Source organism: Cyclospora cayetanensis, unplaced genomic scaffold (assembly GCF_002999335.1).
Source record: "Cyclospora cayetanensis isolate NF1_C8 unplaced genomic scaffold, CcayRef3 CcayRef3_contig_65, whole genome shotgun sequence".
Taxonomy (NCBI): domain Eukaryota; phylum Apicomplexa; class Conoidasida; order Eucoccidiorida; family Eimeriidae; genus Cyclospora; species Cyclospora cayetanensis.
In genome coordinates, this window is record NW_020312646.1 from 1 (window position 1) to 67,655 (window position 67,655).

Sequence of the window (67,655 nt, forward strand, 5' to 3'; positions counted from 1 at the left end):
AGCCAGTGTGCGATACACAGGGCAAAACACACGCTAATGAATGTCGAATGAGGTGCAAAGGGAGAACCCTTGCCCATGAGGGTCCCTGCACGGAGACGCTAGGTGAGGCCACCAAGCTTGCAGCTGGACTAGTGTGGCCATCCAAGTGCTCCTACCTCCAACACATGTCGGTTGCTATCATGGAGCCTGCCACGAAGCCAGAGCTGTCCTGGCAACGACATCTCGACTGATCATCTTTCATCCTGTACTGCTACCTTTGTGCAGGTTGCGTCTGTACGGAAATGTATCAGCCAGTGTGCGATACACAGGGCAAAACACACGCTAATGAATGTCGAATGAGGTGCAAAGGGAGAACCCTTGCCCATGAGGGTCCCTGCACGGAGACGCTAGGTGAGGCCACCAAGCTTGCAGCTGGTCTGGTGTGGTCATCCAAATGCTCCTACCTCCAACACATGTCGGTTGCTAGCATCTAGTCTGCCACGAAGCCAGAGATTTCCTAGCAAGGCCCTCCCGACTGATTGTGTATTTACTGCGCATGGCTTTCCCTTTTGTGGCAAGCTGCATTGTGCTCGGGGGGGTACCAAGTATTTTGCGAAACACTAATCAATGCCGTATGAAATGCAAGAGGAAAATCCTGGCATACAGGGGGCCATCCGGGAAGCAGTATTGTAATCCAGCTGTTCTGGATTTGCCTTCTTCCCATTCGCCTCTCTTATCTTTATTTGCCTGCTTTTGTAAGCTCTTGAATGTAGCTTATCAATGGTTTTGGGTCACCATGCACAGCTGTTTCGTCTTGTGGTCGCAGTTACATTGAACTGCTTGTGCACCAGTGAGTACAAGCCAGTATGCGATATCCAGGGTCGCATTTACTCCAATAGATGCCTACTAGAGTGCTCTGGAGCCACGTATGCACCCAATCGTCGTTGCATATGTGAGCTGACAAGCTAGGTGGTGGGATCTCAGCAAAGTGGCTAAAGCACAATTCAAGGAAACAGCCTTGTACTTCAAGAAAGATCACTCTTCATGGCTCAGTTTTCGTGTGTTGCATCTCTTCATGTTTGCCTTCGCGTGCGCGACTGCTTCAGTTGCATTTAACCTTCTACACAAAAGGCATTCGGACTTTGAGATTCTGCGCTATGGAACGAGGAACTAGGCCGTTGCGCCACCAGATGACTTGACAATGTATATACCTTCATTGCTGTACCGCATCCGTGTGACTGGCTTATTTATTTTAGTGTATTTAACTGGCTCGGTAGAAATAGTTGCTTTTGCTGTCTTTGATTCTGGCCTGGCGTGCGCGCTGCTCGCCTGGGGACGGACTGCTGGCTTAATTGGCCACAGTATTTGCAGCTGGGCGGCTTCTAGGTTTTCTTAGGCAGACACCACAGACTAGGCTTCAAAGGGGAACTCTGGGCCAATTCAAATTGAGTGATGCACTCACTTATTGAATCTACCCTGCTCAGGACTCAGTTCATAGTCCCATAATTGATCGGACGCCATTGAAAATTACCAGTGCATTGCATAATGTGAGTACTGCTAGCCAAAATCTAATAAATTAGACAGATTGTGCACCTGCTTTGCACTAGGATCCACGAAAGACAGGGCAGGAGAATAAATTGTCTCGTGTCCAAAGCATTGCCACATAATCGATAAGAAGCCCAGTTTGCCTTTACAAGTTCTTAAAAGGCGAGTCATCTGCTCACCAGCCACAGTGCATCTTTCATAATACAAACGAAACACCGCAGATCAATTCAAACACGGCGCCATGTTGGCTTTCCTTGCTGAAACAACAGCTAATCATTTTGCGGCCATTCACGTGGGTCTCTATTTCTCCAATGCTCGAGATTGGCAAAAATTAGCTTCGAAAATCTCCTTCTTGGGTTCTACGCTCTGCAGAAATTCTGCGGGACCGAGCGTGTCCCGTTCGAAGCTGTGGTTTGCACAAACGATCTGCTGCCTTGCATACAATACTTCACGAACTAACGTCCCATCACCACGTAGCTCATTTGTGCTTTTGGCATCGGTGGAATGGAAAGGTTGCTCCCGTTCATGGTGAGACTGAAAAATTTCTATGGCGACAAGGTAGCGGGTGCTGGAATAACGCCTCACTTTGGCTCGAGTGTCACAAACTGCAGGATATAACAGCAGATTCTTTCACATCCCTAATATTGCTTAACTAATGGCGCGATGTAGTCCTGCTCTGTCACTAGCATCGCTGTGCACTGTAATTAGGCGCAGAGACATTGAGCCCACTCACAACTTGCTTATTTCCATGCCATCGTTACCGCTGCTGCACTCTGGAAATTAATGCTTGCACGATCTGAGGAGCTTAGCACGTGTGATTACGAGAGAGGGATTCTATAGACCATCTGCTCGTATTGATGCCACCAGTGGTAGCTGAATGTGGGTTAACTTACTGAACCCGCGTACAGGTCAAATTCATACCTTCTTTGTGCTGTAATGGATTCACTGCTTACGTCATGTTTTTTTATGTTCTCCGTAGGGGATACCCTTTGTAACGCTCTACATGGTCTGTCCATCGGGAGAAATACTGGGCACATGACAAACTGAGCAGAAAGTTACTGGACGCTTTCTTAGAAGGAATACCTTCTTTCCATGCTTGCTCCATTCGGAATTCCGACGTGAGCAAAAGAGCCAACTAGGAAGAGTGCTGTTGCAGCACTAAAACAATTCAAGCATCCACAGCCAGCTGCACGTAGCGCCAGACATACAAGCACACAACGTTGCGTCCTACTGGATTGAGCTAGCGCTACTTTGCAGATAATATGTGATAAGGAGAGCCATACTCAATGAGCAATTACTTATTACTTCAAAAAAAATAGAACTGTTGTAGTAGAAGGTAAATCAGCGTAGCTTAATTTGCCACACCTCTGAACTCACATCTCAAATAATCACTATTGAAAGCTAGGAAGCGTCCCACTAGAACAGCTTCACTCTGTCATTGCCTTGCTCGTCATACATGTCATTTGTGTGAGGGAAGATAGGGGACCATGACTGTGCTCTCCCACAGCCTCAGAAAACTGCGAATATTCGCAGTCGTATAGCAACGTAGCCTACAAGCACGCAGTGTTCATTCATGATATTAGATACAACCAGACAAACAGATCAATCCAATCTGTCCGCTGCGCGTGGCCGCCCGTGGCTGTACAATTATTGGGACATTCCTTTATGTGCTTGCCATATTAGGGCTAAATAAAGGCCAAATTAGGCAATAAGACTACTCGAATTTTCAACAGCTTCAGAAAACTTTCGTGCCTGTGGATCAGGGAGGGCAGTGGTGAACACCTGTATGCGCTCTCTCCTTGAAACCTATCCCACAGAGTTCTTTGGCAATCGAACTCAACCACCTTCCACCCAAACGCGTTTGATCTCAGTATATACCATTATTGTCTCCCTTAGAGGCAGAGAGCCTTCGTAGATTCCGACACTAACAGAGGGTTCTACCCGAACGACTTCAGTTGGGGCACCATGCTACAGATGCGGAATCAGCTCTATTGGCAACCTAAATTGTCCTGGTGTGTAATCTGCCCACGTTATGATCAGGGTCATGTTGGGCAACGAAAACTTCGAGTCACTTCATTCACACAAACTGAAGTATGCAACATGCAAGTCACCAAAGTCCGAGGTCCGTTTATTACAACTGCTACTGACATTACACTCTGGAGTTCGGTCTAATTAGAATATCTTGCTGCAGACGATTGTGCCAAGAAGATAGTATCAACTAAGGTGGAATTCTCAATCGTCACCGATCCTGCTTTATGACAGGTGAGTCGCAGGGCGCTGGTACTCACATGCGGCCCTCACTAGGGTTGACATGTTAGCCCTATGCGTTATATGTACACGAAATTTCACCAATCATACCATATTTACCCATATCTTCTTTGTTTCGCATTAGGACCGTGCGACAGGGAACCTGTGTGATGACACCACCCCTTGGCCCGCCAGCAACAGTTTTCATTCGGGCTGGCCTCTCAGCGAGATATCATATGGACTGGGTCTGACACGATTTTTTGTTGTATGTTATGCATAGCAGAATACTTTCTGCTATCTTGTCTTCTTCCTCCTCAGGAAGACGGTGACTGGACCAGTGAGCTTAGACGAGGGCTGTATTTTTAGGGGGAGCTCGCGCAAGGCGCGTATACCCGTGCTTGTCAGATTCACTGCCCCGAAAGCCGCTGCACTGGTGGTCTAGCCGGCGTCAATACAAGCTGGAAAGGCCTCTTGCCCCTTAGCTGGGCACACCCCAAAGGCTGTATATCCTATTGAACGTCTTAGGGTCATTTGCAACGACGAAGATGATGGGAACCCAGCAGAGCTTTGGGGACTTTGCAAACGGTTTGTCGTTTTACGGAGGCACCCAGCAACAGGACAAGAAGGGTTATTCGATGGTCTCTCTAGATGGCGCCCCAGTGCTCAGCGGAACGCAGGGTAAACCACCAGTCCCCGGCTTTCTTGGCAACATTCTGGGTTCCAATGTTGGCAGTGCCGTCCCTTCAGCTATAAAAGCAGGTTCTGGAGTTTGGGGGACTCCAGAGGGCCTTCCAGGAGGGTCGATGAAGTCTCCAGCTCGTCTACCAGAACAGAACGGCCTACTGCAGACTGGTTTTTCTGCCGTGAAGGATGGAGCTTCACGCATGCTTGATGGCGCGAGCTCAATGGTCACCGCCACCCGAGCTACACTTGCTGATAATCCGCTGTCTTCTCGGAACATGCTCATGTTCGGTGTTGTAGCCGCAGTGGGAGTGTTGTTTATGTTTCTCGCCTTCCTCACTCTCCCACTCCTCGTGTTCGCGCCGTCAAAGTTTTCCCTTCTCTTTACCATGGGCTCCCTTTGTTTCCTCTCTGCTCTGGCCTTCTTGAGGGGTGTTGGAGCGCTCTTTCGGCATCTCATTGAGCCGTCTAGGTAAGCAATCGCCTTGCCAATGTATTTCAACGGTTTCGCGGCGTTTGGGTGTCTTCCCGAACATGGTATGCCTGTTCATATGTTTCCAACATTATAAAATAGCCTTTGTGTGAAGATTAAGTGATAAGTAAAGGTACGCATTGGCGCGCGCAGGCTGTGCGTCTTCACTTACTGAACATTGCATGATCCGCTGTTTGTCTTCAGGCTACCCTTTACCGCGGTGTACTTCTCCTCTCTTTTCCTGACTCTCTACGCCACTTTGATGGCCAAGTCCTACGTGCTTACTCTCGTTTTTTCGCTATCACAGCTCTGCGGCTTGGCTTCTTTCCTTGTGTCTTACATTCCGGGCGGCACGCACATGCTCAAGTTCTTAGGACAAGCCGCATGGCAGCTGCTGCGAAAGGCGTTCAAGTGCGGGGAGTCGCGCGATCTCCCGCTTCCAATGTAGTTTGTGGTCTATATACAGCTGTGGGTGCCATGTCGTCTGTCTCGTAAAAACCGGCCTTGCGCACCCCGTTGCTTAAATACCAGGCTGCGCCACGCAGGACCTCAACCGGGCCCATACTTTCCTTCATATACATCAGCGCGTTGACGAGCAGTATCTATGCCAGTTGGGAGAGTTTCTTATCTTAGAGGATCGTTTGTGCAAATGGAATTCTGGATAGAGCGCCATCGTAGGCCAAACTACGGTCTAGGGCAAGGTCCTACTTTTGCAGCCGAATAGCTTTACTTTTGCTGCTTCTATGTCACTCAGACTTTTTTCTGAGAATAGGAGCTACGGACAGGGTGTATCGATGGATTTCGAATAAAGCCTAGCCATTAGGGAATGTCGCATCGCATTCAAACGACTTTTGCAGCACTTCTACAGGCAGTTTTGTCGCCTAATGTATATTTTGGTCTAGTGCGCCAGATTTTCATAAAAGATATAGGGCTATTAGGAAACAACGCAGTTCCTCGTCTTTCGTAGCGCATGCCAATCGTGTGGGGGCTGCAGTGACCACCGGGACAAACCCGTTGAGGACAGGTGCAGGTTTGAGGGGTCGTTCGGCTGTGCGAAGCCAACGATACGCCCCCGTACCGAACCCTAGTGCTAGTTAAGAGTTTCCTTGGCAATTTCTGAGTAGTTTGCAATTTAGTATTACAGGCTGAACACATTTTTGCTGGACGCGACGCATCTTCACCGGAAAATCGGTTCTCTTGTATCACTTATGCCTTTTCTTTCCAAAAAGGAAGTTGTCTCACGGATCCACATGTAAGCCTGCGTTTTTTGCTGCTCAAATCCACCAAAAGGAGCGTTAGAACAGGCTCTTTGATAGGGCGCGGGGAGCGGCACGTCCTAAATCTCTTTTCATTAGTGCATTAAAAGGCGTGTAGCTTGCGCTTTCTACTTTAAGATGCTTATTATCGTTGATAATGTACAGATATATGGATTCAGGCGTACGACCCTTCCCTAATCTATTCAATGAATAATGCTCTGGGGAACTGGCGCTCCATTGAAAGCTCCTGAGTAGCAAGCTGTTACGCTGTGAACAGTCAATCGCCCTTGCAGATAAAGATAGTTGAGTCTGTAATTTGCCTGATTTTGGTTTCTTTGGGCTACTCTTGGATGCTGAAGCATAGAAAGGGGCAAGGAACATTGAAACGAAAAGTAAAAGATGTTAGCAACCGCAGTGGCATTTTGTTGCGTCAAAGGAAAATTCGTGCTAAGAGAATCTTAAATTGATATTGTGTAAATTCAATATGCCATTTGAAAACCTTCCAATGGGCTATAGTACTCCGCATGTCCGTTAGGCAACGCCTCGGTCGGCTCGCCCAAACCCTGAACATCTGCAAGGTGCCTCTCTGCTGAATGCGAGCATTTACTCCAGAAGCTCCGATGTACGTGGTTCCATATCACTTATGTGAGATAAAGGTTTTGGAGCGTGATCGGGGTAGAATACAGGTACTTTTCCGCTTTTTCGTTTGTTCCACCCCTGCTTGCGTATATCGAGCAGTGACCCTACCTCTGAACGAGTGGGATTCCCTAGTGTCCTGAAATATTCTATGCTTATTTATTTCCATGCTATAAAGTCCCCTGTCTTCCATTGTTGCCACCTGAAGAGTCGTACAGCGGCCGTAACTCTCAGAGAACTCTGCCTCTTGGGCCCTGAACTCAGGTGACGGTGTGCTGCCATTATTGTGCGTGGCAAACGTGTTCACACAAGGGCGTGCCACAGAGCTACCGATTTTGTGGATAGCACAATTTTGCCGCTGTGGCCGTAAGAAACTGGCACTGTCTCGAGCCGTTCTTGCTCGCAGGTACAGCCATTTCCGTTGAACTTATACCTTAGTTAGCAATGTCAAGGTACATTCACCGAGCACTTTGCGCCTTTGCCGCGGCCGCAATCATATCTCCTTTGAGTACATGTGGACATGATGCCCCAGTTCCTCACAGTGCTCAACCTGGCGTAGAGCAAAGCCCACAAATGCCAAATGCAGGTACTGTGCCCTACGGCCACCATTACCCGCATCCCCCCGCATCCGATCCTTCTGCTGCGTATCCACACCCTCCATCTACACATGAACCACACGGCTATGGGGACCCCCATCACCCGCTGCCTCCTAACAATCATGAGAACGCGGCATCTGCTCCTCCTCCTCCCCAGTATGCTCTATGGGAGCAGTCCTCCGGTACAACCGAGCTGCTTACCCACTCCTGGCACCCTCCCCTGACTGCGGAAAATCTCAGTAAGCGCTGAACCCGGTTTGCTTATCAGAAAGCTTTTCTGCAAGGTTCAATTCGTGTAACAGCGGGTGTTATACCATCGTCACGGGGATGCCTCAAGCGGGATTTCTCTCTGTTTCAGGCCAGTGGGATGTTGCAATGGCCACAGTTCCGTCCGGGGAACACCTTGTGCTGTTGCCCGGGGACGCTAACCGGACGGGACAGTTTTGGCATCGGAACGCTATTCCAGCCATGCAATTTGAGGTGCAGTTTGGGTTTGGGGTTTTTGGAAAGGACAATCAAACGCAGGAAACAGCTGAAGCAGTTGCTCACCACAGCGACGGCCAACCTGAAGGGTTTGCCTTTTGGTATGTCTACGAGTCATATACAAGCGTATACCCAAGATCCCCCGAAGAGCAAACAAGCTGGAGCCTTATTGGTTACAAAAACAATCCTAAAGGACTCGGGGTTGTTTTTAAGTCAGTGGATCGGGATGGCCGCCTTAACCCCTCGATTTCATGTATTCATAACACTGCAGACGGCAGGGAACTAGCCAAAGAACTCCCCACGTCCAGTGCCTTTTTCTATCAGTACAGGAATAAGACTGCTGTAAGGTTCTTGCACAAGCAACCGCTATGAACAAATTTTAGAGAATGTTGGCACATTTTGGCATTTTGTTTGTGGGTTCTGGAAAGTATAGCCATCAATACGGCTGCGTCTTCTCCTCCGTGTGCATCGGTTACCGGCTGTATTGCTTTTTTTTTCAGCCTGTGCTCTTCCGCGTCATTGTTGGAGATCAAGGAGTAGTTGCCCAAATCCGTGAATCGGTCACTTCTGCGTGGGCTACAGCCTGCTCTTTGGATCACGTCCGCCTACACCCCCATGGTTTCATTGGTTTCACAGGTCATAACAGACCTGCTGGGCAAGTACCACATGCGCACCAGCATCCGGGGGATCAGGTTGTACTGTACTTCGTCAAGACGTGGAGTATGGAACCTCTTGCGCCTACCCAGCATACAGCTACTCCGCAGCTTGCAGCCTATTCTTCCGACGAGAAACATGTGGCAACTGAAGCTGACGCACATCTGCCCCACAATGAGCAATACGGAATTTACTCCGACTTTTCACACCCATCTTCCTATGCGCCCCCTAGCCATAACAATGCGTAAGTCGGCTGCTACCCATAAAGTCCTGTAGGCTTTGTTCTTCCCGATGTCACCCCGTCTTGCGAGTTAGAGCCAGTGCATGATTGCTAAGAGAACGAACGAACGTTAGTGTTACACTTCAGGGATCAAACGGTTATGGGATTGCTGCAATCTATTGGAAATCAAATCAGCATGCTAAGTATGGAGGTTGACGAGTTACGGCAAGATCTGCGAAAGCACTGGGGAGACGAAGGTCCGGAGGCCGTGAAATCCCTCAAGTCTGAGCTGACTGGTTTCAAGGATTTGTTTAAGCGGCACTCGCAACAGCATTCCTCTGCTCTAAACACTATCCACAAACATGTTGAGACCAAAGCAAGTAGGCATTTGAGTTCTCCTGCCCCAGCAGTGCTGCTATGAGATATATCGGTGGCTATTCACGTCAGCTATGTTTGGGCAAAGTGTCGTTTTGCCGGGGAAAAAGCGCAAGATTTCCTGTGTGCTTTTGCATGCTGAAACTTTGCATTCAGGCTCTGCAAAAGATGGGGACTCTTCAATTATCTCGAGGCTCACCGATTTGTCAAGCCAGATTGAGAAGGATGTGACAATGAGATATGCGAATTCGTTCCTACTCTCAATGGCAGCACTTGTTCTGGTCATACTGTTTGCCCTTTGTTCTTGGAGGAAGTTCCACGATATAGAAAAGAAGCACATGCTCTGAAGCAGTCAGAGTTCTAGGTCCCGTGTGATCTGTATCCAAAATGTGGAAGAATGTGCAGTGCTTAGATTCCTTGCTAGTGTGGATGTGTTTTGGGGGGGCGTATAAGTGAAACCGTGTGCTCGACTTCTCTTTCCTTTTGTGGGCTTTCCCCTGAAGGGAAGCTCATAAGACCAGGAGTATGAACACATCTCTTCCTTTGTTATACTTTTACGCTCACACTGGGAAGACCCAGTCGGACCCCTGGTAGGCATGAGACAGAGGAGGGATGTAGCAGTTCTACGCTCAACGGCATACGGGTGTGCTATGGCCGTCGAACTTGCTGTACAATGCAGAGATCAAGCATTCATTCATTTGTCACCGACAAAAAGAACAGAAATATCACAAATGTTAACGCATAGAAAACTCAATGAAAGGTTGAATGACCGCCGCCTTTCGTGTATCCTGTCATACTAGATTTGATATAAACGAAGCTGTGTTCGGGATTTTCCAGGACGGAGCGCACGGTATAAGCAAGTGTTTAAGATGGCATACCAAGATCTTTGTATTACCATATCTTCAACCAAACAGGGGTTGCTTTATTCAGGGAGAAAACCCTGCGCAAGCGTTCACCACGGGGCATGGGCAGGTATGTGGGATGGCAGCCGCTCCCACCCTTAGTGTATTTATAATAATACTGAACGAATGAACCCATGCGCCTAGGGACGTCCTTACTAATAGCACGACGCCCCTTTCCATGTTCCTTGCCCGCTGTCTACGCCGTGCTCGTTTCCTCCTGAGAAAACCGGAGAAGGGTATCAGCGCCAGAGAAACAGCGCATCCCCGGGCTTCTACGATGTGGTAGCTGAAGCGCTGAGTATGGTAGGATATTGCTTTGTTTGTACAGCAACAGACTTTCTATATCTAGAATGTCCTGGACTGCTCAACTGTGTTCAGTGATGAATGTGTGGTGGTACAGCCAGTAGATAAATACACCAATAAAAATTAGTAGGTTACAATCATTTCAACAGGCAATTTAAAGACCAGATTTGTCTGCGAAATCGCGGTAGAGGAGATAGGCACATCTGCATTCGACTTCAATCCTCATGCCGGAACGCTCTCGAGCGAGTAGAGCCAGTGTCGACTGGCGCCATGATAATACACGGAAGAGCACTTTATAGTCCAATGCGCGGAAGACGACCATTGTGTGAGTGCATGCATATTGTTTTATCCTACAAAAATAGAGTACAGTAGAATTGTTTGTCTTCCGCCGCGGCATCATGAGCAGGTTATGCGGTACTCAGGAGGGCTGTCACCCTTCGCCTTCGGGACATGATTGAATGACCAGTGTCTTTGCTCCAATCCTGTAGGAAGCCATTCTCTGTCCGGTCCAGTTTCGAAAGTGGAAATACGTATCGGCAATGGCTTTGCAAATTCTAGCGGAGTTAGTCGTATGAGGTGGAGGGAGGCGCAGAACGGACAACAGTCCGTTCCCCGCGTTGAGCCCGAGGACATGTCCTAGGAACGTTGGAGTCATAGCAGCATCACTCAATTTCCTGTTTTAAGGTACCCCCATACCTGTCTCCTCTTCCTTAAATCCGACCTCACTCCCATTGCCGCAGCCTTGCCCATTCTGCGGCATTTTCTTTTGGTCACTGCTCCCTGCGCCTTTCCTTAAAGGTAAAAGGAGTGAAAGGAATCAAAGCCAGCTGATATTGGAGAGCTAGGCTTAAAAGACAATATGCTTTAGCACCCAAGTAATCATTAATGGAAAAATGGGACATTTATTCTCTAAATCACTCGCGCTGCCACTGGAAGCAGCTTCCATTCCACACTGACTTCCCATGTGTTCAAGCGGGAGAAACGGAAGAACTTCTCGCCCAGAACGTCTAAACCCAAGTAAGTACTAGCCGAAATCACGTAAAGTATAATAAAGAAGCGCCAGTATTCTTCACCTTGTCCGGTTCTTGTCCCTTGTTCTACAGGAGGACTGGTATGCTTTCCCCCTTGATGGCTTTCAAGCTTTTCTGATGAGCTGCAACAAACGGGCTGTCCAATGCAGCTTCCGCTTAGAACGGCAAAGATGCCGTATTCTGTTGGTCTCAGACACAAAAACGTGTCCCATTAAAATCAAAGATGTGGAATCTATTTTAGACGGAAGCGAGCTAGATAGGGTTCAGGGCATTCCGCTGAAGGGCAAAACATGCGCAGCAATAGTTCTGAAACGGCGCAGCGCTTTGGTCTTGCTATTTAATTCGAAAACTTCCAAAGAGTGCTTCAAAGAAAACGTCACAAAGTTGTGTGCAGCACAGCAAATACTCCAGGAAGGTGGTGGAGAGAAGCCTTGAGGGTAAACGGCGGCATAGGAGACATGAGGGCTCCCCAGATTGCCAGCAAAGCAAGCACGAACATAGGCTTCATAGCCTTATTTCCTGCTATGCAAATGCGCATATTTGCTCCATTGTTATGGCTGATAATGGGGCTGCAGCTATTGAGAATCACTGCTGGTGTGTAAGACTGCATCCCCTCTAGCTTTCCTATTACTGGAAAAGCATTCGCTGTTTGAAACTTTAGCGGAGCGAGAGCCAAACTGCATAGCGCGCTTCTTCGCTACAGAGCTGAAAGGTAACCTACAGAGAACTGCACAGAGCCGCAACAGCCATTTGTTTCCACAACACAAAGTACTGCCTCCCTCCTCACCCTTGCAGCTGTTGCTGCCAGACATCAAGTGCTCAGCCCTAGCGTTCAGTTCTCTTCCAGGCCCCTGTAGACTCTCCCCAGATCCGGGCTCTGAGTGCAGGGTTCCACAAGAGGAAGTTCCAGCTTGTTGCAGATTTTGCATCTGACCGTCGACAGTTGCCAACAGCCGTTGCATGAGCCCTTCTGCTTCCCGAGACAGAGTACGGTCAGGCTGAACAATGTGCGAAAATGGCACAAATTTGCAGACGAAACAAAGTAGATTTTCATCAAGAAACGGAAAGCGAGCCAAGCGGCCAAAGGCACCCAGGGAACGCGCATCGCGGCCCATGTTCCGGAACCAGAGTCGTTTCAGGTCCCTGCGTGCAGTTATAGCGTACAAAAAGAAAAGCGCAGGCATTAAGGCTTAGACGCCGCTTGCTGACCGCACAACTGGGTAATGCTCTGTACGAAGACTCTGCTAGTATGGCGGCCCAACTAAAACCTCCGCAAACAAACAGAGACTACATTATGATCCATAGCGTAATACTGCGCGACCCCAGCTCCTGCGATTAGCAGATTGGCAACTACAGTGACAAGAGGCCGTGTGAAGCAATGGAGATAAACTGCTTTCAAGGAAAGGCGTATTCTATTTTGCTATACCAACAACAGATGACCTTTGAACCTTCAAAACGGGCACAAGATGCCTGCGCTCATTCTTACAGTATTTGTTCTTTCCGAAGAGCCTCCCCTCCTTGTTTCAAGTTTGCTGTCCTATGTCGCCCGTATCCACCGAAGAGTTCGTCCGCCCCACTGCCCATCAATACCACCGAGCTCTGCAGGATGTAGGTGCCTGAAGAAAATTCACAAAAATGGGTACACCTGACGCAGTTGTGCACTCTGGAGCAGCACTTCCTGCACATGCGCCGAGTATAATGTATCATTTGCCATCCAAGCGTTGGACGGGTACTTCGCAGAAACAGCGTCGAATTCAATCCGTGTCCCTCAGAATGGAAGTCGCGGCTTGCCTGTTTCTGCATCGATGCATTTTTGGCGCCTCGGATCCAAAGAAGACCACTCGGATGCTTCTGCGGCGTGCATCGCCATAAATGGCCGCCCACTAGAAGTGGTGGCTAGGGGAACGCCGCAGGGCAGGGAGGCAAGCGACTCAAAAGGAGCAGGAACTTTCGCTTTGCCGGGAACGTCTGTTCCGCAGCCGCTGTGTTGACCACTCTGAGTGCCAGTAGAAGTAAACGTGCACCTCAGTTGTCGCCTACGGTGAACAGGGCAGGTTTTCTGGATGGCAATCCCTAGAGCAGAGACCTTGATTTTTCCGCGCCCGTTCAAATAAATCTCACCATTGTCCATAGCGTCGGGGCCCTCTGCTTCGGCGCACTGTGTCGCGACATTGCGCAGTTTTTCGCAACACAGCTTGCAGGCAAAGTGCGCGCAGCCCTCTTTGGCTTGCCGCCGGCATACCCCGCATGATACATCGCACGCCCATTGACGCCCTCGGCCCTCTGAAGACTGTCTGAATGGAGACTTTTTCCCTTGGACAGGTGTTTCACGCTCTAAAACATCTCCTTGAGTGGAGGCACCCCCGTTTCTCGCTGGCTGAGACCTCATGCGATGATGCGGGGGAGGCCTAATCAGCAGGTCGGTCCAAAGGGCCGAATTTCGCAGCAGCAGACGCCACTCTGTGCTTTGTCCAAAGCTAGGAGATACCAGATAGCCGACCCCCCTGGGTCAGCAAACACAAGCGCAAAGACGACAGCACATGTACAGATGTTACGAGCGCCCAAGTGTATACCCTGGGATGGAGGGGCATTGAGAGACAAAGCTGCCCTTTGCGTGAACGAAACGCAAGCGTAATACCAGAATTCGCACTATCCTAGTATGCGTAGGATCACGTGTATTAAGAGAACTACAACACCCCGATGAACACCATGGCCGCAGATGTGTAGAGGCTGCATCGATACCACGAAGGCCGTCTTTTCCAGAAAGCACATGCCCGAGCGGATCCCATCAGGACGTCGCCTAGCAAAGTCCACTGCCTACCGTGACGCGAAATACAGAGGAGCCGCAATGTTGAAGTCCATGTGGCTTCTCTTGGGGTGAATTGCCTCCAGCAGCTGGGTACGGTGTTCTGCAGTGTCTGCACTCCCCACGTCTATGGCGACAAGCCGTAATTCCAGCCCCCACTCGCCAATAGTTACGAGGCTGCAGTTGGGCGGCCCCTGTGTGGCTTCGGCGCTAGCGCCTCCCCGCCTGCAGGGGGAGCCCAGGCAATGCAGCAGCTGCAGCAAATCCTCGTAGCTCCGCAATGCTGTCATTCGGTCGGGAGCCTCTGCCGAGAAGCCAACAGACACCAGCTCCACAACAACCAGCTGCTGGGGAACAGCCTTTTCCGATGGATACGCCGCAGGAGATCTGCCCGGGTTTTCCGCAGCCTTGGCCGCCTGAAGCAGCGAACAGCGCCCTCCACAATGCAAGAGCACCCTCCCTGACGCGCACTCATCTGCGTGCAGCCCCCAGGGCCTCCGCCTCCTGCTTCAGGTGTCTGCGTGTACACCCCACAACACTCACCATGGCAGCCGCGAGGACCCGTAGCACCATCCCCGCCAGAAGCGTCGAGTCGACGCCTCCAGAAAAGAGTAGCCCCACGAATGCAGGGGACGCCGCAGCAGCGGTGCTGGTCGCGTCAAGATCAGAGTGAGCGTTAATCCTGCCGAGAGCCTCTGGCAATGCTCTGGACACTGCATCGATGATCTGGCTGTAGAGACATTTCAGCACCTCAGCAGACGTCGGCGCGGTCGCGTTTCCCACGAACAACGCCGCCCCGCTACATGAGATGTTTGGGGAATCAGCCGCAGAAAAAGCCTTGGAAAGTTTTGTAGGGCCCCAAAGAATGGTTTCAAGTTGAGTCTCAGAAGGCCCAAGAGCTCGCAGTGCTCCACAGAGCACGCTGCTCTGGGAGCACCCACCAAAGTGCTGCTGCCAGAATGCCTCCCGTGCTGTGCAGCAGTCAGTGCAAGCACACCACAAGTGGTCACCACGTAAGACGCTGGGCTGTGCCCATGGGATGCAGAACGCCGTGGCCCCTCCAGAGGGAGCTGCGCTGCGTAGACACGCAGCATCCGGATCTTCCTCGGAGGCGACACCCAAGGGCAAGACTGCTGAGCCGAGAACTCGCTTCTCTTGCAGCGAATCGGCAAGCTCCCATAGATCCAAGATCCACACCCCGTCCACGGGCACCTCCGTGACATGCACGCGCGAACCCTTGACGGCGAGAGCAGGCCTTCCGGCCAGCCGCAACATTGCTGCCGAGGGTGTCAATGCGAAGAGGGGCCCCTCTACTGCACGCCTAGGGGGCTGCTCCACCGCCAGGAGCGATGCCAAACCCAGCTTGTCTCTACAAAAGAACAACAGCCCGAAGGTGTCAGAATGAAACACAAGAGAGAACGCAGCAGATGGGTAGGACACGGATGGTAAATTTTGGTCAGATTGAAAGACAGAACTGGCGCTTGCAGAGTGCTCCGAAGAAACAGGCGCATAAGGACAGCGCCAACGACAAAGGCGTGACAAAACTGAACAGACGCGTCGCGCGTAGGCGGCACGAGCCGGCCCCAATGACTCCAAGCGGTCAGTCCACGTAGGATCTATGGCTGGCAGTCCACTAGGCACACTGACGGCGGCCAGACAGTCTGGCGAGCCTAACACGGCTTCCTTGCTGCAGTCCGGGGTTCGATCATGGTGCGGAGAGACGACAGATGCACGCCATTCTCTGCGTGCAGCTACAGCGCTGATGCTACTGGCCTCTTTTAGATCAGACAGCGAGGTGAGCAGGTCTGCCCAAGCCTCGGAGCCCTGAGAAGGATGTAAACCCGCATCCTCATGTACAACTAACGTTTCGCGCGTCTGCATGCAGCAGGAGCCAGAGGAACTGTCGCGAGGGTGTACCGATGAAGGCTCTGCAGTTTGAGACTGGAGCACTCGATTGGCGGCAAAGGCAATCTGCAGGCCGGCGCTGTCACTAAACTCAGCCCCATCAGAAAGATGGGGGCATCCTGTACGCACTACAAAAAGTCCCTTACACTCTAGAGGAACGGGGCACCCCGCTGGCCAGATGGATACGAGGAAAGCGCCTTCCATTCGCCAGGTGGAGGAACAAAAACGACAAAAGTGGACAAAACCCGGTTCTTCGCCCCCATAGACTGAGGGAAACGAAGCGATAAAGGTGGTAGGAAGCCTACACGGAGACCATTTGGTGGCCTTAAGTGGAGTGCATGTAGAATGCGGGAGCGACAGGATGGCGTCTGCCGGCTCCGCACGAGGAAAACAGACAAATTTCACATTATGCGTTAAAGCCAGCGCCTAACTCTCTGTAAATCCCAACTAAGTCGCATTCAAAAGTCATTATGTTCAATGGCACGCATGGAAGCGCTATAGGGGTTCCTAGGTGTCTTGGGGGCCCCTGGGAGGACCTTATGGATATTCGGCCGATCGCCCAGAGTGTCGATTGCCGGGAAGAAGGTGAACAGAATGTTTTTGATATGCCGAAACTAACCTTGGTGGCATAATAAAGGGAATGTCAAGAGGACTGGAGTCAGAGTGTTCTGCATTCACACGACGATCAAGGTGTGATCCGGCTGTCGACTGTTTCATGATCACTTGCTGGCAAAAGGTCACTGTTTGACGGAAGCGAATGCCGGACTTATTGGCAGAAATAGTGCACGGATGGTACGTATCAATGCTTGCGATGATATTAGCTGGGGATTCAGAGTTCAGTGGCTTGCGATAACGGCCCACTCTGCCCGCATGCCTCACCCACAGTCGGAAACATCACTGGAACGGCCGGTTAGACCATTTGATCAACCTCTTTAAGTACGCTAACTGCGATTTCACCGCCGGGTTTTACCGGGTAAGCAGCCTTCCTAAAATATGGGCGCGCTTCTTCTGTCGATGGTCGGTGACAAAATCGCAAGCAGGCGTGGAAGTCCATGTGCTTCCTTAGCCAACCACAACGAAATTCGAAAAGTATGTCTAAAAATACACGTAGCTTGACTGATTTTTCGGAAAGTGAAAAGTAGAGCTCTACAATCGGCATTATGCAGCGTCTGCTGCGGTGTCTCGACACTGCTACGGGGTATCTGATCGGCAGTCTATCTAAATTTGGTGTTTGGTTTCAGCCATCAAATGGGCAGCTCTCCTATTAAGGCAGCGCCACCAGTGTGGTCACAAGCTGGTCAAAAGAATGAGGCTATTGAGCGTAATTGTCCCCATGTTGACATGCCATGCAACCTTCACTGCATCAGGAGCACCGGTTTCTGTTGAACACAGTGATTTCTCTCTCAAACTCAATAAAATAGACAGTATCATCGAAAGAAACCATGTTCGGATGATTCACAAGAGGGGGCTTTACTACAGACGGTCACCAACTAGTTTCTTGCAACTGGGTCAAAAAACGTTGTCCCGCTTCACTGGCATCCGACTGCATGATCAAGTGCTTGCATCGAAGAAATTGGGTAAACTCTTGCATACTTTTATGAGGATTAAAAGCTTTAAATCATGTACACCATTGCGTGCACAGCTACGTACTTCGCTAATATCGAAATTGGAACGGATCCTGTTTCAACTTTTCGTGTTCTTTTCGATACTGGATCATGCGAGTTTTGGGTCCCTGATGAATCCTGGTAGGTTCCTACGACCAAATACAGGCCAAAAGCATTCAGCGACAACGATCTTAAATAGCCTGTCAAAGCAGTGCCGTGGACACCGGAAATACAGGAAAAGCTCAACGTTTGAAGGCCGTTTTAACGAAGACGGGACCCCCAGTTTGATGGATGTGCAATACCTCAGCGGCTCTCTTCAGGGCTATGACGGTCAGAATGATCTAGATTCGACTGTCGGAATGACTACTTCAAAAGTTTTTAAATAGGCTACGAAACTGTTCATCTTAGCGACGGCATCTTTGTTCCGCACACAAATATCGGTTTCGCTGTATGTGCCGTAACATTAACAGTTAACAACGCGTTCCTGCAGTGTTTGATCATTTTAACAGACGCGGCTTGATATACCGTTGCTTCAAGACTTGGAATGGGTAAGACAGATGAAAGGCAGTGCCTATGCAACGACTGGCATCATGAGCGATATTACGAAGGATGGCATCGTCGGCCTTGGGTTCAAAAACCACGAAATAAGCGAACGCGGAGTACTCCCCTTGTACGTGCCACGAAGTATATAGGCTGTCTTGCATGAGCCCAATGTTATTAACAACTAGCGTCGACCGGATTGTCTCGAGTCAAGTCTTGAAAAAGCGGAAGCTTGCGGTATGTTGATACTTCCAATATTGATTTGAGAATCCCATCATAGGCCAGTACAGAATCAGTTCGCTTACTATCTCTCGGCTGATGGTATATGACTACTGTTGAGTACGCATGTAGTTCAGTCCTGAGTATACGGAATACGAATAGGAGGGGCCTTGACTTTCGGCGGTGCTGACCTGTCAAAGAAAGAAAGCCCCGCAGAGGAATTCAGGTTCGCAGCGTAAATCTCTGCACAATATATTCTTGCATAATTCGCTACGCTTACTGGTGTTCTTGCGTAGCTGGGCAGCTGTGGATCCCTCCAACAGCTACTGGACAGGTAGTACTAATCTTTTTGCGTTGATTTCGCAAGAGAAGCGACCTCCATGAGTTCTTACCCCCACAGTCCACGTCCTGAGTGTCAGAAAAGCAGGCCGGCGGTCCTCCTATGCTACGCGTGTCGCCGAATTTTCAGGCAGGCAGCACGACGAGCACGAGAGTAAGATTTGTGAGCTTTTAGCTGGGTTGTTCAAGCCTGATGGTGCCAAACAGCTGGAGGTGCCTCTATCATCGACACGGGCACCTACTTGATATATGCCCCAACGGTGGGTCTCCTTGAAGACAAGTGCAGCATAATCTGTACGGCAATGCAGAAACCAGAGAGTGATGGACCGGTACTTGTCCGACCTTCACATCTCGTCATGTAAAGACAAGGACTCTCTCCCTGATCTGGTAAGCCTCGAAATGCGACTGACCTCGACCCCTGTGTTCCGCATATTCAAAATTTCGCTCCCCAGGTTTTCCAGTTTAAAGGAGTGCCCAAAAGTAGGAAGCACTTGCGTAACGCATGTGTGGCTGCTTCCATATGTTCGCATGACCAGACGGACAACCCACTGTTGTTGAATTACAGCTGGGACCCGACGACTACGTTTTGGAATTTATAAATGATGACGGCGGTCATGAATGCATGCTGGGAATTGCAGCTGATGACTCGGAAGCGGAAGACGTACGCGTATTGTCGATTCGCACGCTTAGCTTATTCACTACCTAATTACGCCTTGCTTCTCAGGGTTTGACAGGATGGACATTCGGACAGGTACGGAACCGTCGTAAAAAGGCCATGCATAAATATATTCTCTATGCGATTAACAACGCAAACGCTTTCTGTAGGTGCTCCTGAGGGGCTACTACACTGTGTTTGACCGAGATAACCTTGCTGTCGGGTTTGTCAGGGCGAAGCATTGACTCATCCTATTTTGCTCGATACAAAATATGGTGGCGCACCCATGTACCTTCCGAACTTGTCACTTTTTGTGAACGCAAAATGCGTAATCAGAGTCGAATTAGACGCATTGAGTAGCGCTGTTAGTCTTAACAGGACAAAACGAGTGAACACGAAGCGTTGGCTGCTTGCCATTCCCGTTACCTCAAGCAGCTCTTGCCAAATGCACGTCGGTTTATCATCATGAAAACCATAGAATTCTCTCAGTTTAGCAAAATCGATTTAACAACGGCATTCCCTGTGATGTATGCGTCAAGCAGCACACCGCACGGCTGTGGAGGTATTGAAAGTCACCTCATCTGCATTTACTTATACAATCAAACAGCGTTTAACTGAACTGCTTAACAGTTATATCGCTAGTACATCGCCGCGCAGCAAGAACAATGTCGATGAACTCGTCAAGCACATGCAACATGGTCTCTCAAACGGAGAACCTTTACCTCCCCGCCCCTCTTCTTCGGGTCTTTCGTGAGTGGCATAATTAACAAAAGAATATATGATGGAGGGACTGCTAAGGCCCATAAAGTGAGGCACACTTTGCACAATTCTGCATCAAGTGCCGCTCCCTGCTGACACCTCTCCACCTGGAGCACTTGCTATGGAACGATATCCTCTGGACCCACGGCACTGAGGGTACGTATAAATGGACAATATTCGAGCACAAGGAAAAATATATAACAGCATAAAGTGAAATGCTTATCAAAGAATCAAGTCATCATTCAATCGCGAAGACCGAGAAGGTATGCGCCTGTTTCGCTGAGGTAGAAGCGACCTCCTTCAAGAAAAACCTGTTTTCCAACCACCAGTTCCTTGTATTTGCCATCTTCTGGCGGGACGTACCCGATTGGCCGGATCTGCGCGTTGCCAGCCATATCGCTCGAGCCTTCGATCCCCCCAAGAAGTGGCCCTGAGAAAACAACATGCCCGCTACCCTACAAATCATGGACAGTGGGCTCCACCAGTATCAAAGCTAAAATTTCGATAGTTTACTTTCTCAAGAAAAAGCAGTAATGCTCACGCCACAATTTTGTAGTGTCTGCACAGGCCAAGGCGGGAGGGAATTCATTATTTTGGGCGAGTGACTTTTGATTATGTCAATTCATTATTCTATAAACTAATGCTCACTCTCCTTAAATATTGCGTAATCCACTAAAAGGTGTTGTAAAAATCTGCTTCTTACCTTGGGTCTTGGCATGTCGAGGCGTAGTTGATTCCGGATTGGCAAACCCCACGGCTGTAAAAGTCATGGAGATAACCGGAGCCTTTTTTTTTGTCCCGTTAAGCTCATCGCTGCACATGCTAATGCCAATAGTTGATGATTTGTCCGCATCTACTGTTTGATCCCCCCTTGCTTCCGTTACCAGAAGCTTGTCGGATGAAGGCACGCCAGAATTGGCTGCATTATTTTCTTGGTTCTCATGTAATGTAGCGTCCCCTTCTTCAGCATCACCTTTACCAGCAGCCTCTCTGCCTTCTTGTGCCTCCTCCATGACATCGCGCTGAGATTCTTCCGGCCTCCCTGATGGTAGCGGTCGGCTTTCAAGGCTTGTTTGGTCGTCTTCTGAAGATTGGTTGGCCTGTAGTGTCGCGCAGTCCTCGTCGGCCGCCTTCTTCTCCCCTCCATCAGGCACCTGACGAGGAAGGAGAGAAATCGGTGATGCTTCTTTCGCACTCATTTTATCGCCCCCAAACGATTCTAACGGCTCAGAAGCCTCTGTTGCATCCTTGTAGTCTTGCTGTTCCTCATGCTCCGCAGCTTCCACTGGCTTTGTCTTTTCGCAAGCTGTGCCTCCCGCCTTTTCCCTTTCACTTGCGAGGTCACCGCCCACGCACTCCTTTTCTATATGCATCAATCCGACATATTCTACGGTGCGCGGGAAACTGGCCGCCAAGAAAGCGTCGCGTGGCGTATTCCCGGGTTGGGTGGATCCAGTTGTCAAGAACTCCTGGGGTGACCCCCACCCCAGCTGCGGAAAGTGACTCCTGCCTGGACCTGTAGCGTCACACCTTGGCCTAAATGGCTCAAGGAGGGTCCGGTCAGCTCGAGGCGACAGAGGCGGCGGGATCACGGGGATTAATTTCCTATTTTGTGACCCTTGATCAACGGAATAATCCCAAGCCTGGCAAGGGAGGAAAGTCTGCGATGGATGGGGAGGGTTATAGCCCTCAGGTGGTAGTATTACCGCTTTAGACTGGTACGCAGCTGATGGGAGCACTGCGCCAGCTTCCCTGAGTGCAACTGGAACTGGATTGTCCGAGGTCTCGTGCACGCAGTTAGGGGGAGGACTGGTGTCTCTAATGTGGTAGCCCATATTGAAACGTGAACCTAAGGTATACCTGTGTGGATACATTCGCATTGCATTGTTCATTCTAAATTGCATTTCTGTTGAAAAGTCTCTCCTGGGCCCTTGACAGCATAGAGCGTCCGAGACTGCTCCCGCAGCTGCACGCCGCACAACAGGAAAACAGAGCGACCCTGCAAAAGCCTCCTCAGCACGGAAGCAAAAGCTTTAAAAAGTATAGTCTCTGAAACTCGTGTTTTAGTGGCTCTAATGTGGCAAATGCCCATTGCTTACCAAATAGAGGAAAATCAAAGAAGCGGCATTCCGGGGGCGGTTTCCCCCCTACGTTAGAAGTCGCCATTTTGTAGCTTTACCAGTAGCAGATTTACGGCACCGAGGAAAACGGACGACTCACTAACAGCCTTCAAGTCAAAGTAGCTGTGCGGTAGGCTGGACTACAGCATCGGTTGAGGGGTTGTGACACGCTGTTGTTGCGCCGCCGAGAAAACGGCAGTTATTAAGCCCTACGGTCGAAAAAGCGAATAAACCCTATTTAAAACCAATTGAGGCAAACGGAGATAGGGGGAGAGGCAGCTTTCTGCCGCACACGCAGACGCAGGGGGTCGCAGGGCAGCAGCGGTGATCTTCGCTGCTAGAATTTTGCTGCACATGCCTAACCGGAAAGCAACAGCATTTTCCCAATGATTGCTGTTTTCTCCGAGGGGATAAGGAGGCATCCAATGCTGCTTCGGGTGAATGAGGTTTATTGCGGCAATGGTTACAGCATAGACTATTGAAAGCTCCGTAAGTTCCGCGTAAGGCACACGCTGGGAAGACCCCCTGTAAGTCGATGCTAGGCTAACAGATTGTCTTTGTTCATGAAGTAGCATCCGATTCAGTCATTTCTGCGGCACTTCGGTAACAAAAAAGAGAGTAGCTGATGGATTTCCTTATTAGTTCTCTATCGGGCAGGGAAAAAAACTGGATACCGCACCTTTTGGTGCATCGGGCGCACACCGCAACAGCCCTGCCCGCCCTTCCACCACGCTTAGGGTTTCTTGGCAAAAAATAGGACAGACCAGTACTTTCATAGACGCCCGTAGGTAGTCCAAAGATGGGTTACTGTTATCTTTCAGAGAAACTAGCGAGAACGCGACTAAAAGCGGGGAATTTCTATTAGTCACTACGGGTTATCGAGTTTCGTTGGCATTGCCAGGCCTATTGCGTCCTTCGAGGGTTTTCATCCAGCAACTACTACCTTTCTGGTCTCCTAGTATCTGCCTTTTCTGGGGAATGCAGGTGATCTGTTGAGCTGGGGTCACCTGCGAACAACACCCGCAGCCACCACCCACAAAATTTGTGTAAACTTTTGCACCTGAAAGGTTGAATTATCGTGACGGCAGATAGGGCAGCCGCAATGTCTTTATCCCGGGACTATTCTCCCGCTGCTGCGTGAAGAAGGATTGTTTGTGCTGCATCCGTCGTCGACCGCTTGGTATACTGCCATACGCAAATACAGGTCGCTCAGGCATGCAATGCATCCGTCTTGCGAGGCATCCCAAGCTATTTTAGTGCCCGATGCGTCTATTTCTCTTCCCCTTTCCTCCGCTGTTAAAAGTGCACCTTACAATGCATCCGCTGCCTTGTCAGTTGAATTCTCTGTGACTGCTGACAAGGAGGCACTGCCTAATGTAATCGCCTACTGTACGTTCTTGGGAAGAGTCTACGACGCGGGGTCTCTCTCATCCTGGTCACTCAACGATGTAAAGGGATCCTCGAGGGGCTGCCCCGCCTCGACTCCCCTCTGCGGGCGGCGTGCTGCGGAGGCCGACAATCAAACGATCCCCGACAAGGACCAGCAGCTGGTTTCTGCGGATACCGAGCTGCCTCTTGCACCCTTCATTCTGCCCGCCACATCGGTTGAGCAATTCGTGAGGGATTGTCTATCCTTTACCGTAGTGCGCACAGCGGATTCTGAGGGTGCCCGCAGTAAGGAAGCACTCGCCAAGGCCCCCGGCACCCGGAGCGAGGGAAAGGAAAAGGGGGGAAGGTCGATGGTAGGCCTCCGGTCCGCAATTCCACACGGAGAGACCCGTATGGTGGAGATGCCAGTGGCGGAGTTGCTGCTGCTTAACGAAGGAGAATGTGTGCACCTCCCAGAAGGGATGCACGACATTCTCTCGAGCCTTAAAGGTACATAGCAAGAAGCGCAAGATTTTGCGTACAAGTTTTCCTTCCCTCGCTCTCTGCACTCCTATTTCTACCTGTCCTTTAACAGCGCAGGATGCGGAGAACGCCGCATAGGTCTGTGGCGCTGCCCTTGAGCGTTTCCCAAACCACATCACAGATTTACGCCATTATACGCTTTGGGGTTCGGCGTGTGGGTTGCAGGGATTGCCTCTTTCCGCATTAGGGTGAGGGCGCGCAACTCCTTGCTCTCTCGAGAACTGCGTCACCTTTTGAATCCGGTGTGGCTTCACATAAAGGGCGTTCGTGCCCTTCCGCCCATCGGCCCACCCGTCTCCCAGATCCAATGCACGCATAGAACGTCTGGGGAAACCAAGGCTGCCACCCCAGCACCGCTCAAAAAAAGAGCGTTGGGGGCCGCAGCGAGATCGGCAGCAGCTGATTCCAACCTGCCTGCACCCCCTGCGCTCGCAGAAGAGTCAAAGTGCCTTTTTGAGGAGCCCTTCGAGCGACGCACCTCAGTGACGGAGGGCCAGTCGAAGGCAGGGGCCGCCAGTGAAGGAGGGGGGCCCCTGAGATATTTTGCACGGGCCCGATGTTTCAGTAGAAACTTGGAAACTGAGCCTACAGCCCCGACGGGCCCTCCGGACGCTCTGCATGTCCGGTGGAACCGTGGCTTTCTCTGTTTCTGGGGTCCTGCGGCCTTAAGCCAAAAAGAGCTCAGGGATTTTCTCGAGGAGCAGCGCCTGGAGGTCAGGCTGTGCTGCTCGGAAGAGAACGCTGGACTCACGAACACCACAGAATCCCAGTTCGGAGAGAAAGCAGCCTCAGGCAAGACGCAGGGGAAGCAGCCCCACAGACCGGGAACTGCAGCCGAGCCATCCGCTTCAGCGAAGATGGCGACTGTGAAGCATGTGCGTGACGGGGGAAACAGTGCAGCTACTGCAGTCTTATTAGATGCCCCCGCACAGTCCCTAGCCTCGAGCACCCCCAGCGATAACAACGGCAACACGATGCTTCCTGAGTGCCCAACTTCCCCTCGTAGCCTTCCGTACGGCCGTGCCGCTTTTTGCCTGAGCGCCTTAGCCGCGTGTGGTGCCACGCGTCTCTCCCTCTCCGCCAGAGTTCTGCCAGTGCTGGCCGACTGCACGCTTGGCGGAAGTAAAAGCGGTGACAGCCCCTTAGCAGGCCTCAGAGCAAGCGCACTTGACTTTGTCACATACGAAACCAGAATGACCCTTCGCCTCAGACTTGCTGAGCCCCTCTTTCAATTCGTGCCGTTCATCCTCTCCCCAAGAGCGATTCAAGATGCTTCGAGGACTCAGGCAAGACCGTTACAGTGGAGAGGGAGTTTACGAGCTAGGCGTCTGTTGAGGATGCACCAAACTGTCCCTACGGCTCACAGCTAAGAGTTGCTATTCGCACTGCTGACATATAAACCCTGCAGACGGCATTGGTGTCTTAGTGGCCTCTAAAGGGTTGCACAGAGATGCTGCATGTGTGTCAGCTCTAGCGTCGTGCAGCGGGCTTTGTAAAAAGGAGCAGCACTAAGAACACTTCCCTTGATCCGGTGCCTATGCACCTTGCCCATGAAGGAGTCGATACAGGCCGCCTGAACCATGGGTTTGCTGAGTCTCCTCAGGAGATCAATCGTCTGTTCCTTCTCTGTGATATGGGGGATTCTCTGGCGGCAGAGGCTCTGCACATTGCTGAGGCAGAACGGATCTTGAAGGGGGACCCAAAGGAAGCGCTGGGAGAAAGCGCAGATGGAGTAAAGGCCATCGAGGACGAAAAAGAAGCGATTGATCAAGCGCGCCTTTCTGGTTTTCTCGTTGAGGACGGACGGTAAGCTGCATGGCGCAATCACAATCGCTGCGCTTTTAACTCACTAGAACAGCGAGCTGCATCGCCCCAAAGGCCCAGCTCGTTTGAAGCGAATGCTTCGGGGTGTATGCCTAGGCGTCCTCTGACGCGGATTAGGTCCCAAGCCCAGCCTCCGGCAGAGGCTCAAGGAGTTAAGATGGTTGTTTAAAGGGGATCCACTGGTGCCCCTATAGGGCGTATGTGTCTGTCTAGGTCTTGCATAGCTCCACTCTTGCGGCGCTTCATCTCGACTCTTTGTCTGCCTTTTGCGTTTCTCGGTAGCGCGCCAGCGTACCACAGGGCAGCAGCAGCACTCTTGCTAAGTGTACGCCTTCGGATCTAGCAGACACAGTGGAAGGCCTTGCTTGCGTGCGTCGCAGGCGTCTCTATGGAGTGATAGAGGGCCATGCCGCTGGCCGGCTACCCGCCGTTGCGGCTTGTCTGCTATCTGCATGCAGAGAAGGGCGCACAGGGGAAGGAAAAGTGCTGTACAACGCCAGGCTCCGCTTTTCCTCCCGGCGGTACCCCGTAGACTGCGGCTTGCAGATACTAAAGCTTCTGGTGCCTGTGGCACAAGCAGCAGCATCTCCTGCCGGCCTGGGCAAAAGCAGTTCTGCTGCCGCGCTGGCAGCCGCAGCTGCGGCATCCAAGTTGCAAACTGCCGGATTGCTCACACGTGCTGCGGATCTCAAGTGCCACGACTTGTTTCCATCCTATGAAGAGCTCAGGTGCCTCGGAGGCCGCTCTGGACTGGAGGAATCTTCATAGAAAAGAGGCCAAGGCGTTGGTTTTCTGCTTTGAAATCTTGCCCTGTGTACATGGGCAATGAAAGTCATAAAGAGTTTAAAATTCATGCACTTTGAAGCGGCTGTACCAAAGAGGGGAAAGAAGGGCCCTTCGCGGCGCGTGCTGAAAGCGCTATTCAGACTGTTTGGGTTCCTCCAGGGGTTTATGCGTTCATGGGGCTTCTACCAATTTTTGGTATTTACATTCCTCGGAAAAGCGAACCTTGCACATGCGCTTTAATCAAACGCAATTCCGCCTCTTTGCTCGCCATTTTTTGTAGCGTAGGCACGCAGCGCAGTGGTGCTTTCTTCGACGCTCACGCGCAGGCAATTCATGAATAAGAAGCGCCTGCACTCTTCCAGACTGTGTTATTGTGTTGACCCGAGTGTATGGTAGGAAAGCGCGCGCTTTGAAGTGCATTCCTGATCAAACTATAGAGGATTTAAGCACCACTCCCTGCTAGTGAATTCCTATTTTTCTAGGGGGCTCCGCTACGCCTCCTCCGTAGCCTCGACGTGTTCTAAAAAGGCGAAAAGGCACCACGTGGTCTCTATAAGGTGTAGTGGCGCTGCATTTGACATGAAGAATGATGCATTATGCAGCCTGGTGTTTATGTGATACTAAAACGCGCTGCAATCAGGGCAACATCGCGGTGGCTTGCCAAGTTGTACTCTTAGAGGCTTTAACTCCCCAAAGAGCGTCTATCAATCATTGAATGCATTATCATCATGCGTTATTCGCTCATATCCCACTGTTTCCGCCCCTTTTTCTTGCTTGGGAAGTAGCCGCTCCCGTTGTTTTGTGTAGTGTATGCGCCCTCGCCTTCGTCCCGTACAGATGTGTGGCCCCTTTGCTGCCTAAAGAATCCGAAAGGCGCCTGTGTAACACTTTCATTTGATGCTCAGACGAGTCGTGCCAAGGAAATCAAGGTTTATTTAACCGGCAATCCCGAACATCAAAGCAGTAGTGTGGCAGGCTGGCACTAGTGCTCTGCTCTCGCTGCTCTCCCTTGTCGGCGCTGTCCCGCATACTCCAGACAGGGAATATGTGCACCGGAACAAACCTCTTTTCAATGTCTTTTACCCCTTTTTAATTTCTATAAACTCTGATTCCCAGAATTTTATCCAGACTCTAGACCCTGGATGTGAGCCCTAACGAAGCCCCTCCCCTACAAAGCCCTTACACGCCCAGCACAGAAACAGCCAACAGGCCATGCCTCCTCCTCCAAAACACTGGTACCCCTTTCTTGAGGCTGTCATCACTCTTTAATGAGGATCCTCGCATGAGAGATATCGGCCCCCTTGATCCGACACCGTAAGCCCTGAGTCACAAAAGGCGTTTCCCAGCCACGCAAGCGGTGTTGCAGCTAAACCTTTTCATACGCGCCTCTTGTTGGCCGTTCCCCAGCAACGATCGACAGGAACAGACTGCTCAGCGTCCACTCACAGCCTTAGCAGGGAGCTCGGTCCATGCTCCTCTTCCTGGAATGGCTTGTGCTGCCGCTAACATCTCCTCCTGAGGTTGCAAGCCCTAGGCTTTTTCCAATAGTAGATCCCTCCTAGACGCGCTGCTCTGCCTCCTAGTAGGGTATAGCCCCCTTACTGCCGACGACCAGAATGCGCGTATTTTAGCAACCTTTTTGCCCGCCGTCACGCACTTCCCACCAGGATGCCTTCCTTGAGTCGGGGAGGGCCTAAGCAGCAGAAGCAGCAGCAGCAAGGGGCAGCTTGCCGCTCCTAGAAAGTATAATGCTGCGACATGGGAGAAGCATTCTTACCCGCCAGTTCGTCCAGGGGCCCACGTCTCGCAGAAGAACCCCCGGATCTGCCTTTCAAACGCGGAGGGTTTTGGCGGCTCAAGCCATTAGCAGCGCGAGACTGGTATCACCCCCACACTGCAGTGGGAGCAGCGGCTGCGGCACCAGGCACTGCTTTCTGCAGCGTCGAGAAGCGACTCTCGCCCCCGATAAGCAGCGGCTGGAAGTGCCAGCAGTCGCAACGAAAGCCGCTGAAGCTGCAGCACCTCTCTGCCTTGCCGCGAGAGCAGCAGCAGCGGATTCGGAGTGTCTGGACACAGTAAGCGCGCAGCTTTGCTGGCCGTCTGGGGGCCCTTCCCACGCAGGTGACCCTAAGGGCCTCGCCTGCAGATCCCGCCCCCTAGAGGGGTGTTCGCTCGCTGTAAAGGAGATAAAGCGGCGCTCGGGGGGGGAGCCTTCACACTTCCTGCTACTTCGCCAAGAGCATCAGGCTGCCGGCTTGCCAGCCGGCAAGCCGGTGCCTGCAAACGCTTCTATCGGAAGCCCTGTGGAAAGCAGCAGCAGCAGCATCAGCAGCACCAACCGCAAGAATTCGAGCAGCAGCAGCAGCATCAGCAGCACCAACCAAAAGAATTCGAGCGGCAGCAGCAGCAGAAGTGCTGGCCTCGAAGCAAAGGTGCCTCTAAGCGGTCCTTCTAGGCAAGCCACATCCAAGTCTTCAGAGGATGCAGAACCTTCGCCCCTCCCTGCCGAGCCGAGTGACGCCTTACGCGTTCTCAAGGATGCAGCCGCGGGAGGCAATGCTGGGGGTACGGCTGCAGCCCCCCCTCTCGTGATTTCGACGGCTACTACGTCGTCTGCTTTGAATAGACGCCCGCGGGTGATCTCGGAGTGCAGCGGCTGCTCCTTATCCACACCCACTGCGTGGAGGAAGTGGCTGCTGCTCCTGGCCGAAGAGAACGCGCAGCGCAGGCAGCAGCTGCTTCTCGCCTATCCGTTTGCTTGCAAGAAGCACAGAAAAAGCTTGGCAGCCTCTGGTTAGGACTGGACGCTGCTCCTGCCGCTGTTTCTTTTGCGACCTTACTATTGCCGCAGTCTAAGGCGCCTCCTTAACAGAGCTTCCCCTTGCTCAGCTCTTCGCCAGACAGCCTGCTGAAAGGCCCTTATCGGGTGCACTGCTACACGTTTTGCTGCTGCTGCTGTGCAGATCCAGGAGGTCCTTCCGTTGTTGGCTTCGCTCAACTGCTGCGGATGCTGGAAGCGGCTGCTCTGTACCCGCACGCGACAGAAGCGGCAGTTGCAGCTCTGAGGCAGCGCGTGCAGCTGGGAGTGCCGGCTGCAGCAGCCGCTGTCTCGCATGCAAGGCAGCTTTCTGAGCGTCTGGCTTATGCGGAACGGGGCTTGTATTTGCTAACCCTAGAAAAAGGCGCACAGCTGCTGCAGGTAGGGGGGTGGGTGTCGGGAAAGACGTCTACACTCGATGCGAGGGTTGCTTCTTTGAAGTTTCCTGGGAGGGAATGCATCGCGAGCAGCAGCGAGGCAGCGACAGAGGTTGTTGGAGAGCCTCCTGTTGAGCGTCGGTCGGAGAAAACGCCTCTCTTTGCGCTAGAAAACGCAAAAACATGCGAGCGTTTGTTGGCGAGCCAGTCCGCTGGGAAGCCCCTTGGAGGGGGATTTGCCGGAAAACTGCGAAGGAGAGGTTGCTGCTGCGACTGCCGCTGCTGATGTGCTGCAGAGCCTGCGAAACTTTGACGCCTCCGAGAGCTTTCTCCTTGAAGCCACGGCTGCAAGGCCTCCCTTTCACCCAGGATCTAAGACGCCCTGCTGGACCTTTCGAACTGTGGAGCGACCCCTGCATGCAATTTCAACTAGACAGCAGGCAACGCCGCAGCAGCTCGAGAGCGGCTCGCTCCTCGTCCTAAAGCCAGTAGACGAGGTTCGACTCGGCGCTGTAGGGGCAGCTGCTGCTGGATTGCTGTTGCTAAATTGCTGCTGCTAAATTGCTGCGTTGGCGAGCTTCGACGTCTATCGCAAAGAGGGCTGGTGCTGTTGCTTCCTGCCGCGCGTGGCAGGTGCTATTTCGTGTGCGGTGTACTAATGTGTCTGTTTGTGCGTGTATGTGTATCTCTGTGTTTGTGTGTGTGTGTGTCTATCTCTATATATATACATATACCTGTATGTGTGTGTGTATGTCTCTGTGTGTGTGTGTATCTCTGTATATGTGTATGTCTCTCTGTGTATATGTGTATGTATCTCTCTGTGTGTGTGTGTATCTCTGTGTTTGTGTGTGTATGTATCTCTATATGTATCTGTGTATCTGTGTTTTTGCTTGGTACAGGCCTCGGCAGTGCTTGCGAAAGCGCTGCGGAAGCTGCATGGGAACGCCTTTGACTTCTCATCGATCACTGCAGAAGCAAGGGAAGCCTCATGGGCAGCAGCGGGTGCCACAAGTGTGACTGAGTCAAAGCAGCAGCTGCGGCAGCTGCTGCAAGAGGCAGACAGGAAGCATTCCATTCAGTGTGCAGCCTGCGGCTCTCTCTTGATGCTTTCGGTGTGCGAGATGACTCAGCAGCCCTTGCACTGTCCGAACTGCGCAGCTACAACAGCAGCTTCGCCTTCAGCAGCATCCTTCGCTTCGAGCCATGAGAACCCCTTGCAGCAGGAAGGGGCAGCAACAAGGTTCACTGCGATGCGCCATGTGCTGCAGCAGCTGGCGTCGGTGAGTCTTTCTCCGAGGGGCTGCTGCTTGCCGTCGCGGCTGCTGCCTGCGCGTCGGGCTGTGCTGCTGTATGCAGGCCTGCCTTTCCTGCGTGCTGTTGTGAGGCAGGCTAGCTCCTTGACAGCTGATCGATTCGCGCTGGACGTTCCCACATACGTCGCCGTTGTCGGCAGCCGCAGCAAACCGCAAAATTTGAGGCTGCGGGTTGTGCCTCTCCCCGCTGCGGCTGCGAGGGCTGCCGCGAGCGGGAGCAGCGGCGCTGCCAGCGGCGATCCTCGGAGGGAAGACGGGCATCAAGGGCACTCAGCAGATGCAGCGAAGCCGTCAGAAGGAGGAGACACAGCACCAGCCCTCCCGGAGAGGCAGCAGGCATCCTCGCGAGACGATCTTCCCCCCCCCGCAGAGGGGGGAGCCTTTGCAGTTTCTGCAGGCGCGCGCTTCTGGGCCATGCCGGTGTCATTCGTTTCAGCAGTGCATGCCAGGCAAATCGACGCCCTTAAGCAGCTTGTGGACGACGCTGCAGGAGCAAGTGCGTCTGCTGCAGCAACTACGACGCGCGAGGCGGCAGCAGCAGCAGCGGCGGACGGCTGGCGTCGGTGCCACGGAGAGAATCGCATTCTTGAGGTTCTCACGCATGGCGGAGGATGGGGGGCAGATCCGTCGAAGGCCGCTGCTGCCGAGGCTTGCCACGCATTTCTCAGATATACAGCACCCGCCATCTATCAGGTAGCCTCGGGGGAGGCAGCAGAGAGTCGCGTTGCAACGTTCACCGCTCCTGCAGCATCCGCCAGCACTCCGCGCCTGCATGCAACTGCACTGACCCCGCGGCAGCAAGAAGCGGTCCTTGCAGCGACATCTCCAGGCAGCCGCATCATCACAATAGAGGGCAAGTAGAAGCGCTCACACGCACGCACAAACATACACATGCCTGCACGACACGCCAACGCACCAAGTGCCTCTTTTTATCAAAGGAAGCGCTTACTGCTGTGTGCTGCTGCTGCCTGCTGTTGCGGAGGCGACTTGGGAAGGCTGCAGCATTTTCGCTGCCCTTCGAAACGTTGCGTTCGTCTGCTTGCGCCGCGGCGCCTTGGCTGTCGGCTGCCTCTCCGCATGTCTGCCCCTCATGACGCTTGCGGTCTGCGCTGCTGACTCCCCACATGCAGGGCCCCCTGGCACAGGAAAAACTGCAGTAGCCGCTGCAGTGGTGAGACAGTGGCTTTGCGGCGCTGCATGCCGCGCACAATCGGCGTGCAACGATCCCCACTGCACCTGCCGAGCACCCATCTTCGTTGCTGCGGGAACGCATGCGGCCCTCCGTTCACTAAAGAACAAACTCGACCTGGAGGGTGAGCTGAGCATCTCCTCAGCACGCGAACTGAAGAAAAATTCCCAGAAAAAACAGCAGCGCGCGCCTGGACGGCCTGCAAAGCGCTCGTCGCAGGCTTAGTCCACCCGCTATACTTAAAGGGGCACCACGAAAGTGGCACTTCTTCTGCTGCACGAGATGCAGAGCTTTTCAACTGCACCGAGTACGTATGTGTATGTGTATATGTGTATGTGTATATGTGTATGTGTATGTATATGTATGTGTATGTGTTGCAATTCCAGGAGTCGAGACAGTACGCCTCTCAGACGAGGCGACGGTTTCTGTGGCGCTAGACAGGGCATCTTCTTCTCGCCAGGTAGGTCTGCTGCTTCGTGTGTCGAAAACGATGTCTGAGGTGCTGTGTTGGCTGCCTCTGTTCTTGCTGCTCCACTTTCGCGTCTGGGCTAGAGAAGAAGTTTTGAGGACGGGTATGCGCATGCTGTGTTTTGTTCTTCCATGGGTGATATGGCGATCATGCAGGGCGTCGTGTTGCTAGACACCGTTTACCAGGTAAAAGGAAACGAAGAGCCGCCTGACGCTGAATTTCTGCAGCAGCGCGCGTATGTTGCTGTGGCGGAGTGTGGGAGACGCCTTGACTGCGCTCGCCTGCTGCACTTGCTGCAGGGGTATCGACTGTCGCTGATGAATTTACGGCCCGCGCGCGTGCTCGTTGATGAAAGCTCCCAGCTTACTGGTGCGTCACAGGCTTTTTGGCGTGTTTTTTCCGAGGAAACTTTTATCGACAAAGCCTCTGCAGCCGCCGCATGCGATTCGCCGTCTACTGCTGCAGGGCAGGCAGTGTGGGCGTCCTAGAGAGGCGCATATCCAGTTTTCTTCCACCGTGGCACTTCGCTCGCTTGTCGTCGCCTGCCTTCTCGTCTGGTATTCGCGTCTTTCGCTGTCTGCCTGTGCGGCCTGAGCAGCGTCTTTCTTAGCCCATGTGTCACCGGTTGCGCAGAGTTCGCTGGGTTGGGGGCGCTCGTGCACGGTGCTGAAGTCGCAGTTTTCATCGGAGATGAGAAACAACTGCAGCCAGCCACCTCCCTGCCTCCCCATGAGGCGCCTCCTCGCTCGCTCTTCAGTGCTCTCAAGGGTGGGGAAGTCAACGCCTTTAGCCACGCTCTGCCCGTCGTGCCGCGCCTCCTCCTTACCGGAAGCCTCATGTGCTTCGATGCATTCTATGGGCGGGGAGACGAAAAAGGGGACAGGAAACGTGGAATTAGGGGGGAAGGGGAAGCGCAGTGGCTTAAAGAGGCCGCAGTGTATGTCTGTGCAGGCAAGCCTTCAAGACTGCTGCAGCTCAGGGGCGTGTGTGGTGCTGTGCTGCATGCAGGCGGCGCTTGCCAGTCAGTCCTTCTGAATGTTCAGTTTCGCATGCCTCCGCTGCTTGCGGCCTTTATCTCGGCGCATTTTTACGAGGGACGCCTTATGACGCACCCTTCTCGCGCTGTACCTGTGCAGCAGCAGCAGCAGCAGCAAGTTTTGCCTAGCGGCGAGCGCGACTGTGGCTCTCTCACGAGACTGGAGCTTCAGCCCGCGGCGAGCGCTTCCTCTAAGGCTTCTAAAGGAGGCAGAACTGACGGGGGGAGACGTCCAGACGAGCAAAGGCCTCGACTTTTCCGGCTCGCCTCGGAGCCGCTTGTTGCGAAGCAGGAGACTGCAGCTGCGACAGAAAGCTTGAGCCGATTTCCTTGGCCTAACGGGAGTGAAGGCGACAAGGACCTCGCCGTTCGCCTTCTGCGGCAGATGCAGAGGGAAGCGTATCCGCTGGGGTGTCTCCAAGACGCAAGCCATCCCCCTGGTGCGCCCTCCTTGCAAGACTTCGTGCCAGAGCGTCTGCCTATCCTATTTATCGACACCTCGCCATGGGCTTCGAGTGCGCGCATGCAAGTCGCCAGGGTTTCCCTGCCGCGTGAAGAGGCAACGGCTGCGGCTGTCGCCTCACGAGGGAGAGCATGCACGACATCGCAAGGCCAGGAGTGCCCTTCCAAGGGGGTTGTACAGTGTCTTTTCGCGGAGCAGCGCGTCAAAGGCTCTCTACAGAATCCTCTGTACGCTGGGCGTGCCCAAATATACGGCGTGCAGCAAACGCGTCGTGACAGCCCAAACTATAGAAACGCCGGGCAGCTTTGCGTGGAGTCTGTCTGGCAGGAGGGGTGGCGCGCAGGGCATGCGTGTGGATGATAGCTGCACTGGCACATGCTCATTTTTTTGACGCCACGCATGCTTGGACCCGCCAGAACCTCGAGTTTACACTGGGCTGCGTGCTTGTGCCGCCACATGCTATTCGTGCTTCCTGCTCTTCAGGGAGGCCTTTCTGGTATTCAGATGCGTGGAGATGCTGCTCAACAGCGGGGCGAGCAAGGCAGATCTCGCGGTTCTCACCCCCTACCAGGCTCAGGCGCAGCTTCTCTCCCGCATTCTGCATCCTCCCAAAGTAGGGGACTCTATCGCACCGGCGGCTGCCGCTGCTTGCGGTGCTGCAAGACGTCGGTGCTCTCTCCGTGCCTACCTACCTACCGTGCAGAAGCTTCGATGAACGGGTCCATATGTGTCTGTGTATAATATATGTATGTATGCATACATGTATAGAGGTATATGTGCATGCGCCTCCTTCGTAATTACGGCCTTCTTTGTACTTCTTGTCTTGCAGGCAGCAGGGACGGATACTCAGGAAAAGCGGAGGCGATCGAGTCGTCTATCGTTCGTGCAGCCAGTGAGGAAGGCACTGCATGCGCCTATTTTACATTCTTTTCTGCGTCTCCTCTGCCGAAGCGCCTCCGCTTGTGGCCTTGCTGACAGCCGGTGCTGCTGCTAGTCTGCACGCTATGTTTTGCACACACACACACACACACACACACACACACACACACACACACACCATCTCCTTCCCCGTGCTGCTCCTCCTACGGGGGTGGCTCATACCCTACGCTCTACTCTTGAAGAACTGGCATTTGAACGTTTGAGGGCTGCTGGGCATTGAGGCGCCTACTCTCAAGATTGATAAAAGGTGTCTCGTCGAAGCCGCAAGAAATGATGGCGCTTATACTTTTTGATCAAGGTGTGCTCTCGGAATGCACCTCCTCAGGCTCTTGATGTGCTTGACGAAAGGCAACGCCCCCATCCCCAGGTGTTTACTGTCGATGGCTTTCAGGGCCATGAGAGGCCGTACATCATCCTCTCTGCTGTCAAAGGCCTCCGCAGGGTGAGTCTTAGGATTCTTCTACAGAAATTTTATTCTTCCCCTCCTCGACCGCCTCGTCGGTCTGTCGCACGAGGCCTCCTGTGAACTCCTCTTTTGTTTCAATTGGCTGCATAAAACTGCCTTTTGAGCTGCTCACCACATCCACTATCCTCGGCGCCAAACACAGTTACACAGCATACACAACCACACGCACATACATATACCCATGGGTATACATATATATATGTATATATATATGTATGTATACATTCCCACAAAGGCTCTCCCGAATTTTGGCTTAGTAGTTCTAAAAGGTTGCATTTTTTGTGTATGGTTCCAATGCTCCTCTTTCACGTCTTTTAGCGAATGCACTCCCTAGGGACATATATATACATATATATTTGACGCCTTCCAGCTTTGTGCCTGCACCGATACCTGTGTCGGTGCAGTGTCTGTACAGCAGCACAGTTCGCCTTCGTGTGCGTCCTTTACTACCCCTTTTGTGCAGCACTCCCAAGAGCTTTTTCTTTTTGATCCCCGGCGAATAAATGTGGCTTTGTCGAGGGCCAGCAGAGGACTCGTCATCGTCGGCAATGCCTGCGCACTCTCCCAGGCGTCGCCTACCTGGAATGTGTGCAAACCCTTGGAAACGCCAAAGCCTTCAACCTTATGCTCACCACCCTACGCCTGTAGACCCCAAATCATCTAATACTATGCCCTTCAGCCTTGTTGTCTTCTAACGCTCTGGCAGTCCCTGCGTGTTGCTCCGTGCGCTTGCGTGTGCAGAGTTTTCTGTTTTTCCTGCGAGCTCTCGGAGCGGCTTTACCCCTAGATCATCCCTCTCTAAGAGAGGAACTGACGAGCTCTCTGTTACTGCCGCGGTCTGGTAACTCCTAAACGACTTCAGCCGGTTCCGCAATAAGAATTATGTAAGGGACTGAGGCCAGGTCGATACAAGACCCCTTACGCTGGTCGAAATTGTAATTGGCATACAATGTGAAAGAAACGACACCATAGCCTGTGTGTTTAAAGGATCTGCCGAAAGCGATCTTCAAAAAAGTCTCCAGAGCTGAAACCAGGGGGCCGTCTATGGTGCTGCAAAGCAGCGTGAATGCCGACGCGTGTTGCACCTTGCTTCATCCTCGTTCAGATGCAGAGCAGGCCGCGTGCAAAAGATCCTTCTTTTAGTGTAGGGCGTTTTCCATTTTTAAGAGTAATAACAACTGTTTCACATGCCACGATATATAGGCGGGCAATCGAGCACGCACAAGCAGGAAGAAGACCTTCCGGAGCTGGAGGAACCCCACGGGAAAGTGAAGGAATACGGGGATCCGGTAGTGCTCCGTATTTGTAAACTTGGGAGGGTCGAACAGGCTTTCTCGCCTAATATTCCGTCAAACGGAACAAATGCTATGCGATAATCGTACGAAACGCAGTGTAACGCTCTCTTGATGGTCTCCTTTAAGAGGCACTCACCTCCAGGCTCAATGCAAATTTAATGTAAATTTATCGGATGTTTCTCAAGCGAAGTCCCTTCCCTACTCGCGCCCCTCAGATTCCTCGAAGTAAGAGAATAGGGTGAGCCACAGTGCGCGCAGCTGCACACCATGAACATTCGGAGCATTCTAGTTCCACATAGCATCTAGAGCACGCGCGCACAACATTGCGTCCTTCTGTTTCAAACTAAAAATAGGACTTCAACAAAAAGGATATACTAGCAGACGGACCAAGGGGTCAATTCTTCTCAATCTTTGGCTGGATGTAAGTGGCGTGGCAGAGTGCGCTGAAGTGTGGCTTAGCCCGTTGCATCATTTTTGCCTGTTTCAAAACAAATGTCCTCGTGTTCCTAAGCCTGAGTTGACACCAAATATTTGCAGGAGCGCTAAAGAGTTCCACAGCGTCGCCAATCCCCGGGTAGGCAGTATAGGAGATCAGTGCACCTTAGAGAAGTGCATGTATGCGTCAAACCCCTCCAGCGAAGTTGACGGGAATGAAGAAACGCACATTGTGCAACATAAACTCGGGACCCAGCCAATGCAACCTCGCCAGGGCAACGGTTCACTGTCGTCGGAGCGCTGAGATAGACGAGCTTTATACCACTGACAACAGCAGACCAGTAGACTGTGTTAAGGAATTCAGAATATAAACTAGTCGAGAACCGCATTAGCGGCCTACAGAGCAATTTCTGCATGAAATATAGCTGTGCATGCAGCAGATTAGCCGACTTAAAAGCCCCCCAAAGGCATAAAGAAAGTAGATACAAGATTACTTGGACTGCCTGCACACAAATGCAAGCGTGAAGAATGTATCTTATTTGTGGTAATAACTGTAGACTGCTTAAGCAATATCAATGGATAAACGTAGATACTTCAGGCAGCGCTTCTGCTGAATAAAGCTCGAGTATCGATTTTGCTGAATATGTTTAAAGGGTGCCACAGAATTATCAACATTGTTTCCCTAAAGTAGCTTAAAAGCCGCCCAAGTCGTTCTTTGGTAAGGTACGAAAACTATTTGCGCGTGAGAAGATTTCAAGTTGTCCTAGCCCTGGGGCCACCAGCCTTTTTCTTCTTTTCTTCTATTGGTGCGCCTCGTAGACTTTGCCGATCCACCAGGACCGAATATCCAGACTTGAAACACATAGGCGACCATTGTTACGTACCTGTGTACCTTGAACTTTGCGCATGCATTGACGTGGACTAGCCAGGTGGTTTCTGAAATCCTTCTACGGTGAGGCTGGCTGCTGATGCCGGACCCTATGGGCCAGGCTCTGACCGGTAGGGCCCCCAAAGTGTAAACCAAGCATGCGAGGGACCAACGGGTAGATGGGTGTGCAGTTGTATCATAAACTCACAGCATAGGGAAGAGGGTGAAGCTAGTAACTTGAATTTGCGTGTACACAGAGCTGCAAGTACTGCACAAGAGTGCGGTGAACGAGTATGATCTCTTGGGTGGGTTGCAGTGGTCATATTGTGGCAAATCTGTGGGCAGCTGATAAGGGCATGCCAGAACGCACATACTGAGCATTTCCCTGAGCTACCAGAGACGGAGCAAGGAATGAAATGGGCATATTTGTTGGATCTGTCAACGACGTGGGTACAGCGCTAGCAAACTCAACCTCCAGCAGTACAACAAGGTATTCCATTTTCAGATCATTCCAAATCCTGAAGGCTTTGCAAAGGATCAGTTTATAAGAATCTGGACCCATTTGAGGCCAGGAGAAGGATCTTGATGTTTTTTTTTATTGTACTGTGAATACAATCATGGACCGAATAAACATGATCATGGTCTTTTAACATGGTCATGGGCTTTGCACAGAGCGGCACCGCAGAGCAAGGTTGGGGTGAGTCCCCGCTTATTTTCAAGCGCAGCAGGCCATCCTGAAAATGGTAGCGCTTCACCCTCCTTCCATTCTGGGTTTTTGGTAATAACAGCTGATGGAGGGATGTCAAAAGCATAGATAGGAACCCTAAGTCACCACAAGCCGGACTAATTGCGCTGTACAATAGGGAATCGCTGTGGCTTCGCAAGCGCTCGTCGCCGACGTTGGTGACATCCCTAATCGACTTCAATGTATGGGCGTACTGCAGGAGGCGCTCCGGTCAGCTAACAACTCTAGGATCATCAAAGTCCTAAGAACAATTCGTAAGGCATAATAAAGACCTGTGGTCGGTGTCCAGGGTAAAACTAGGTCTATATAATAAAGCTGGCGTTTTCCACCCCCCGTTACACTCCATATAGTTTCGTTTCCCCCACTCCATACAACTGCTCGGTTTTGATGAAGTGATGGGGAAAACGAGCGATATATGGGGTCTTTAAAGGTTGAGGCCTAACAGAAAGGAACTGAACCGACGGCTACGCCACTAACGTTGATTGTTAGGTAGGAACAACACTTTTTATAGGACAGCGCAGGTGCTGGAGGAATGGGCAGGCAGCCGATAAGCTTCCTTGCGGCAGCAGCCTTCTCTGTTTAGCTCATACATTGCACATTGTTGAATAGAATGAATGAGCGGCGATCACCTAAATTGAGGATTGAAATTTCAGTGACAAGACGCAATCCGATAGAACCTCGCAACGTATTTGTGGGTATGTAAAGTTAAAGGTTACGCTTTCATTGCTTTGATTCTTGCCGGATGCTGCTCGATTCCTCCAGCCAAAGCACAGATTCGCATAAGCATAGTTGATGTCCTGAGAAACCAGCGCTTACGTGACACCAGAAGCGCACCGTGTAGGTGCAGTAGGTGCTCTAGAATGCTTCTGCCGAACAACTAGAGATTGTCCATGAATACAGCTATGTAGCGATCTTTGGTGCGAAAATATTTCGTATAAACCTGCCACTGCAATTTACCTGTGGGGTTACCAACTCCAAACGGCACAAAAATACACTTGTTCTCCAAGTGAAAATATAGAATGCTCTTTCATGCCTTTCGGGTGAATGTAACATTTGTAGGGAAGTGCCCGTAAAATCGAATGTCCAGCAAACTTTGTAAATCGAGTAAGCTGTCCAGTGTTGCGCCATCATGTGGCGATGTAAGCATTTGCTTCTTAGAAATCTTGTTCATTGGCTTAAAGCTAATTCACATGTGCCTCCTGTCCATTTTCGACACCGACATTGGGGTGTGCCCAAAGGCTCTGGCTTAATCTAACACTGTGCTTTTAACAAATCATTCACTGTCGCTCAAACTTTTCTTCATGCTTAAGAGGTATTCAGTATCGCGGCGCTTGTGATTTATCAGAGAGCAACTCAGTGCGGCGCGCTGGACGGCCACCTGCTGGCAGCTCGTCACTACACAGAGCATCCAATAGCGCCTTCTTGACATTCGCTCGTTTCTGCTGTTCACTGGCATGCAGCTAAATCGAAAACCCTAGTTTAGAGGAACAGCTAAATAGCCAGAGGAACGGGATGCATGCCAAGAAGTGTCTGCTCTTATTGCTCTGCTAAGCCGCCCCGGTGAAGAGTATTCCTCACGTTCATGAGGTGCCGACTCTGTCTGCTCACCAAAAATAGAATAAGAGTTATCGACGAGACCAGGATTTGCTTTTCCCTGACGCTTCCGGGAGAGCTAACCTCCACGACGCGCAACAATGAATGCACAGGATCCCTAAATAGGTTTCCTTCAGGCATTATTAGGGGTAGGTCATGGTGCACGGGTCTAGCGCAGGTGGTGGACCATTCGGTCGAAACCTTATTTGGAAGCTGCATTTACTGCCATAGGCTTGCCAATGCTTGCACTGGGCCAGGCCTCAGCATACCTGGGTTCTAGTGACAAATGAACAGGCAGATTGCACTTTTGCTTCGTCTCCGCAAACAATATTTGCATCCAGCATCAAGCAATGCCATCCATTTTTGACCATTAGTATGAGCGTTTCTCAGCTCAGAATTTATTCGTGCCAGGATTCCACCTGTGGATGCGTCCTCTGAACCCTCTTTTTCGCGCCGCAACGTGACTGACGGCCTTGCCGATTCCCCGATGTACCCTTTTTGCGCGCCAAGCAGCATCCTTCCGTTAGTGTCAGCCTGTTGTTCAAGCATTTTTGGCTTTTTTCATGCTCGTGTAGCATGACCCAATCTGTCACACTTAGAGCACGTGTGTTGTGAGGGGTTGTCTGGTGGTGCTTAGCATCGCTGGTTTCCTCTAGCTCTCTGTCCTTGCGCACAGAGTGTGGGCGAGAACCGGTCAATACATCCCCGACGTTCCTAGACTCTGATCCCTAGCTTACCCTTATCCTTGAGCCAAAGACAGAGCAATTGCAGTGGCTTGCTCCTGAGCCAGTAAGCAGTCCGCCTCTTGTGAAAATCCCACAGGTCGGCTTTCTAATCGCTGAGTCCCTGCCCATCGTGGCACCACCTAACGTGCCACTTCGCGTGGACCTAAGATTATCCACTGCTGGAGCAACTGCTCGTCCACGTTACTGCTCTTGCAAAATGACGTTTCATATTTCCAAATATGTCAATATATTGGTAAACCCCCTTGCTTCAGCTTTTCTAGTTCTTCCAAAGCTTGCTGTTGAATTGATTTTAGGATAAACCAATGAGTTCGGGATCAGGCTTGAGCTGCACTAATCCCTGCAGGCAGACTGTTTCTTCTATATGAAGAGAGTCTTCATCTAGGGAATAATCTGCCCAGGAACATGCCGCATCAGTCTTCGTCACAGGGGTACGAAACAAGGTAAATCTGCAGCCGGCTGTTGAATTCTTCAAGTTCTTACCCATCCTTACAGCCTTCATGCCTTTCTTTGGCATAAACCCGTCCGAGCATTCATAAGTATCTAAGGGATTGACGAATCCTGCCTCTACATCAGCTGTGAAGCCACAGAGTTTGCGTTAACTTGCTGGCCTCGTTGACCATAACAGGTGTTGTACCACAGTCTAACACTGCCTTTAGAGGGCGTTTCTTTTCCAGACTGTTGCAATAATAATTCATGTTTTGAAATTACCGAACAACTTGGTCGAGATTTAACAAGTGCTGTAGGGGAAATCGAAGGTCATAGAAAGTGAATAAGCGGGGATTAGCTTCTTTGAGCCACGCAGTACTACCAAATCTCACGGTGGAATAGCTTCTTTGAGCCACGTCGTCCTACCAAATCTCATGGTCCATACACGGGCTCCGTGAAAGATACTTAGGTTCACAGAGCACAATGAATGATTCTTGAAAACCTCCTTTTTTCGCCTCCCTAATCCAAGCCCGCGGCACCGGGGGAAACAATAGCAAGAGTGCGCGGATATACATACGCTAAGCAGTCCGAGCTTTCACGAACAGTTCCACAGTACATCCAGCACACTCTCGATCAGCATTGAGTCTTCTACTTTCGAGCTAGCACTACTCTACCATAAATTAGACATGCGAGCAGACAAGTCAACAGGCTAACTTCTCAATACTTGTTTACTAGGCATAACTAGTCTAGCATGAAGGCTTCAGGTGAAACTTGGCCGGCTCAAAAGAATAAGGCTAGCAATTTCAACTGGGCTAGGAAGAGAGCTGATCCATTATCTGCACCTAAGGGAATTTAGAAGTGTAAAAATTACGGCTCTGTGGCAAAAATCATGCAGTAACGAGCTGAACCCCTAGATATTTCTTCCCACATAACAAGAGATCAAGAAGCTCAGGAGGTTGTCTATTCGCGCACCACAGTTATTTTTTTTAGCAGCACAAGAGCTGCCTTGTCTCAAATGTAAAGCATTACAAACTGGTTTCGTTCAAGCGGTGAATTTGCCACTGAGAGGAGTCATACAGAAGGACTTTAGTGGATTGCCACTTATGCTGCAGGACGCATTTCCGCCCACTACACCCTAATGAGTAGTTCTTTCAAGGCAAGCCCACAAAACCATAAAATTACACCTTCTTGCGTAGTTGAGAAGGCATTCTCTCCCAAAGGAACAAATCAATGATGGAGAACGTCGTGGGTTTGCTGTGGGGCAGACTCCGACCAGTGGCTTTACCGACTACAGTGTGCACTGGAAAAGAAATTGAAATCGCCTTGATATGCAGTCAAATTAAAGTGTTTGTGTAATGAAACAATTAAATTGCTTGATGAGGGAAAGAAACATAATCGAGGAGAGACAAAATTTCCGGTGTGGGTATACCTTACATGACTACTTTCAGCCGTGGTGATAGGGCATCAGCCGGATGTTCTCTGGGCAGTGCTTGGGAAGTCCTTGAGAAGCATTCTGAGAATTTCCCCTAAGAAACTCTTTGTGAGTGCAAAAGCTCATCGTCATGCTAAAACGCTCTACAGGAGGGATCTTTCTTAGTATTAGCTCTTCCGACGCCTCTTCCCTCGCTTTTGCATCGGCGGATGCATATGAGATGCCAGCATGCATGGATGTGTGCACCGCTGCACAACACGGACATCTTTCCTGCTTAAAAGCTGAAAGAGACGCAATCGGCTAAGTGAAGGCACAAGCACCAACAAACAACGCCCACCTGACTTACCAGCGTATTGATCGGCCTCCTAACCAACCAGATACGCTAGAAAGCCTCAAGCATCGCGAAGGCAAACATCAAAAATAACCAAATATGGATCCTTCGTTGTGGACTGAGCTTGTGAGAAAGGCGTACACCACCGCGCAGGAAATATGTAGACAACGAGGATCTCCTCAAGTGGATCCTGTTCATCTTTTTGCTGCATTGCTCCAAGATCCGCAGCAACTCCCTACTCAGGCGCTTAAAAGAGCTGGAACTGATGTTTCGTTGCTGCACGAACATGTAGAGACAGAAATTGCAAAGTTTCCGGCACAGAAGCCTCCCCCAGAAGTTATTGGGCCCAACCATGCGTGCGCAGCCGCGTTCAGACAAGCCAAGGCCATTCAGCTTGAGATGAGTAAGAATGATCCTCTATTCGGCTAACGGCTGAGCGCTTTTTGTTTTGGAAACCAATAATGCGCGTGCACTTTTAGCTTCCGACCGATTGTGTACGTGAAAAGCGGTTCTTGTGCTAATATAGCATCCATTCATGGAAGCAGAATCATCAGCCTTCCAACTTTCCGCCTCTTCTGAGAGTCCAATTAAAGTTTACGCTCAGACAGAAAGAAGAAAGTCTCGCTCTTCGCTTGCTTGCGCAGGGGATGCCGGTGTACTGTGCCTGCCGTGAGTTGAAGGCCAGATTTCCTCATGGCGGTTGAACTGTGCGATGCAGAGGATACGCACTTAGCAGTGGACCATTTGCTGTTGGCACTGTGCGAGAACCGCGGCATAAGGCAGGCGTTACAAGCGTCGGGTTGCGACTACAAAAAGCTGAAGGAGATTTGTGCGAAGCTTCGAGGCGGAGCCCGTGTAATTACGGAAGGCGGAGATCAAAATTTTGATGCCCTCACCAAATATGGCGTGGATTTTACTGACCTAGCCGAGCAGGGAAAGCTGGACCCCGTGATTGGCAGAGATGAAGAAATCAGGAGGGTCATCCGCATTCTGTGCAGACGAACCAAGAACAACCCTGTCTTGATTGGAGAACCGGGCAAGGAAAGCACACTCGCGCATGTCACGTGGTTTGGGGTCTAAAGCATCAAGCCGTAGAGGTAGACACTGGAAGCAGTGGTGGGAACGGAGATTTGAGTTGTATATATATATATATGTACAACTCATATCTCCATTTTGTGGGATGCAAGAACTGTAAAGGTCTCTGCATTACGTTGTCGCGCCCCTACGTAGCGTGCGCTGCACTCTAGGCCTTAGTCTGTCATGTCTATGTGTGGGTGCCTTGGAGAGGCACTTTCGCCACCCCGAGTATCGCATCTGACATGAAGTAAAAGTGCCACTAGTGCAGCTATACTGCTTGTTCTCGCGCGTCCTCCGGCGCCTCATGCCCCCGTTAGGCACCTTTTACGCCCTCCTTGGCGCTGCCATTGAAAAACATTTATCGCAGTGGTCGTTTGCCCCTCCCGACCAACGCTCTGCATGCACAAACTCTCCCTGCCTGTGTGTCGCTCTCTGCAGGCGTAGGAAAGTCTGCAATTGTCGAGGGGCTGGCGCGTCGGGTGGTCGAGGGGGATGTTCCGTCATCTCTGCACTGCCGCATTATTTCTCTGGACTTGGGTGCCCTCATATCCGGAGCAAAGTACAGGGGAGAGTTCGAAGAGCGGCTCAAAGCGGTCCTCATGGAAGTTAAAAACGCACAAGGATCGGTAATACTCTTCATCGACGAAATACATATGGTCATGGGGGCCGGAAAGACAGATGGCGCCATGGACGCTGCAAACCTCTTAAAACCCATGCTTGCAAGGTATACATATATATATATAGTCATATATTTATGCATATATATGTGTATATATATTCATGTCATTATGTGCATGCCCAAAACCATAGCCACTCCTGCTTGCAAGGCACCCATATATACATGCCATTATGTACATGCCCCAAGACACGGTGATCCGTCGATCCAACCGCTTCAAGATAAGTCCATGTCTATTTATGATAAGGTGCTGCCCTGCGGTGTGTGCGAAAACACACATAGCAGGGCTTTCCATGCACACGCTCACGCTTGATGACGGGGGGCCGTGGGTGACGAGCACGCGAGAACTGTTTCAGAACTTGAAATTTTTCCGCACGGGGGCTTGCGCAAGCGCCGTGATGTGACAGCGCTCTTCTTCTGGTTCTCATCCTGTACTTCCCGCAGTTTCGCTACATTGAGTACCTTTTGTAGCTGCGGAATCCGCCTCCTCGCAAATTTTCTACCATCTCGGATTCTCTTTGATTTTTCTTTTGCGGACGCAGAGGAGAACTTCGGTGTATTGGCGCCACAACTCTCGATGAGTACCGAAAACACGTAGAGAAAGACGCGGCGTTTGAGCGGCGATTTCAACAAGTGCACGTCCATGAGCCATCGGTTTCGGCCACTATTTCAATTCTGAGAGGTCTCAAGGACAGATATGCGGCGCATCACGGAGTCAGAATTCTCGATACGGCCCTTGTGGAGGCAGCACAGCTTGCAGTAAGCGTATTCCACCCCGTTTCTCAGCTGCTTTAACTTGAGGAATCCGCTGGTTGTCTGGCTGTTTGTTCGCATGTCACGGGTCTTGAAACGCTGCAAAAATTCGTGGAGGTTGGCCCTTGCTGGTCTTTCTTCCTTGTCGTTGCTCTTGCTTTGTGGGGGTGTCCCGACAGGACAGAGCCGAAGGGAACCCTCCAGTGCGCACTGTATTCAGATTGGGAAAGGGCGTGAGGTGGAGGGGTTTTCTACCTGCAGACTGGTCTCATCTGAATAGGAAGCTTGCCAACAGGGCTGAATAGCAGGAGCCCAAGCGCATTTTGTATGGACGTCTGTGTTGCCTGCTGCCTGCTTGCTTGCTGCTTTCATTCCAGGACAGATATATCACCTCTCGTTTTCTCCCTGACAAGGCCATCGACTTGATGGATGAGGCCTGCGCAATTGCCCGAGTGCAGGTTGACAGCAAACCTGAAATCATGGATCGACTGGAGAGGCACATCTTCCAACTCGGCACGTCTTTTAGCCATCCCTGCATTCGTTAAGCGTTTATGCTGTCCCTTGAAATGCTTTTGCTACTGCCGCGGTGCTTTCCTACATCTATACGAGTGCCTGCTTTCACTCACAGCTATGAGGATGTGGTTTGTGTTTGCCCTTGCATGCATACGCATACCGAGATGTATCTGCACTCTAGGATATGCTGTTGAGTGCAATGATTGCATGGGGCTTGTACATTTGCGAAAATCCACATACAGTCTCAAACATTTGTACGCTTAGAAATAAACGTACATATATATATATATGTGTGTACATCGATGCTCATGTATATCTACTGCATAGTAATGGTCTTCTTGGCGCCTTGAGTCGTGGGTATTGGGTTAGTACGGAGTTTAAAGAGAAGGAAAAAGAGGGTTGGCAAAGCCGATGAATGACCTTCAGTGTGTTCAGCGTCCTGCATTTGTCGCTTTTCCTGGGACGTGTATGAATCCCCAGTTCGCCTTCTCAGTTTAGGGTTTCTGACATATACGCATCAAGAAGAAGAGCACAAACCTTCTTTATGGCCGCGTGTGCTTGACTATGTCTTTGATGGGTGGGGCTTTCGCAGAGGTTGAAGGCACTGCTTTGGCGAAGGAGAGCGATGCCGCTTCTGAGGAGCGCCTGTCTGCTGTCCGTCAGGAAATTGCGAAGCTGAGGGAAACCTTAAAGCCTCTGCAGCTGCAGTATAGCAGGGAAAAGGAGACTCTGGATGAGCTGCGGCAGCTGGCCCTCAAGGAGGACGATCTTAAGGCGAAGATTGAGAAAGCGGAGAGGCTAGGGCAGATGGACCTTGTTGCAGAGCTGCGGTATGACGCCCTTCCGGGGCTTCAGAAGAGACTGAGTGAACTGCGGAAGCAGCAAGAGATGTACGAGAAAACTCACAAACCGCTCTTGACGGAGGTGCGTTGCGGGCAGGAGCGAAAGGCGTTTCTTCAAGGCCGTTCTGTGCTGCAGGTTCCTCTCCAGTACAGACAACGGCCGTTCTTTTTAGGAGGGGCGTAGAAGCAAAACTTTGGTTGAGCAGAGGGGCAGTCTCCATGCAGGATGCCGTTGTAGCGTTGTGGGTGTATGCATGCAAAAATCATTTTCTTCTACATGTCTGTCAGTGAGGCTGGAATGAAGAGCGCAGGCAGCGCGCCTTCCTTGCAGGTCCTCTGCCGGGAGTCTCGCCGGCTGGGTGTAGTGTTACGATGAAGCGCTTCAAAATACGCGTTCAACGCATGAGCATGTTTCGGAGAGCTCTGCTGCTCTGTTGGGGGGAAGGAAAGGCGGAAGACAGGCGTGAACCGTCAGAATGTGCGCGCTCTGTGACGCGCTGGCTGCGTTGCTCAGGTGGTCGGCCCCGAGCAGATAGCGGACGTAGTCCACCGCTGGACAAACATTCCCGTGCAAAAATTGACGCAGACAGAGAAGGAGCGCCTGCTGTGTCTCAAGGAGAAACTTTCGCAACGGGTTATCGGACAAATGCCAGCGGTTACGGCAGTGTCGGAGGCGATCCTCAGGTCTGCTGCGGGGCTTGCACGGCGCAACAAGCCGATCGGCAGCTTCCTCTTCTTAGGCCCGGTGAGTAAGAGGCACGCTGCGCGGTCGTTAGCCTTCTCGATGGGCTTTCCAGAGGCATCTATAGCCTTTTGGGTAAGGTGTCGAAGTGTGCGCGGCCGGATGGCAGACCTGCCTACAGATTTCACGAGTCGGCTTCTGAGGAAGGGCCTCCCCGCTTTCTGCCTCTAGCGGCCAGTCTGCTCCTTGCGCGTCCCCTGTTCTCGGAACGCATGCAGGCGCGCGCGCGCGCTGGCTGTGTGACGCGCTGAGCCTCGTCACTCCAATAAATCCCGCTTGCAACTCCCGCAGTGTCACTGCAGCCCTCGGCAGTGCGTGGTTTTTGAGTGCAGACCGGCGTGGGCAAGACCGAGCTGTGCAAAGCGGTGGCAGAGGAGCTCTTCGATACGAAGGAACGCATCGTGCGCCTCGACATGTCCGAATATATGGAGCAACACTCCGTCGCGCGGCTAATTGGCGCCCCCCCCGGCTATATCGGCCATGAGGAAGGAGGGCAGCTCACAGAAGCTATCAGACGAAATCCTTATTCCGTGGTGCTGCTGGACGAAGTGGAAAAAGCACATCACCAAGTGCGAACACGACAGAATAACAAAACCGAAACGCCGAAACATATATACATTAGGGATCGCTTATAGGCAGGAATCGATCCAAGCACCTGCTGCAGATGCACAATATTTACAAACGCGCCGCACATGCAAAGAAAGAACGTACTTTAAGAGAAACAGAGCAAGCGGCCTTTTCGCACGCTTTGTCTTGCCTGCTATGCATCTTTCCAGTCAACAATTCTCTCTCCGCGTGCTTCTGATACTTCTTTTTCCTTCTCCTTGTTTCATCCTTCATCTTTTTGCAATAATGGTGTAGTAGTCCTTTATTTATATCTTTTTGCTTGATCTGTACGGCACCCTTCCCTAGTTTCCAGCCGCGAACAATTCCTGCATTTCCCAATTTGGTAGGCTGTTTCCTGTGCATGCCAGAAGTGGAAGGTGAAGAAGCATCTGAAGCGACACATATATGTATATATATATCGTGTATACCAGTTTCTTCATCACGTGTCTGTGGAGCTCTCCTCCGCCGCGGCTGTCTGTTCAGGTGTGGAACGTGCTCCTGCAAGTGCTGGACGAGGGGCGTCTAACAGATTCCCAGGGGCGGACCGTCGATTTCTCGAACTGTCTGCTCATCCTGACTTCAAACATAGGAGCGCATTACCTTCTAGAAGCCGCCGAAAAAAGTGCTGAGGGCGCAAGTCAGTGCTTCCTATAGCTTGGTGAAAAGGGTTGTGGCATTTTGCGTGATGTTGCTGTTTGTAGAATCATGGCATTGTTGCTCATGGCGGCGGTGCCTCGTCATTCTTTAAGCCAGCACTGTGTAATCGGCGTTTGGCTTCTCCTTGTGATCCTGCTGAACAAAAAAGGAGACCAGGCTCACGTGTTTTATGCATGCACACATATGTGTGATTGTGAATCTTTTTGAGGTGCTGCTGTTGTCTCCGCTTTCGTAGGTGCAGAAAAGGAGGCGGCTTACTTTGACACCGCTTTTTCCAAGGTGATGGCGGAAGTTCGCCGTATCTTCAGACCTGAGCTGCTCAACCGCTTGGACGACATTGTGGCGTTTAGGGCGCTCAGCAACGCGGATCTTGAAGCTGTAGGTACTGTGTGGCATGGAATTATTTCAAGATGCTATAACATGAATTCCGTACCATAAAATTGGATACCCGGCAAGGCGTAGACGTAACGGGTTTCTAGCTGTGTCTGTTGTCACCTAAACGACCGCAAAACAAACTTTTCGATGCAACCGCTGGGTGGTGCGCGCACTTTGAGCGACCGACGGTCTGCGGAAGATCCATATAAAAATGCATCACCTTAGAGTCCGTGCATAAATGGCATGAACTTCGGATGTATCTGTCCTTTCCGCTGCTGCCTGTCACCTGAATTGTTTCCTTCTACGGAGACTTTGCGACATTCCGTTTTCTGACCTCGCCATGGGCTTGATTCTCTCAGTGGTCGCACCCATGTGTTGGTTCCCATTCGTTGAATATCCCTTCAAATCTCTATCTTAGTTTTCTTGTTTCCGCGTGTGCCTGCCGCGCAAAATGTTGCCGGGTCGCACTCTCCTCCCCATCATCGCGCTTGCGTTTTCCAGCCTCCTTCGTCTTCCTTCCGAGTGTAAATAGTGTGAAATGCTTGTTCAATACACTTGCCCTAAGCAGTATGCATGGCTGATCGCTTTTGTTCCCTTTCTTCGTGGCTTCCCTAGGTGATGAGGCTGCAAGTAGACGAGGTCCGACTTCGTCTGCGTGAAAAGCGCATTGCTCTGGAACTGACTGACACCGCATTGCGGCACTCGTTAGAGGAAGCCTTCGATCCAGCCTTCGGAGCAAGGCCCCTGAAGCGGTACCTGGAGAAGCACATCGTATCTGATTTGTCTGTCATGATCCTTAATGGTAGGTGTTTGGAAAAGGTTGTGCAAAGACAGTAGAAAAGTGACCTGGCCATGACGCATCTGCACGTGCATTAGCGTACACGCAGATGCACGGGTTTTCCGGCCTGTCGATTCTATTGCATGCAGTGCAGCTCGTTAAAGAATCCCCTGCCTTGGGGTTGTATTCATCCTGTGTTGCCGCTTGCCTGGGGCCTCCTTTGTCAGGCACTTTTGTTTGCTTGCCTTCTGACCGTTACACGCTGCGAGTCCATGTTTGTTTTTTCATGTTCGCGTCCGGCATGCACTGTGTATTCAATGTCCTTCAAGGTGACTTGGGACCTGATCACGAGGCAATTGCTGACTGGAGTCCCTTAGAGAAGAAGTGGAAATGGCAAATTACCCGACTCAATGGAGCCCTTAACGAAGAGGGCCAGAGGCACGAGATGGACACGGACTTTCCTGGAGATGGAGGAATGCCACGATCTATCTCAGAGAGCAGCCGAACGAGTTCATACACAGGCAGGTCAGAGGCGATGCACGCGGCAAATACGAAACGGTTTCGCTACTGAGTCATGTGCATGCCAGAAGTGGAAGGTGAAGGAGCATCTGAAGAGGCATATACACATATCTCGTGTATTCTAGACTCTTTCATCATGAATTCTTGCTTTCTGGTCTCCTTCCCTCCGTCTATGTTGCCGTCCTGACCGACGAGTGCCCTAGAGCGATCATGCGTTAGATTCTGTTCATCGTACCCATCAAACTTTGAGAGACCCACAAACGCAGCCTTAGCGCCTAACAGGAGTTTGTTGTAAACGAATTCAACGCATCTTTTTCTCAATAAGAACTAAACGCAGTAGCGAACAGGCACATGGAAATGAAGTTAGGGGGCAAAATTACGAGCAGCAATTAGCAACAGAGTGGCGAGAACAGCACAAAGTATTAAATGCAGTCAGGAGACGACACACATAAGCAATTATGCTGCATCAGAGACTTTTGCAGGGGAGCCTAGTCTTCATACTGGCACCTTCAGTACCATACCTATTGTTGGTTGGCGCTAGTCTGCACCTTACAAATCTTTTTGGCTTCGCCCTTAGTTGAATTGAAGGCGATAATACTGCGAACGTAAACTAGGTTGTGCTTTGCCTTTTTTGGTTCGATTCGACGAAGGCCCCTAGAAATTCTCGCTTGCCCCCCTTTCCCCAAGACACGCCGCCGTAACCTAAAAGGGCGGCGCAGCTGCTGAATTGTGAGTGACAAAGTATACCTGGATGGCAGTTGGGTGCAGGAGATCAAGATGAAAAAGTATGGGCAGGGGAACGGATAGAGGGTTCACAGCGTATGTACGCTCACGGAGAGGTTCTCCGCACGTCATAGAATGGATATAATCCAGGGTCTCATAAGGCAAGTTATAGAGATGCACACTTCGGCATCTTCCTTCTCCACGTAAGAAATGTGCCAGCCAACGGGCTTCATGTCGCGATAAGCAAGGGCGGGAAAGGAGGCGAATTCTTGAGTAGACTTTTATTAGTCACGGTACAGAGGGAGATGCCAGAAAGGACATGCGGCCACGTTCTTTGCGTCCCCTGATGTATTTATGCATTACGATCCACGCGCAGCCCTACATGCAATTATTATCGCTAGTTCTCCAGTAACGAAGCACGTCTAGCCGTGCGGTATATTTATGGGTCGCTCGCTACACGACACACGAGAAGAGGCTGCCTCGCTATTTATATCACCCGCTACAGCTCAATTTTGATGAGTTTACTCTTCTTCACTTCGAGTGGTGCCAATGTGTGCACCTTTCCGGCCAAATAAAGGCACTTTGCAAGTACCTTTTATGGCAGCATTTGTTCATTGTTTTTCTTCTGATAATTCTCCATGTGCCTTTTTGCATTAGTTTTGCATGCGGGCGGTTTCGCGTAACGCACGTCGTAGACCACCTTTCGCTACCCTTTTCAGCCCCCAGGAATTTCGCATTCCCCTCCCTCTAATGTGCTTAACTAAACCTCGCACCATGAGATTTCGACTAAAGAAATTTGTTGCTTTGGTGAGCAGCCAATCGCTGCAGGGACCGAAATTCACCACGCCACCATGTATATAACATACCTCCGAAATGCACATTCACGTATCGTATATGCAAGCACACATACCTATGCAAATATACATATATGGATGTGAGTATAGAGAAATATATGCATGTCTACACATACATATACACATGTATAGGCAAAGGTGTATGTGTACATATATATATGTACTCATAGATGCATACATGCACATATATGTGTCTGTATATGGAGCATGCATACCGCTATGTGGCAGCGCTATGCCCAAGCACAAGCACACACAGTATTCGGAACTGGATATGCGCGTACAAAAATGTACGCCGATCCGACATGGATTACTGATATTTGACGCTCAGCTGCAGCAATGCAGGGACGGAAGCCCGATACGAAAGCAAGTACACACGCAGCTTTCGGTGTTATTTGTCTGCTGCATCTTGCTCCTTCACCTTAGACGACTGGAAGGAACTGCAGTCCTACAACCTGAGCACAAGAACAAGCCTCGAGACAACGCAAGATCCTGAACAGAAGCAGGCTGACGAAAAACCCAACATAGAAAGAGCGTTCCCGTGAAAAAGACTCACATGACAGCAGACGCATCCGCCAAAGGTGCATTCATTGCACTTGTCAGTCTTATCATGAACTAGCTGTTGTTTATCTAATTAGATAGCGTTTAGCCCATTTTGCTTCTAGCCGACACCGCATGAAGGCGTAGTAGCACATTAGGGTTTTGTGCCTCCCTCATATGAATCCATCATATATGCAGATGTCTATGCATTCGCCTCCGTTGGTATTTCGATATCCAGTACCCCAAAGCCCCAAACTGCTTGCCCTGTTGGCCCCTCTCATAATTCGGGACGCCTAATAAACTTCCATGTAGCGCTTGAATAGCCGTTCCAAGATAAACCACGTTTAGCTAGCTGGGAGCATGGTTGTGTCTGTCTTTCTATACTTCAACACCGTAAACGAAGTCTGCCTCTTCGTAAGTGCATATGCCGGCCTCCTCAAACTGCAAGCTACCCCCCAAAGAAATTCAACCTCAACCCGCATTTTCAGAAAGGCTCCTGGTCACTAAGGTGGGTCAGCAGACAAAGCCTTTCATCAGAACTTACCCTTGCACCTAGCTCTCCCACTTGGCACACGTTGCACAACTGTCCTTGCAAATCGCTTCGAGCTATGCCCCCGCAGAAGCCGCAGCGAATGAAGGGAGATCCAGGAGGCAGGCGTGTCAGGGAGGAGTTGCACAAGAGCAAATTTTCTGCATCACAACGGGACAGGCAGCAAAATGGATGTTGCCCACCGCACAGGGGAAGCAACTGGCGAATACACCAAAGGCGCCGTCAGCTGCAGGATCCAGATGCAGAAAAAGGTTCAGCCCTTCTCATTTGAAGACCAAGTTTCGGCGTCTAACCAACAGTAGATGGTAGACATGGAAGATAAAGAGGAAATTCGCCATTAAACGAACGTCGCCGAGGAATTTTTTCAACCTCACCCAACCGTGCCCTGCTCACCTGCTTCTGCCGGCTCATAGTTAATTTGAATGGCGTCCGTTCCTTTCTGCTCGCAGATCATCAGCACTTTCTTCGCCTTTGCTACTTCCTCTTCAGCGCCCTTCAAGCCAGCATAATTACCGGCCAAGAGCCGACGTGCAAACTGCAGGCAGCAATAATCAAGGTGCAAGAATATGTGCGACACGCAATCGCTTCGGAGTTGCTTGCGAGGATGAGGTCCGTAGAGCAAATAAACGAAAAACTCATGATGCAAACATAATATGCACATACAAAGATTCTCATGCGCCCCAAAACTGCACGCGTATTTTACAGGAGCCCCTGCACCGAATTCTGCATGAAGTTGCATGCGACAGGAAAAGAAAAAAACATCCCCTCCGGGATCTCCAAAGCACGCATCGCATGGTCATGATGATGAAAGGGAGCTTTCACGGGAATCTAGCGAAGTGGATGGCGTCTTTTTTCCCCCCGTTCCCCCCGCCTTCTCTACCAGAGAGCACCCGCACACGCAGGCCTCGTAGAATTTTCCCCCCCAAAGAGGCACGCAAACAGCCTTCTTCCCAATTGTGCGTTTTTGGGGTCGCCCATACATGGCACGGTGGCAGGTGAAGAGCCGGTAAAACGCAGATCCAGAGACACGAAGCACACAACGATTTGCACACCAAGCCAGCTGTTTCTTTAAGTAGCAGAGCGAGATGCCAAGCAAGCCAGGGCAAGACAAGTACGGCGAAGGCATCACCCAACGGCTATACGCAAGTGCCACCACAGGGACCATCTACACACGCACAGAGGCCGCAGTGATGTAATTTTGACTCTTCCAAGCAACGCTGAGGGCACGGCGAAGAACCAGAAAGGCGTGCGAGGGCTGCAGACGGCAGCAGCTGAAGTAGGCGACAAGCTCCAAGTCTGCGGGAAAACAGTGATACTCCACAGAAAGCAGAAAGGCCGCCTTGCTAGAAATGCGTGAAAGACCAACAACACACTAGAGAACAGGCATACACACGGAGTCGCTGCGGACTGGCGACTGCGCTTTCACGAAAAGGCCCCTAGCATGCGCGAGTAGTTCCCCACCCCCCAGTCCCACAGAGCAGCTTTGGTCAATACATCTGCTAAGCGTCGAGACACGCCGCATGCGACAATCAAGGTGATCTTGTATGCGCTGGCTCTTGGTAGCTCGACGCAAAGACGCGCGAGCTGCGCTGTGCAGTGCAGTGCAGGAAAGTCATGCCCATCATTACTGACTTCGCTTGGCATCTTTCTCCCCCAGTGCAAGCCTTGCAGTTTCGAGGGCCATGCCCGCAGTGTAATTTCGGCAGATTTCCAGCATTTCCAGCAGCTGATGAGCACATGCGAAGAAGCGCAGTAGGCAGCAAGGACTGACACATACTCAGAGGGTGCGATAAAAGAGCATTCACACTTATACCGGACTCAGGAAATACGTCTGCCCTTTCCCTCCTCCTTTTCCCCCTTTATATTTGGCAAAACGTTGAGAGATGAGAGGAAGCAGCATCCTTTTGCCCGCTTTCTATCCGCAGCCTGCTACTACAGGCTTTACTGACGAAATCTCCAGAGCAGAAAACAGAGAGAGAGAGAGAGCTGCACTTACCTGCTGCTCTTCTTCGTGACTTTCGGCCATAGCGATCGCCAGCGTCAGGAGGGCCTGGCGGAAGGCAGCAAGCGCCTCAGCGAATTTGCCTCCTGCACATCACCAAGTCGCCATGCTGCGAATGAATGAACGCGCGATTTCAGCAACGCGAAGGAAGACGCAGAGAGAAAGAGAAAGGGGAGAGAGAGAGCGAGCGAGAGAGAGAAAAGCGCGCAGGGTCGGTATACAAAACGAGATCGGAGTTTGACCACGTTGAGGCAAGAAAAGAAACAGGCAAAGAAGACAGCGGGTTCGGCAGAGGCAACCCAGCAGAAAGCCTGTGACTCCATCGCAGTGCATGCATGCATGCGCAAGCATGTGCGATAACGAAAAAAGAGGCAGGAAAGGCTTCATATAATGCGCGGTGCAGCCGGAGGGCCCCCCCGACGCGAGAGTGCAAAGGATTGAGCGGACGGTAGCTCCACAAGGCAGAGCGAAGTACAGCACCGCCGCGTTTTGTGTGTGCTTTTTGCTGCTGCATCTGTAAAGACACTTGAGAGCTCTCAAGACCCCACACAGAGACGGAGACGCGTGCGAGCGCCTCCACAGCTTCTCCCCGTTTCCTAAGCTTCTCCCCTAAGCTTCTCCCCGCGGAGGCTGAGTGCCTACCTGTGACTAGCTTGTGTGCCTCTCGAATCAGCGTTACCATGAAGCTGCAGCTGACAACGCGTGGAGGCGCTAAGACTCCCTGGGGAAGGCCGCTTCTTCCCGCTGCCACCCCTGTCGCCAGGGGGAGGGCAAGAGAAGGTGTAAAGGAGTGACCCTTCATGTACATCCACGACCCTTCAAAGACGCGCTGGAAGATTTCTTCGAAGGGAGCGACACGCAGAAGGCCGAGGCGACGACGCAGGAGGTGCAATGCTCCCGCAAAATCCCCTGTACAGACACACGGCTTGGCATGCAAAAAGTGCGGCCTCTGCTCCCGCTGGAAGCAACGCCACCACCAAGCAGCAGCTTTAGAGAAAGAGACAGCAGCGCTACATACGGCGAAAAAGAGAGAGAGAGAAGTCCGTTTGCCTCATCGGCTTCCGGAGCCTCGGGAAAAACACGTCCAGCGCTCCTCTAGCTAGCTGGAGATACAGCAAACACCCCCTACAGAGGCACCGCGCGGTCCTTAGTTCACACGGTAACAGACGAGTAGATTGGGTAGATGCGTGAGTGCATGCATGCATGCATGCATGCATGCCAACAGAAGCGGCGCACCTGCAGCGACAAGATTTGCCGCGATCGGCGTTTTTCGCCATAAAGTTGTGGGGTCTATGCCAGGAGCCTCCTCCCCACCGCAGCCGTTCATCCCCCCTAGTTCCCCGCTGCTTGTGCCTGCAGCTGCAGCTGCACTGCTGTCTTCTTCAATGCCAATGTCAATGGCGTCTTCCCACTCGCCCTCTGCTGCTGCACCGACAGAGGCAAATTCCTCCGCAAACTCATCGCTGCAAAGCTGACCACCACTATCTCCCCACCCCCCCACGCCGCTAGACACGGCAGGAGGAGATTCTGTCGGGCCTGTGGCAGGCAACGCAAAGAGAGAGAAAGAGAGGCAAGACATGTGAGCACGACTTTCACAAAAAATTGAAGGCGCGCGCTTGACAGAAGAGCACACACGAAACAAGAGAACAAAAACATGCGACGCCTCCGCGAAAAATCGCAAGGCCCGCAGCCGTGCATAAAAACGAGACATACATACATACATACATACACATACATACATACAAACATACACATACATACATACACATAAACACAAACACATACATACACATACATACATACACATAAACACAAACACATACATACACACATACACATACATACACATACATAAACACAAACACATAAACACAAACACATACATACACATACATAAACACAAACACATACATACACATACATACACATACATAAACACAAACACATACATACACACATATACATACATACACATACGCATACATACACATACATAAACACAAACACATACATACAAACACATACATAAACACAAACACATACATACACATACATAAACACAAACACATACATACACACACATACATACATACACATACGCATACATACAAATACATAAACACAAACACATACACATACATACATACACATACATACACATACATAAACACAAACACATACATACACACACATACATACATACACATACGCATACATACAAATACATAAACACAAACACATACACATACATACATACACACACATACATAAACACAAACACATACATACACATACATACACATACATAAACACAAACACATACATACACATACATACACATACATAAACACAAACACATACATACAAACACATACATACACACACATACATACATACACACACACATACATACACACACACACAGAGACGCCTCCGCCCCCACTGGGAGCCAGCAGAGATGCGAAAAGCTCGGCTCTAAGAGACCCTAAATCGCCACATTACGCAAGGAGACGTACCTCGATGCAGCATGAGTCTTGCCGTCTCGGCATCAATGGCGTCGACTGCCTTTAAGGCCGCAGCAAAAGGCGCTGGTTCGTCCGCTGCCATCGGCTGCCAAGTTGCACTTTCTCCTGGTCCGAACCTGCATGCGCATGAAATCGCGAAAAAATCAGCAAGCAGTCACAGCGCCCTCTCTGCTCCCTTTGCCCACAGACTCTCTAGTACTCTCCGACACAGCACTCCTGCAGGCAAGCAGAGAAGCAAGCAGGTAAGCGAAGAAGCAAGCAGACAAGCAAGCAGGTAAGACGGCATATACAAATATCTATATATATATACATATATATGTATATGTGGTGGCAGGTAGGTATGGTACCTGAGGATGGGAAGCGGCGGAAATAGAGCGAGTGGCGTTCTGGGAAGAAAGTCGTCAGCATGTTTTTCATCAACGGAACCTCTTAGCTCTTCTGCTTTTTCTGTAAGACCGTGGGATTTGGCGCAAAGGTAAGCTAGCCCTGGCTGTTGTGCCTCTAGGAGCAGCTGGATTCTCTCTCCGGCGTCTCCGAGCAGCAGCGCCTGCTGCTGCTGCAGCAGCGGCTGCCGCAAGAGCTTGGAAACGTGCAGCATCTTTTTAAGCTTCGTCCTATCTCCGAGCAGCAGATACAGGAAGGACAGCTTCTCGAAAGCCTTAAGCTTTTGGTAGCACACCTCTGCCAGCCCGTAGGACCCTGCTTGCATCGCGGCATCCGACAGCAAGCGCCATCCAGTCTGACGCAGAGGCGAAGGAGGCGCATAGCAGAAAAGAAGGCAAATGCAGTGGAATACGCGGCAGAGAGCCAGCGAAAAAGAACGAGTGCACGAGCAAAGGCAGGCAGCAGGCAGGAAGCCGGTGTGGATCGACAAAAACGCAGCAGCAGCAAAAAAGCGCCAGCTCGCGAAGCACTAAGGGAGGCGAACAGTAGCACGGCACAGCGCTTAGTTCTGCTCCGAAACGAGTCGCGCTGGCAGAGAGAGGGCGTGAGAAGCAACGGGAGAAACGAGCAAGGCGGGATGCCAATGCGCACATAACGTGAAGGCGCATAAGCCGCCTGTAGGAAACTCGGAGAGAAAGCGGGAAAAAGGAGGAGGCAGAAGAGAAAGAAGAAGGGGAAAAAGAGCGAAAGAAGCGTGGCAAGGCCTGTCGCTCTCCAAGCGGAGGCATCAGCACACAGCGCTTAGCTCTGCAGAGAGGGAGGCGGCATCTTCTCCAAACGAGAGAAAAAAATATTGACAAGGGCAAGAGAGACAGGGGGAAGACAAAAACAAATTTCGCTCTCGCGTCATTCTACGACGCGCAAAGCTTTCAACGCGCCTCCGGCCATGCCAGATATGCTGAGCTGCTCCGCATTATAGCTGATGCACAGCCTTCCCCCCCTCTCCCTTCCTACCCCGTGCCTCCTCTTTGTCTCCCCGCGCAGCAAGCATTGCACACAAAGACAACACCGCGTGTGGGCTCAGCACACCTCACTCACCTTATCGTTGAGTGCTTTCGCAGCCTCGAAGGCTTCCTCCAAGCGTCCTACCTCCAAAGCCATCAGAAAGCGCGACTTGCGATCCGAGAGAAACTCCAAGGCAATCTGATTGACAGCGCAATCCAAACTCCACAAGTGCGGCCCCTACTCCACTAACCAGAAAAAGAAGGCATGCGCGCTTCAAAGAAAAATGCAACATTCGCCACTACAGCCACAGACACACGTTCTCACCTCTGAGTGGCCTTTCTCCTTCAGATACCCTATCAGGGAGTTCCCACACAAATTGCCGTGACGCACCAACAGAGCAACCTAAAAAAACACAGCCGCATGCGTCGCAGAAATATATCAGTGAGTGCATGCTAAGTTTCCGCAATGCGCTTGCTGGTGGCCTTCAGCGTTCCTCTCACAAGGCAACATAACTGAGCGGAAATATATCATCCCATAGACTCTCTCTTCCTCTCCCTCGATGACTTCAATCTCTCTCTCGCTCTCTCTCTCTTTTGCTTTCTCTCCTTCTCTTTTGTTCTCTAAATCTCCTTCTCTTATGCTCTCTAAATCTCCCTTTCTTCTCTTTTGTTCTCTAGATCTCCCTCTTCTTCTCTTTTATCCTCTAAATCTCCCTCTCTTTCTCTCCTTCACCCCGATATCGTCGCCCTCTCCCTCCCGCGTACCTGCATGTAATCTCTTCTATTGAGAGCAACCTTGAAGAGATATTCGTTTGAGGCCAGAGGCTTGCAAAGAAGCTGACTTCGACGGTCCAAGTACATCAGGTGCTGCTGACTCACTCTGCAGCAGCACACAGCAGCAGAGAATACACAACCAGACAGCAGTTTTGAGAAAGGCGGGGGGACGCAGGAAGCCTTAGAGGTCGAACACCGCAGAGAAACCTCAAATTAGTCTCTCCCCCCACATAAACACAGTAAACTCGAAAGTCCATTTCTTTAAGAGGGCTTCTTATAGGTCCGCACTTGACTACATATATCGACTCCGAGAGGCTGCAGATGATTCCTCTGTCACCGCTGGGCAGGCAGAACTTGACATTGGAGAGCGTCGCATAAATGAAGCCCCCTACACAAACGCCAAGACGAAGACAAGCAGGCAGGCCTTAAGAGAATGAAGAGAGAGAAAACAGAGAGTGAGTGATAAAAGAGAGAGCGGCGACGTAGGTGCAGCGGGAGAAGCGGAGGAGGCAAACGCAGCGGGCGTTAAAAAAACGAGCATACGGCAGTCCTCAAACACCTGTATATATATACATATACAACTCTATGTACATATATACATATATATACATGTAGATATATATATATACATACAAGGATATGGACAAATCGGCAGGTTTGGATATGCCATGCCATACAGAAGAAGGTTAGAGGGAGGGAGAAGGGGGAGGAGAAGGACGAGGGGAGGGGAACGTGCCGTAGAGGGGGCGGCGAGGGATAAGGTGAGAAAGGAAGCAGCGAAACATTTGGCTATCAAAATTTGCATGCAGTACGATTGAACAACGAAGGGGTTCCAAGTGTGAAGCAAGAACCGGCCGTTGTAGCTAGAGGGTTGGTTTCATCTTTGCGCTGAGGCTCCCTCCCTTTTAGTGGTGTGATTGCGTTTTAAAATACTTTTCAACGCTACAGCGGCAGGGGAGGGAGCAGCTATCTTGGAGGATCACGGAAGCTGAGCGCACCGAGTTCTGCATCCCACACGCCTCCCTTGACGCGAATGTTTTCATGCACTGAGGTGAGGATTTTAAAGACTGGCTGCATGCTCCGGCCTGGGGTTGCCTCTGCGTGCGAGGCTGCCGCCTCTGTCTGGGGAGCGGGGGGAGCTGCTGAGGAGAGGGCACCGAAATCTGCGCGAAGAAGAATTACTGCATGCTTCGAAGTAAGAGCCAGAAATCGCATTTCAGCATCCCAAGAAACAGTCCGCACAGGCCCTCCAAGGGCCAGCTGCAAAGGCGGCGAGAGGCGGCGGACTGGAAGATCGTACAGAAATAGCTGCGAAGAAGCAGAGCATTCGTCCGACAGCTCTCAGAAATCCGAAAAGCACAGGAGCCCACGTATGCGTGAAAAAAACTCAGCAAACGCTTGATAATACACAACACCACGCGGACAAAGCTTGTGAAATAGAGGGGCGTCAACGGACAGACATGACGGGGAATATACAAATATATATATATATATATACTGTTATATATACGTATATATGCATAGCTGAAAGGATTTATTTATTTACATATAACATAAAATGTAGACAAAGATCTACAGATCTGTGTGTCTGTCTGTCTGTCTGTCTGTCTCTCTCTCTCTCTCTCTCTCTCTCTCTCTCTCTCTCTCTCTCTATATATATATATATATATATATATATATATATATATATATATGTACATATATATATATAGATGTATCGGTATGTGTCTATACTATTAGAAGCAGCGCAAAGGGAATTATAAAGACGCTGGGGGGCAGCTTGTTTTGCAGCAACGCAAGCAAGGAGGCAGCCGAAGTTGAGCCGAGCATTTGGTATGTGCCTGTGGTCGAAATTTAGTGAGCCAAAAAGGCCCCCGTTTTGCAAAAAAGCACATGCACTTGCCTTGTCATCCCCCAGAAGAAGAAGCTTATTTGAACCCGCAAAGAAGATCTTCTCGGTCTGCACGGGGAGAGCCTCAATCCGTCCTGCGTCTGCCACTGATGAGGCACCAGAAGAACCGGCAAGCGAAGATGCACGAACCGAGGGGGCAGTCAAGATTCGCAAGCAGCTCCCATTTGGAGCGGCCTCAAGCACAGCCACTTTGTTTCTCGCGATGAAAGCAAAGGACTGTCCTGTGCCCTGTAGAGACAGGCAGCAACGCGCATGCAAAGGGATGTTTGTGGATACACGCTGCTACGCCTTCGCCTTCCTCTGGGAAGCAGCGGCGCGAGGGGCAGACAGACACACAGACAGAGAGAGCAACACGGAGGAAAGAGAGAAAACCAAGCGCCTGCACAGCCCTCCGGCAGACATGTGTATATCTAATAAATGCATATTACAGAGAGAGAGAGAAAGAGAGAGAGAAAGAGGGAGAGAAAGATATAGAGAAAGAGGGAGAGAAAGATATAGAGAAAGAGAGAGAGAAAGAGAGAGATAGATATATATATAGAGAGAGACAAATCGTGTCCTCCTTCCCACGTTACCATGGGCGCTACCATTCTACCGAGGAACGCTAAGAAATTTTGCAGGAGATAATGCGAGAGCGGCGGCTGCACTGGCAAGGGGAGGAAGTTAGGGAGAAGCGAAAGCGGCGAAGCGGGGAGAGGAAGAAAGAAACGCAGGCACGAAGGCAGGCAAGAAGGCAGGGAAGAGGCGTCTCCTAGCTTGGACGGCCTTGTGTCTGTCGTTGTGATGCAACTGCAAGAGAGCGAACCTGCGCAACTTGGAGAAGACTGCTAGCCGCTGGGGGAGCACCCCTCGCGTCGCTTCGCGGTCCGCAGTAGAAGTCGTATGTCAGTCCTTCACCCTCTGCCTGCATCAATTCGAAAGTCAGAGATCGCCAACATCCTTCGGAAAAGCTCAGTACCTTTCTAGCGCAGAAAGTCAGTGGCGAGAGAGAGAGTCTGGAGCAGCGCTGTAATACGACATCCCCAACACAGGAGGCTTGCAGCGCAGCCTCAGGACGCAGACGGCAGGCAAAGCGTGCCGCGGACGGCGTCGAGGTGTATACAACAACGCTAACAGCAAGAGCAGCAGCGCGGAGCTACGTGTGGGCGAAGGAAGAAGCTTTCGACAGCAGCAGCAGCAGCAGCAACGAGACTTCGTGAGTCGCTTCCTGCACTACGCACATAGACGGCAACCGTCTGCAGCTCTCCTGCGTTGAGGGGGTTGCAAAGGATATACTTAGGACCGCTTGCAAGTGCGTTCAGGGGTCTCTGAAGCTCAGCGAGCATCACTTCCAGCTGCGATTGCTGCACTCCCTGCTGCTGCTGCGGTCCACCCTGCTGCTCGTGCAACTTCTGGCTTAGAACTGCGGCGGTGTCGATCCAGCAGAGGCGCCTTTCCGCGACAAAAACAAGCTCGCTCGCTGTCCACATGCACGAGGGTGGCCTTTCAGTGGCGATCTTGAACACTACAAGCCCGCCATCATGGCCTGCAGCAAGCGCTCCAGAAGTCGGATGAGCAGCCAGAACCCAGAATCTGTCTGTGTCTCTTCGGAAAGTGTGCAGGCAAGTTCGCCGCGTGACATCCCACACGCGGATGCTCCTGTCCTCCGAGTTGGAAAGCAGCAAGTCTCGGTGCGGATGGAAAACCAAGCACGACACGTTGTTGCTGTGCCCCCGCAGCGTATCCACTTCCCACGCCTTCACAGCATTGTACCTGCATGCAGCAGACGCTCGCCAAACACGGCCCCATGCTTCTTAGGAGCGCGCTGGGTACAGACGGCCATCTACATATAAACAGACATGCAAATTGACATAAATTTATATTAATTTATAGGTACATATATATTTATTTATCTAAAGAGCGCACACCCCTAGCAAGGCATCACATGCGTCTCCGAGCAGGGAAGGAAAGGGGGAGAAGAGAAGGGAGGAAAAATAGTTGCCACAGAGCCAGCTACCCCTTGCAAAGCAACCGCGCAGCCTCCTTGAAAAAAAACGAGAGCGAGCGGGCCACACACTGCCAGACGGAAGTACAAATAGGGATGGAGAGCTCCATGGAGAGGCGTGAAATTTCGACAGAAAAAGCGACTTTCCAAAGCCACGGGGAAGCCCCCCCTCCCTCGATAGAGAGCCTAGCGCCTACCTCCAGAGCTTGATCAGTTTATCGTCCGCAGCGGAGGCTATCAGCGGCAAGGACGGATGAAAAGCTGCCCAATTTACGCCTCTCTCATGGCCCTCTAGGACGAACTTGCAGACGGCATCGGTAGCCGCGAAGATATCTGCATGCGCACTGCTTCTGCTGCCAGATCTCCCCACAGGCCCTGCCATGCCACCTGATCGCTCTCTTAGACCCGATGTATCCCATAGCCGCAGAGTTTGATCCAAAGAGGCAGACACCACAAGATCCTCCGTCGGATGAAATCGAGCACACATCACGTAATGCGTGTGGCCAGTCAGCACAGCCACACACACGCGCGACTGCCAGTTCCATATGCGCACTGCGGGATGCAAACCGTACAGCACACATACACTACAGACACAATATGTATGTATATATGTATGTACGACATACAGACAACACACACATACAACATACAACATACACATACAACACACAACATACACATACAACAACATACAACACACACAAATACAACACACACAAATACAACATACAACGCACACAAATACAACGCACACATACAACAACATACAACACACACATACAACAACATACAACACACACAAATATAACATACAACACACAAGAAAGCAAAATGGCTAACTAGCGCCTCGTGAATGGAATAGACAAGAAGAGAGACATGTCTAAACGCGCATGCGTGTGTGCACTCGTATCTCTCTGTCAGTAAGGATATTTGTTCCATCAACAGACTTAGATGGACAGACTTCGATAGAAAGACAAGGTCTGTCTCTCTGCGTATGTATATGTGTATGTGCGTGTGTGTGTGTGTGTGTGTTTGTTTGTTTGTTTGTTTGTATGTGTTTGTGTTTGAGTGCAGAGCCGTCTGTCTATCTATGTTGTGTCGATCTATCTATGTGCGTCCATGTATACATGATACAACGCATTGTAAAAGGGGCCGCAAAGGCTTAACATCCAACAATCTCTCTGTTCAGGTAACAGTGCATGCAGACACGATATTTCAATCGCAAGCAGTGCGACAGACAAGGTGTATTCGAGAGGCCGAGGGAATCGCAGTTTTATAGTGCAGAATTATACCCCGTTAGATCGCATTGAAAACAGAGTACAGCACAAGTGAGCCTGCACTTGACATTTTCCACAAGAACGGCGAGAACGCTGCGTCGTTTTTTGCACAGTAGACACGCCTGCCGCATAGTAGAACCCTTATGCAACGAATGAGTGGCACCCCCTTGCCATGTGTGCATGTACCTGTGTGTATATATGTGTGTATCTGTGTATGTGTGCATGTATCTGTGTATCTATGTATGTATGAGTGTATGTGTGCACATATCTGTGTATGTATGTGTCTGTGTGTAGGTATGTATCTGTATCTGTGCATGTATGTGTGTATGTATCTGTGCATGTATCTGTGTATGTACGTATCTGCGTATCTATGTGTGCATACATCTGTGTATGTATGTGTCTGTGTGTAGGAATGCATCTGTATCTGTGTATGTGTGTATATATCTGTATATGTGTGCATGTGTGCAAGCGCTCTGCTGCGTACCGGTTTGATCATCAGACGCTGAGAGGATCCACGGGTAGATATTGTGAAAGAAAGTTGTTCGAATGTAATCCAGATGTCCCGAAAACGTGAAAATACATTTGCGCTGAAGAAGGTTCCACAGTTTGATTTGGTAATCATCGCCACCACTAACAAAGAGCGGCTGCGAGGCATGGAAGTCAATGCCTCGCACCGGGCCTGTACAAGCATAAACACGCCTGCAGAAAAGTCGTGTAAATAGCGAAATGTATGGCCACGTCAAGTCAAAGGGGGCAGCGAAGAAGAAGCGAACATCGCCTCTGCGGATCGATGAGCGCACACGCGCATAGCCAGGGGAGAAGCGTCACTGGAAACAACAATAGCCCTCATAGGCCCCTCATTTTTGCATCGTTAGGATGTGACAATGACACTCACTCGATTGCCTGCCCTTGCATGCAGAAGCAGGCGTTCAAAGTAGCACACGGTAAAAAAATGGATGGCATGGCACGAGCGCTTAAAGGGGAGAGGAAAGAGGTGCAGATAGACATACAGATATAGATACATACATATATATATATATCGACACATAAAAATATGAAAATGTGTATAGATACATATAGATAGATATACATATATACACAGAAATACGCCGATAAGTATCACTGCTGGCAACATCAAATCGAGGGGCAACAAATCCAGCATGTGTAGGAGGGGCCGTTAAGCCTATAAAAGGAGGCAGCCTTTAGTTTCCTTCCCCAAGGCAAGGAGGATTGAAAATACGAAAAAGAGATCATTATCGATGACCATGACGAGGACGACGCTCAACAGACGTATCTGTCTGCATATCTTATAAATGTGTGTATAAGATATCTTAGTGGATATTATTCATATGCAATATATATATTCATGTTGACCATTAGTGTATGTATCATATACATATAACTATGTGTATTACAAATGTGTGTGTGTATTAGATATGTACGTATATATATTATAAATGTATGTATATAGTATAAGTGTATGTATTTAGCATAAAAGTCGTCATTTTCTAGTACCTTCATGCTCGTCGAATCGGTCAACAAGCGATCCAATACGATAATCCCACAGTTGGATGGTTCCATTGTGCAACGCTGTCAAGCACCACTGCAGCGAAGGGTGAAAGGCGACGCCCTTCACGCGGCTGCTCTTGGTTTCACATTTCATGAGCATGCACGACATTGTCAGTAGGAAGGACGATGCGAAGGCAGGGAGGCAGACGGTAGGGGGTGCACGAAGGCGACGAGTTGCAAGAGGAGTTGAGAGACTTTTCCGCGGCTGTTGTGTTTAGGGAAGCGGCAAAGAATGT

General features: G+C 51.0%; 9 protein-coding genes across 9 annotated transcripts; 6 read left to right on the forward strand and 3 right to left on the reverse strand.

Annotated features, from left to right (window-relative positions):
- The first annotated feature begins 4,316 nt into the window (after positions 1–4,316).
- On the forward strand, positions 4,317–5,372 carry LOC34620263. Its single transcript, XM_022733521.2, has 2 exons — positions 4,317–4,924; positions 5,129–5,372. Exons 1-2 carry the CDS (start codon positions 4,317–4,319, stop codon positions 5,370–5,372), a joined length of 852 nt encoding a protein of 283 aa, XP_022587089.2.
- A 1,888-nt stretch (positions 5,373–7,260) lies between these two features.
- On the forward strand, positions 7,261–9,491 carry LOC34620262. Its single transcript, XM_026335322.1, has 5 exons — positions 7,261–7,651; positions 7,771–8,237; positions 8,396–8,793; positions 8,917–9,149; positions 9,301–9,491. Exons 1-5 carry the CDS (start codon positions 7,261–7,263, stop codon positions 9,489–9,491), a joined length of 1,680 nt encoding a protein of 559 aa, XP_026191107.1.
- A 2,464-nt stretch (positions 9,492–11,955) lies between these two features.
- On the reverse strand, positions 11,956–16,295 carry LOC34620261. Its single transcript, XM_026335297.1, has 5 exons — positions 14,730–16,295; positions 14,202–14,593; positions 13,172–13,884; positions 12,867–12,996; positions 11,956–12,523 (listed from the first exon to the last, which is right to left on the reverse strand). The coding sequence occupies exons 1-5, from the start codon at positions 16,293–16,295 to the stop codon at positions 11,956–11,958; spliced, it is 3,369 nt and encodes a 1,122-aa protein (XP_026191082.1).
- A 1,102-nt stretch (positions 16,296–17,397) lies between these two features.
- Positions 17,398–19,693, forward strand: LOC113146819 (gastricsin-like). The gene is made up of 16 exons (XM_026335298.1): positions 17,398–17,668; positions 17,734–17,836; positions 17,895–18,025; positions 18,082–18,143; positions 18,205–18,243; positions 18,304–18,365; positions 18,424–18,472; positions 18,526–18,556; positions 18,617–18,680; positions 18,751–18,788; positions 19,001–19,057; positions 19,113–19,180; positions 19,246–19,273; positions 19,330–19,454; positions 19,518–19,544; positions 19,619–19,693. The coding sequence occupies exons 1-16, from the start codon at positions 17,398–17,400 to the stop codon at positions 19,691–19,693; spliced, it is 1,230 nt and encodes a 409-aa protein (XP_026191083.1).
- A 756-nt stretch (positions 19,694–20,449) lies between these two features.
- LOC34620260 lies at positions 20,450–22,902 on the reverse strand. Its single transcript, XM_022733519.2, has 4 exons — positions 22,608–22,902; positions 22,464–22,536; positions 20,911–22,238; positions 20,450–20,637 (listed from the first exon to the last, which is right to left on the reverse strand). The coding sequence occupies exons 1-4, from the start codon at positions 22,900–22,902 to the stop codon at positions 20,450–20,452; spliced, it is 1,884 nt and encodes a 627-aa protein (XP_022587087.2).
- A 645-nt stretch (positions 22,903–23,547) lies between these two features.
- LOC34620259 lies at positions 23,548–25,608 on the forward strand. Its single transcript, XM_026335299.1, has 2 exons — positions 23,548–24,205; positions 24,404–25,608. Exons 1-2 carry the CDS (start codon positions 23,548–23,550, stop codon positions 25,606–25,608), a joined length of 1,863 nt encoding a protein of 620 aa, XP_026191084.1.
- Positions 25,609–28,606: 2,998 nt separating this feature from the next.
- Positions 28,607–37,227, forward strand: LOC34620258. Its single transcript, XM_026335300.1, is given in 17 exon segments — positions 28,607–28,830; positions 29,304–29,641; positions 29,818–30,047; positions 30,340–30,540; positions 30,943–31,323; positions 31,432–31,563; positions 31,684–32,233; positions 32,487–32,669; positions 32,932–33,005; positions 33,314–33,383; positions 33,648–33,782; positions 34,023–34,740; positions 34,997–35,126; positions 35,778–35,894; positions 36,382–36,504; positions 36,660–36,759; positions 37,067–37,227. Coding segments are annotated over 17 exon segments (3,867 nt in total).
- Positions 37,228–43,888: 6,661 nt separating this feature from the next.
- LOC34620498 (chaperone protein ClpB1) lies at positions 43,889–51,379 on the forward strand. The gene is given in 12 exon segments (XM_026335323.1): positions 43,889–44,192; positions 44,508–44,825; positions 45,305–45,590; positions 46,085–46,301; positions 47,403–47,732; positions 48,165–48,334; positions 48,448–48,458; positions 48,684–48,961; positions 49,482–49,620; positions 49,864–50,033; positions 50,646–50,832; positions 51,138–51,379. Coding segments are annotated over 12 exon segments (2,652 nt in total).
- A 1,944-nt stretch (positions 51,380–53,323) lies between these two features.
- Positions 53,324–67,528, reverse strand: LOC34622438 (coatomer subunit alpha). Its single transcript, XM_026335321.1, has 20 exons — positions 67,366–67,528; positions 64,771–65,125; positions 63,810–64,341; positions 63,396–63,493; positions 62,584–62,734; positions 61,679–61,988; positions 60,969–61,068; positions 60,672–60,786; positions 60,232–60,309; positions 60,001–60,105; positions 58,866–59,257; positions 58,510–58,634; positions 57,230–57,529; positions 56,636–56,902; positions 55,988–56,079; positions 55,624–55,717; positions 55,169–55,287; positions 54,385–54,526; positions 53,986–54,131; positions 53,324–53,356 (listed from the first exon to the last, which is right to left on the reverse strand). The coding sequence occupies exons 1-20, from the start codon at positions 67,526–67,528 to the stop codon at positions 53,324–53,326; spliced, it is 3,717 nt and encodes a 1,238-aa protein (XP_026191106.1).
- Between the last annotated feature and the right edge of the window lie 127 nt (positions 67,529–67,655).

Coding starts and splice junctions, on each gene's coding strand:
- LOC34620263 (XM_022733521.2), top strand. CDS start 4,317: ATGATGGGAACCCAGCAGAGCTTTGGGGACTTTGCAAACGGTTTGTCG. Junction 4,925..5,128: donor CATCTCATTGAGCCGTCTAG/GTAAGCAATCGC, acceptor GTTTGTCTTCAG/GCTACCCTTTACCGCGGTGT.
- LOC34620262 (XM_026335322.1), top strand. CDS start 7,261: ATGTCAAGGTACATTCACCGAGCACTTTGCGCCTTTGCCGCGGCCGCA. Junction 7,652..7,770: donor CCTGACTGCGGAAAATCTCA/GTAAGCGCTGAA, acceptor TCTCTGTTTCAG/GCCAGTGGGATGTTGCAATG. Junction 8,238..8,395: donor AGTACAGGAATAAGACTGCT/GTAAGGTTCTTG, acceptor TTTTTTTTTCAG/CCTGTGCTCTTCCGCGTCAT.
- LOC34620261 (XM_026335297.1), bottom strand. CDS start 16,295: ATGGAAGGCGCTTTCCTCGTATCCATCTGGCCAGCGGGGTGCCCCGTT. Junction 13,885..14,201: donor CCTCTGTATTTCGCGTCACG/GTAGGCAGTGGA, acceptor TTGCTGACCCAG/GGGGGTCGGCTATCTGGTAT. Junction 12,997..13,171: donor ATGCATCGATGCAGAAACAG/GCAAGCCGCGAC, acceptor AATTTTCTTCAG/GCACCTACATCCTGCAGAGC.
- LOC113146819 (XM_026335298.1), top strand. CDS start 17,398: ATGAGGCTATTGAGCGTAATTGTCCCCATGTTGACATGCCATGCAACC. Junction 18,244..18,303: donor TGCTTCAAGACTTGGAATGG/GTAAGACAGATG, acceptor GATATTACGAAG/GATGGCATCGTCGGCCTTGG. Junction 18,473..18,525: donor TGAAAAAGCGGAAGCTTGCG/GTATGTTGATAC, acceptor AGGCCAGTACAG/AATCAGTTCGCTTACTATCT.
- LOC34620260 (XM_022733519.2), bottom strand. CDS start 22,902: ATGCTACTTCATGAACAAAGACAATCTGTTAGCCTAGCATCGACTTAC. Junction 22,537..22,607: donor GTCTGCGTGTGCGGCAGAAA/GCTGCCTCTCCC, acceptor TTTCGACCGTAG/GGCTTAATAACTGCCGTTTT. Junction 20,638..20,910: donor TCGACATGCCAAGACCCAAG/GTAAGAAGCAGA, acceptor TTGTTTTCTCAG/GGCCACTTCTTGGGGGGATC.
- LOC34620259 (XM_026335299.1), top strand. CDS start 23,548: ATGCATCCGTCTTGCGAGGCATCCCAAGCTATTTTAGTGCCCGATGCG. Junction 24,206..24,403: donor CATTCTCTCGAGCCTTAAAG/GTACATAGCAAG, acceptor TGTGGGTTGCAG/GGATTGCCTCTTTCCGCATT.
- LOC34622438 (XM_026335321.1), bottom strand. CDS start 67,528: ATGTCGTGCATGCTCATGAAATGTGAAACCAAGAGCAGCCGCGTGAAG. Junction 63,494..63,809: donor TGCAGACGGTTGCCGTCTAT/GTGCGTAGTGCA, acceptor GAATTGATGCAG/GCAGAGGGTGAAGGACTGAC. Junction 57,530..58,509: donor AAGACTCATGCTGCATCGAG/GTACGTCTCCTT, acceptor TGCCTGCCACAG/GCCCGACAGAATCTCCTCCT.